Source organism: Squalius cephalus, assembly GCF_949319135.1.
Source record: "Squalius cephalus genome assembly, chromosome: 12".
Classification (NCBI taxonomy): Eukaryota; Metazoa; Chordata; class Actinopteri; order Cypriniformes; family Leuciscidae; genus Squalius; species Squalius cephalus.
In genome coordinates this window covers 13,051,330-13,123,418 of record NC_137133.1, presented here as the reverse complement: position 1 = coordinate 13,123,418, position 72,089 = coordinate 13,051,330, and the positions used below count along the sequence as shown (strand labels likewise).

General features: G+C 36.9%; 4 protein-coding genes and 1 long non-coding RNA gene across 5 annotated transcripts in view; 2 read left to right on the top strand and 3 right to left on the bottom strand.

The window, feature by feature from the left end:
• b4galt6 (UDP-Gal:betaGlcNAc beta 1,4- galactosyltransferase, polypeptide 6) overlaps positions 1–3,589 on the top strand; it is a 20,393-nt gene extending 16,804 nt beyond the window's left edge. The window contains exon 9 of the mRNA XM_079888282.1: positions 2,905–3,589. Within this exon, the coding sequence (XP_079744408.1) occupies positions 2,905–3,052 (148 nt within the window). The 3' untranslated portion in view covers positions 3,053–3,589. The remainder of the gene's footprint in view (positions 1–2,904) is intronic.
• A 5,765-nt stretch (positions 3,590–9,354) lies between these two features.
• On the bottom strand, positions 9,355–13,836 carry ttr (transthyretin (prealbumin, amyloidosis type I)). The gene is made up of 5 exons (XM_079889101.1): positions 13,753–13,836; positions 12,332–12,491; positions 11,042–11,181; positions 10,330–10,465; positions 9,355–9,840 (listed from the first exon to the last, which is right to left on the bottom strand). The coding sequence occupies exons 2-5, from the start codon at positions 12,395–12,397 to the stop codon at positions 9,733–9,735; spliced, it is 450 nt and encodes a 149-aa protein (XP_079745227.1). The 5' UTR covers positions 12,398–12,491; positions 13,753–13,836; the 3' UTR covers positions 9,355–9,732.
• Positions 13,837–15,350: 1,514 nt separating this feature from the next.
• On the bottom strand, positions 15,351–30,282 carry LOC307168818 (desmoglein-2.1; the record flags this gene model as incomplete). The annotated part of the gene is made up of 14 exons (XM_079889078.1): positions 15,351–16,273; positions 17,235–17,546; positions 17,647–17,765; positions 17,859–18,098; positions 18,202–18,423; positions 18,692–18,834; positions 19,115–19,770; positions 20,352–20,537; positions 20,648–20,782; positions 20,868–21,037; positions 23,213–23,351; positions 23,462–23,620; positions 29,099–29,206; positions 30,226–30,282. 14 exons carry the CDS (start codon positions 30,280–30,282, stop codon positions 15,395–15,397), a joined length of 3,525 nt encoding a protein of 1,174 aa, XP_079745204.1. The 3' UTR covers positions 15,351–15,394.
• Positions 30,283–31,513: 1,231 nt separating this feature from the next.
• Positions 31,514–65,393, bottom strand: LOC307168619 (uncharacterized protein). The gene is made up of 31 exons (XM_079888747.1): positions 65,154–65,393; positions 62,983–63,111; positions 61,804–61,965; positions 61,548–61,689; positions 60,246–60,409; positions 59,865–59,996; positions 59,589–59,774; positions 57,186–57,607; positions 56,946–57,088; positions 56,170–56,391; positions 55,675–55,914; positions 55,464–55,591; positions 55,078–55,350; positions 53,853–54,902; positions 47,867–48,148; positions 47,442–47,719; positions 47,048–47,367; positions 45,903–45,967; positions 44,803–44,925; positions 43,415–43,570; positions 42,930–43,071; positions 42,576–42,745; positions 42,342–42,476; positions 41,500–41,685; positions 40,607–41,121; positions 36,015–36,157; positions 35,535–35,756; positions 35,103–35,342; positions 34,840–34,958; positions 34,427–34,723; positions 31,514–34,070 (listed from the first exon to the last, which is right to left on the bottom strand). Exons 1-31 carry the CDS (start codon positions 65,205–65,207, stop codon positions 32,538–32,540), a joined length of 8,373 nt encoding a protein of 2,790 aa, XP_079744873.1. The 5' UTR covers positions 65,208–65,393; the 3' UTR covers positions 31,514–32,537.
• On the top strand, positions 51,730–53,524 carry LOC307168836. The gene is made up of 2 exons (XR_013822996.1): positions 51,730–51,943; positions 52,257–53,524. It is a non-coding gene; the product is annotated as an uncharacterized lncRNA (long non-coding RNA).
• Positions 65,394–72,089: the final 6,696 nt, after the last annotated feature.

The window sequence follows — 72,089 nt, the reverse complement described above, 5'->3', positions numbered from 1 at the left end:
TGTAAACTGGATCTACACAAAATAATAGCTTTTTACTTTTATCTGGGCTTTCATCAAAAGGAAATTCTACAGGTCTACCAACATGGCATTAGGCTATAGGACGTTATCAAATATACTGCGCCGGAATAGACTTTAGCCTACAAGCGAAAACACTTTTCAGACTGGATCAAGATATCTAGCTTAATGAATGAATGAATGAATGAATGAGGCATTTATATAGCACTTATATGTTTACTGGAGGCCTACACTTAAAAGCACTTTACAATCATTTCCGGGAATCTCTCCTCAACCACCACCAGTGGTTATTATATTTGAGGAAATCACGGGATCCGGCCAAATGATTGGATACAGAATGATGCACTTAAAATGTATCCAGAACGTATTTACGGTGAAGAGGGAGACAGTGCGGTTACTGCTAAGTGTTCTCGACCCAGATAGTGTTGCCTATTATAGACGAGTACGAAAACGCGTCAAAAACACTGCCACATAAAGTTTCGACCAGATTGTGAACCTACTCCGGCGGAGTGGCAACGCCATGGTAATGCATGTTGGTAGATTGGCACCTGTCGAATTTTCTTTTTGTTGAAAGCCCAGATAAAAGTAAAAAGCTATTATTTTGTGTAGATCCATGTCCGAGGCAGTTCGACTTCACAAGCGCATTTCTTTACACAGACACACACACACACACACACACACACACACACACACACACACACACAAACAAAATTCAGAATTGGAAACGCCCTCTGCGCCAGTGGATGCGCGTCGTTATGAATGCACACACACGCAGCTTCTACGGAAGACTGTATTTTCGTAATGTTTTGACTTTATTCTCGAAATGTTTCGACTTTATTCTCGAAATGTTTCGACTTTATTCTCGAAATGTTTCGACTTTATTCTCGAAATGTTTCGACTTTAATCTCGAAATGTTACGACTTTATTCTCGAAATGTTTCGACTTTATTCTCGAAATGTTTCGACTTTATTCTCGAAATGTTTCGACTTTATTCTCAATGTTTCGACTTTATTCTCGAAATACTAGATTTTTTTTTTTTATTACAGAATTTTTTTTTTTTTTCAGGGCTTCTGTAGAATTGATAAGAGGAATCGAAATTTTTATTTTATATCCAGTATCCGATTCCTGACCTTAAGTATTCAATTCCAAAATATGTCAATCCCCCCCTATGTCAAGTTGTGCCCATACTTAAAGGGTTAGTTCACCCAAAAATGAAAATTCTGTCAGTAATTACTCACCCTCATGTTGTTCCAACCCCGTAAAACTTTCGTTCATCTTCGTGAACACAAATTAAGATATTTTTGATGAAATCTGAGAGCTGTCTGACTCCTTCATAGGCTTCTAGGCAATTTCATTCTGCCCATCCAGAAAAGTTAGAAAAAACATTGTTAAAATAGTCCAAGTGACTACAGTGGCTCAACCTTAAGTTTATCAAGCGACGAGAATACTTTTTGTGCATGAACTCACATCAGAGGCCCACACAGAAGAAAATGAATAGTTGAATAAAGTCGTTATTGTTGTTTGTTTTTTGCGCACAAAAAGTATTCTCGTCGCTTGATAAACTTGAGGTTGAGCCACTGTAGTCACTTGGACTATTTAACGATGTTTTTACTAACTTTTCTGGACCAGCAGAATGAAATTGCCTAAAGCCTATGAAGGAGTCAGACAGCTCTCAGATTTCTTCAAAAGTATCTTAATTTGTGTTCTGAAGATGAACAAAAGTTTTACGAGGTTGGAACAACATGAGGGTGAGTAATTACTGACATAATTTTTATTTTGGGTGAACTAACCCTTTAATGGCCGACAATTCCAACGCGTGTGCTAAGTTTGAAGAGTTTGAGCATGTTAAGTCCCCCAAAATCCCCCAAAAGGTTGAAAGAAAAATAATAATAATGAGAATCCTTAGAAAACAATAACCCCACGTCCCCTGGGCTTGGGCCCTAAAAACAGGAACTGCATGCTTAGCAGAGGGGTCAACACTGAGGAAGCATCTTTTTTTGTTCTAACAAGCACTTTGTGAAGGACAATAGGGGTTATGCGGAACGCCCAACGTTCGAACCGGAAAACAGGTATAAGCATTTCTGGTTTGCACTTCCGTACGCATCTGCAGCGGTAGGTGATCTCTGAGGTAACTTATTTTTCGCTTTTTTAGAATACAATTCTTTTTTCTGTTTTAATTAAAATGGCACAAATGCTTAAGTATCAGAAAAAAAAATTATATAAAAAAAATAAAATGCAGTCTTCATTTGATTGTTTTAATCGTCTGCAAGCAAATATAAAAGGTTAAACTACTGATAGCTAACTTGCATACCTATACTAACTTGCATACCTTCATAATCATGAATAAATGAGGAGGCGTAAAACTTAAATCCTTTATCTAACGGAGTACTCGGGGCTCTGGAAGTCCGTTTGGCAATACGATGTACATCTGAAATGGATAGAATGGGTACCTCCTCTAAACACCGGCTATAAAAGGTCGCCATTCCTACGCTGTGTTTACCTCAGTAGCTGATGACCGGAAGTAGTTATATCCATTTTGTAGAACCCGGAAGTATGTTGCGCATAACCCCTATTGTCATTGCTCCACCTTCATCCTCAATCTCCTTTCTGTTTATCCCCAATTTTGGAGGCTAGGACTTCAAGAACTAAGATTTTGAGGGTGGAAAACAGCTGTCTTTTCACTGCACTGTTTGATCTTTACCTCTGACCTGCTTACACGTCACCTGACCTTAAACAAAAGTTGCATTCATCTGTTGCTGTGTAGCATAGAGTGGATTGACCTATGTGTGACAAAAACATATTTGCAGTCATACGTATATAGATCTCTGCAAGTTGTAGCAGATTATCTCAAGGACACACTAACCCACGTTCATCTCGCCCTCCCCTCAGGTACAAGTTGCTGAGGTACTCTAAAGAGCGACAGCATCTGGACGGCTTAAACAATCTGCAGTACTCTCCGGAGATCTCTCTGAGCAGCCTGTATAAGAACATCACGGTCAATCTGAATCCCGAGCTCGCCCCCATAGCAGAGTACTGACAGGCTTCGCCCCCTCTGCGTGACCCCGAGTCAGAAAATGTGATGTATCGATGCCAAATGCCCTTAAAAACAGGAGTGAGGAGGGCAAAGGCCTGTCTAATGCACAGTTAGTTGTGTGACGTGAGTGTGTGTGCGTATGTACTGGATCATATCTGTGAAAGTGTATTAGCGTGACTGCGTGCGTTTAATTGCATGTTCCTATGTCCATGCTGGCTTTAGTGAATCAGATCACAACACATTTTAAAAAAAGGTGGGGAGTGCCAGCGTCAACAAATCAGATGTTTACTGCGAAGCCTTAATTGAATTTTATAGGCTATCAATCTCTAGATCTAGTCATCTGTGCTTACATTGTAGAAAGCTTGGTTTTACATTACAACAGCACTCTTGACGCCAATAGACATTTTGTCATGTTCTGTTAGTATAATTTTTTATACATATCGTTTTTTAAGAGACAAATTGTTTAGAAGACGTCAATGCAGTTTAAATGGATGTATTTTAAATCTGTCCTTCACTTCAACTTTTTTTCTTGTATTACGATATACATTTCACCTTGGTGGTGTGTTAAGTTTATTTTCCCCCCAATTCCATGGCTAAACAGAAGGCTGTGATGACTTGCGTGCATGACCCTGACTCCCCTGTAAATAACTGGCCTTTTAAACAATGCTTTAGCTTTGTCCCCCAAAAGACGCCTGTGATTCCAGTGGAAACACTCTTCTTTTTGGCAGCTAATTGTTGTTTTTGACTTCTGTTAATTATTTTTTTATTCTTCAATGGTGTGGGACAGGACTGACAGTCAAAAAAAATATCAGCAATGACTGCAGAATGCAAAAAAAGAATACTGATATCATTACCTGCTGCATGCCTTAATTTATTTTTTGTTAAATGATTATTTTGTCTTAAAGAGTACTGACTGGTACTTTTTTTCTTGTCTTTCCTTTTGTTAATAGCATAATCATTCTCATGTCTCACTTTTGAAGTGCACTCCAATGTAGTAAAAGATATGACTGAAATGACAGCAAGGTGTTTAGGAGACAGGTCGTTCGCAGGATGACCTGTAGGTCAGTCAGGTTCGCAGCTGCTAAAGCCAAAACGCCCTTCGCAGGGTTTGGCGTGTGTCTCAACCTGTGTGTTTTTGTCTGTTTGTGTGTGTAGCTCTCAGTGTGAAGTACTGGGTGATGTTGCACTCCGGTAGGGCCAAGATGAGAGAGCGACTTCGCCGTTGCTCTTGAATGGCATTCGGAGTACCCTTGGGCCATGACGACTTTATGCTGTTAAAGTTTTGAGCATTACAAGCTGTTGATACATGTTTGCCTTTTGTATATAATTTTTTTTTTTTTTTGGAGTTGTCAATGTACCATACATTGCTTTAGTTTTTTGTGTATATTTTAAGTTATATAAATGTCCTAAAATTGCTATTTCATATCTTCTCATGCTATCTGTGTGCGTGTGTATATGTATCCACTCAGAATTACACATTGAAGCTGAGATTTTGTCAGCAGCATGGTTTGCGACATCAACTGGACTTAATGACACTTGAAGTTGAGACACTCACAGCTCACAAAAACGCTTTATTGCACCTGCTTTCAAGGCTTTTTGTAGGTTCTTTCCATCTGCATGTCTCTGAAGTGTAGTTGAGCCATGGCATCTCTGAGGTCCTCAGCTTGCTTTGTCTTTTTCTCAGTGGATGATTTCCTGAAACCCTAGTATGGTCTCTTCCCATTGATGGTGTTCCCGACGTGATCTCCAGTGCCCAGTCTGTTGTTTACAGTCTCTTCTTAAACCATCAGACTAGCAGTTGGGTCTAATCAGACCCGTTTACTGTGGTTACAGGTTAAAAAAAACAACAACATTTGACCAACTCCGATGAGGAATTAAAAAATTCTGTCATTTTAGAAATGAACTGAATATAATATACTTATATGGAGGTTACTGGTGCCAAAGTCTGCTTTTCCTCATTAAACACACCCTTTTTACTCTCTTCCTTTTTCAGCATTGTGTGGTAAAATGTAACTCTAGGACTTAATCTCAATCTAAACATTTCGAGCCAGTCGCTTTGAAGGTCTGCCAGTGTTTTTTGGCAAGCATGAAGCGAGTTTGTATATGAGTATGTGTCATATGCAGTCTAGTGTAAGAGGATTGCTGTAGGCTAGAGAATGAAGTGGAACACGGCTGAAAAAACCCTCGCCTCGCTTTTCCACCGCACAGGGCCAACAAATTTACATAAGTAAAGTTTAGGCAAAGTTGGCGTCAAATATGGAATGCCAAGCTATTGTTTTACGCCCTGTGTTTGTGTTGAGGCAGCTGATGAGATTAATAGGTGTTGTTTAATGTAGAAATAGAGGTATTTTAGACCAGTTATAGGCTTTCGAAGAGGGGAAGTGTGGCTAACAAGTACTAGTTTCCAGAATGCTGAAATAAAGAAGTATCATTCCATCTTGACAGTGCACTGTTTTCTTGTTTTGCAGACAGTTGGCCACACTTTAGTGTGCTAACAGAGTGAAAAAGTGGTCTTATGCTGCAATACGGAGTCGGGTAGGCCTGTTACGGATTGTGTTAATCATTAGCTTTTGTGCCACTGCAAAATGCTTTTATTTGGTTACACAGATTGGTACTGACATTTACACAGCATTCTTAAAGTGAGGTGGGTAATGTTAAGTTGATTTGAATTTTTTTATTTTTTATTTAACTTTTTGGTGGTGGTGGTGTCATGCCCCATTCCCCTGATATAAAGTGTTTTTGTTTTTTTTTTGTTTTTTTTTTATGGGAAACTGACTGCCCTGGTGTGTTTGGATCTGGTGGTAAATCAGTTGTAGCTTTTAAGGAAGATTTGTTCAGTGCAGTCATTGGTCTGCTAATTTAGATTCATCTCATCTCATTTTCCACCCCAAACCGACCCCTCTCATTGCTACCCCATCCTGTTCAGCTGTCTTTCGAAAATATCCAGAAGAAACAATAGATAATTTTAAAAGATAATTTATTCACCATTACAGATCTGTAATGTGTAGAGTGTTACATTTTTGCAGTATTCATATTTGTGCCTTGATTATTTTTTTATTTTTTTTTCAATTTCGCATTGTTTGTTGGGATGTGCAGTGGGTTGCGTGTGGATGGTGTTTAAAATTAGAATTGGGAGTACATTTACATTTTTCTTTAACTAAATTTTTTATTTCAATCTGGAGCTTTGTCTATAAATCTAAAATGTCTGCTGGTCATTCAGTGGGAACTGAAAACATGTACATTTGTATCTCCAATGTTGAGGGTCCACTTTAACTGTAACACCAGTATGAGAAGCAGAATGTCTTGAGATGCCAGCTGCTTCGACTGACATGTACAATCTTGGTTCCAGACTTCTGTTTTGTTTTGTTTTGTTTTTGTTGTACCGGTCTGTTCACTGCGTTTCACTCTGTAATGATCATTAAAAGACTTTATAGTTGAAAACTTATTCTGAGTCTGATCTCTTCAATTGGTCTAAGGGTGAGCGGGTGTAATCAGGGTCCAAAATAACTCTTGCCAAGCACCAAATGCAAGTGAATTTGTTTTGTTTTGTTTAAGAAATAAAGTTACCCTATTACAGGCAAGCCACAAAGACACTTGTTAATGTTTAAGTTGACATTGTTTAAAGGTTCCCATACACAAAAGAAATATATTTGAAATATATTTTCAGAATATATTTTGGAATATATGTAAATATTTGAAATTGGCCCAATAAATATATTTTAGTTAAATATATGTAAATATATTTTTTATTTTTTTGAAAATATATTTTAGTTAAATATGTGAATATATTTGTCTATGTTCATATATGTTTTAACTTTTGCAAATTGTTTCATTTGAAATATATTTAGAAATTTAAAAAGTTAACATTTTCACAAACAAACAATACATTTTCAATTTATTTTTTAGATAGACCACTTGTGGATGTGGGCATGGGAAAGAAGTCCTCTACCACTTCCCCCGGCCACATTTTTCCTACCGGTCGGGGTTTGAACCGGCAACCCTTCGGTTACAAGCCTGAAGCCCGAAGCCCTAACCAGTAGGCCACAGCTGCCCCTTTACTAACTTTATTGGCCTAAAATGACAATTTTATGTAGGAAATAACCTATTAAATAACCTATATTTCCCCCTATTTTTACAGAATTGAATAGTTATTTAATAGTGTGTGTATGCAGTGTTAGACACTGAGTTCTATCTATTGTTTAAGTGTACTTCACTGTTGGAGTGTCACTGTTATACTTGCATCATAAATATTGTGCATATTTTCAATAGGCTATTTAAATGACTTCAGGAAAGATGTCAATAAAACAACAATAAATCTAATAATTGCACTTAGTGTTAGGTACGTGCCACCTAATATGGCCTAATAGTCCTAGGAAAGCAACTATCTGTCATTTTACATTGTAGTCATTTAAATGTAAGTACAGTATTTATTATAGCTGTGTGTCATAATACAGTAGTGAAATATGGTAGCCTACTGTTGTGTATAGGGGAAAAGGTAGAGGAATTACTATGATCAAAATACATTTTCGACCCTTCTTTAGCAAGCTAAACATTTTATGACCATATATTTTGTCATATATTTTACATAACATGTTATAGGCTACATGTAAATATATTTCACACTTAACATCATATATTTTTGTTATATTTCAGAATATATTTCAAAATGATAAATATAAGTGAACAACAATGCAAATATATTTCAATGTATTTGGAATATATGCCAAATATATTTTTGACACTTTAAAATATATTTCAATATATATATATTTTTCTGTATGGGTTGTGACGCACCAAGCCGATGTCAAAGAACTTCCTCAAACGTCTGGGTTAAGAACCTGTGCTTGAAACACACCGCAAAGACTACAGCTGACTGCCAACTAGCATGTGCGTTCTGCATTTGCGTGCAAGGAAATAACTGTAGGCTATATAGACTGGTATCAATAATCTATATTGAGCAGTTCCTCATTATCATTTAAAGAGACATGCCCCGAAATCGAAGCTTACCATTTTGAATATCAATCATGTTGATCACTCCCTCCATTCCATGGGGCTCATGTGATGAAAATAAATAGTTTAGCCTGTTACCACCAAAGTGGAGTTTTTCGTTCTTCATTCCTTGTCGCCTCTGGCTTGCTCACTGAGAGATTAAAACACTGTTGATTTTCTAATCTTGAAGCTTCCTGTTTAATTTTTGACCAAAATCTTTACAATGATTTAAGTAATTTTCTTCCACTGTAAGGAACGTCATCAAGTTATAGTAATATTTATGCCTGAAATCAGAGATGTTAATTAAAACTTTCCCTGCATTTTTCAACACTGACACTTAAATGACTTCTAATTAAATTTGTAAAATGTTAAACTCATAGACTCTGATAACTGGCTAGTTTTTACTTAAGACACCTGATCATATCTTCATTTATGCGTTCTGAGAATTGTTTACCATTCTAAATGACAAACCAACCTTATTCTAAATCCCTTACATTCTCCCAAGCATCTTTTCAACTGCAACATCCAATCTTATTTAAATTAATATATATTTTTAAATCACTTACTCTTGCTTTGAGCAAAACCAATATTTAAATATCTTAAAGGGATAGTTCACAGTATCGTGTTTTTGTTAATCTTGATTTCTCATAACGTGCTTTTTCTGGTCAAGACAGAGTGGACTGCGGCGTTAGAGTCTCATGAACTCGCACGTCGTGCAGCCTTGCGCAAAAAACCTACGGCCAAGGTTGAGAATTTTGTTTAAAAAAAAAATACATAAAAAACAGTTTGTTTTTCACACTGTGTAGCACTATATGGCACGTGTCGCATGAGATCATTCTGTGATACTTTCGCATCACTTTTAAAAAGCTTGATCCTGGTTGCTATTCACTGCCATTATATGGTCAAGCGCGAGTGGGACTTTTTTCTTTTTCTTTTGTGGTCCATAAAAGAATAAGGGCTTATGGCAGTTGAAGAACACCAGGGTGAGTACATTTTGACTTAATTTTCATTTTAGGGTGAACTATCCCTTTAATTGCCTTTGAACGCTCAGACATGTGCCACATGAGTCAATGTGGCACTGATATATGTGCTATAACATACAGTATATACAATATGACTAGATCTTAAATACAGAGGATCCGTTGTGTGATCGTTTTATATAATAATTTCGCCTGCCCTAAAATTTGCTCTATGGTATACAATACCAAGGCATTATTGACACAACAGTACGACTTTCTGCAAAACCACGTTGAACTGATGTGTATTGTGAAAAGTGCTATACAAATAAACTTGACTAAAGAGACTGAAACATAATGCATGTTTAAATTGAATTGAATAATTGCCAGACTCTAGATGATGCAATTGGTGTGCGTGATATATATACAGAAAACAATCTGTAACTCATGCTAATGAATTTTACTATAAAATGTTTATCTAGGATGCATAAGCATTTTTGGACTTTTAAGTGTGTGGAATATTCCTTGCATTATATTCACAAATATGCAAGCTAAGACGTCAGGAATCGAAATGATGATCCAACTGTTACAGGGACAAAAATAAAGTAATTTTAAAAAATGTAGTTTAATCGCTTGTAATATTTCTCAACCTGGCATTACAAAAGGTGTTAATCTTGGACCCTGGATGTAAAGTAATTTCTCTGTTTAAGTTGATGTGGACCAACTTTCTGTGTGATGTCACTCATGTGCTTTGACGACCACAGCTGTTGTGGTGTACGAGAAGGGGCTCAGAAGAAGAGCCAGAGTGTAATGCCGATGCCCCTCCGCATGAGCCTCAAACACCACCTGCAAAAACACACAAGAGCCACTGAGAAACACCTTCCAACATGAACACACCTGAAAGACAAAAGGGTCTTTACACGTGCGTATATCTGTCACTTCACTGACTCTTTATGTCAGTGTCTGTGTGCTCTGCATGTCTGTGCATGCATGCATGTGTTGTCCTTGAATGCTCTGTCCTCTTATCTAAAACTGGTCCATTTACTGTGTCTATAGAAAACAAGATATAGGTTCTTAAATATTTACCTCCCCACAGTTAATATAGCTCTTGGTTCACATCCAAGACAATCATTCAGGGTATTCATTTTAACACATTTGCTGCAAGAGTGTATGCAAATCTAGTAGGTAGCTCTTAAAAAGGATAATTAAAAAAAATGATAGAGTAATCCCAAGTCGTCCTAATGTTGTATCCTAATACTTGATACAACAATAACCTATCACTTAGCAACCAATAAACACTCATGAATGTAGAAGTGTCATCACAGCCCTACTTACATCAGCCATCTGGTGGAATGGTGTGCGACCTTCTTCCTTCCAGTAGGCTTTAGTGTCAAACTCCACCCGATACACACCAGGAGTGAACTCCTGCTCAGTGATCAAGTTGTGCACCTCACCAGTCATATCCACTTTCCTGTGTAAGAGGAAGAGCTTATTAACGATAATGACAGCAACAGGCAAGAGGAACCATGCAGATGTGACTAAAAGAGTGAATAGAGCAGGCAAAACTTTCCTACAAAGACAAAATGCACTAACTTTGCCAACACTGGAACAAATTTTTTTTTTTTTTTTTTGAATTGTCATTTGAATTAAAAAATGGTTCAAAATGTATACATTTTCACACTCTTTTCTTTACACATGTTTGAAATGTTGTATTGCTAGCACTTCTTGAGTTATAATGTCAAGGACTTGAATTCCTCATTTGTAAGTTGCCTTGCATAAAAGCGCCTTGCTAAATGTATAAATGTAAAATGTGAATGTCAAAAAGGACATGAAACTGAGCTCAAATAGAAGCAACATTCCTATTAAAAAATGACTATGAATAGCAATCACATTTGTGAAAAGTTTCAGTCATCTGTCCGCCGGGTTCTAACTAGGTCAGATGAAATATTTAAAATGATTGATTAAATTATATTATATATAGTAGAAAAATTATTATTATGTACTAGAATTAGTATAATATAGAGCATGATGGTTAGTGTGATCTTACCCACTGGCAATCTTTTCCCATGTCCCCATTTGATCTTGACGATACACACCCAGAGCTATATTTCCAGCGGGAATCCCCTTCACGGCATCCAGGATCTTTACCGTCAGGGGGCAGTGAGCATCTGAACCACCATGAAAACCCTGGAACACATTCAAAGCGGCTCACAATCAATATGCATTCAAATGCTCCTTAGTTTTTCTGTCTAAGCATGGTGCCTAGTCTTTTTTGTTCTGGTTTTAGGCCTGAAAACAGATTTTAGTGCTTCAGTTGATCGTTACTTTAATGATCTTGTCTTAAGATGAACCACTTGTTGTATTCATTTGTAAGTTGCTTTGGATAAAAGCGTCTGCTAAATGAATACATGTAAAATGTAATGGAAGTCGATGTATCAGCTCCGAGCTGTTTGTTGGGTCAGTGACCACCTGGACGTACAATCGTGTATATGTGTGTTTTCCAGGTATAGATTGTACTGCAGCACTATGGCAGTGCAGATAACCTTGTGATCTTTATGTTAGCCTGTCCAACAACAGAAAGTACCTTGTCTCACCCAGAAGGGGCCAACTTAGGAGACATTTTATCTTTCATGTACATTTCATAGATTTTGATGCAATGCCAAGTTAAATATAACTTAAAGGTGCTGTAAAATTCAGTCATTTCACTTCACAGCCTCTTTCCAAAATTACGCCCTCCAAAGACGTCAGCAGACCCGCCTGTTTTTGATTGGCTTGTCTTTCTTAATTTCAAGAGCTTATGCCAGCACATTTAGCTGAAACAGAGCCTATGGCTGGCACAGACACTTGTGACCTCTCATGTAGCAACTGTCAGATACTATGAGACATTTTACTAATAAATAAATAAATACCATTTATGTAGACGCTTAAAATTAAGAGTTCCAAAAGGGGGGGGGGGGGGGGGGGGGGGGGTTAACAGCGATACCATAGAAGAACAATTTTTTGGTTCCCCCCAAAAAATCTTTCAGTTTTTAAAAGTACAATTTCTCTCCTCATATGAAGAACATCTTAATAATCTAAAGAATGTTGTTTTTTTTTTGTTTTTTTCGACTTAAAGAAACATTGGTAAATCGGAAAGATCCTTTATTTTTAAGTGTTAGGGTTAGAACTCCATATAAGATATGATACGTGACATACAACATATGTAAGACTGCATACAATTTCTCTCTCTCTTAGCACTGAACTGGTCACTTTAATGATACTAAAATCTTATTTGAGTGCTAATTAAAAAAAAAAAAAAAAATGTGGACATTCTATAGACACAAGCAATTGAACTTACCACTGGAGCACATCTACAGAAGGCAAACAGAGATGGGAGAAGCACACAAATCACTGCTTTAGCCATGTTAGAGCACAACTGTGGGAGATAGCACCCAAAATGCCCTTTATACAGTTGCCGACCCTGTCATCAGGTGACCCGAGGGGGTGTCTGAGGCGCCCTGTTGACACAGTAAATAAACAGGGGAATGAGTAACTCCATACAATTTGGTTAATCCAGTGGAAACAATCAAGGGCATCAGCCCATATCTATTAAACAGCACCACTGTCCTTGGAATTTGTGCATTTCATGAATGCTAATTCCCAAAGTTCCTCCATTCTGTATGAGATCTGATTCATTGTCTGTTTACTTTCTAAGGACCTTAGTTCAGGCTCACTGGTGAAATATTTCTGGGCAGCACAAATTTGAGGGTCTGAGCTATTATTGACAGTTCAAAGAAAAGTGTACAGCTACCCCTTGAGAGGCGAGTGCACACTTGTTTTTCACATATTTTCATGAGTAGCTGTATTGCTCAAGGCATTGAATCTATCAGTGGAGAACAGCAGAATTCCTTTGCTTGTGAGCAGATTCATAACAAATTCATAACTGGCCCGTGGTTGGGTCACACAGAAGTCAATCGCATTGTTCTTTAAAACAAATTTAGGCACAGCAAGGAAAAGGAAAAAAACATGGGGAAGGAAACAGGTAAAAAAAACAAATCTAATTGGTGCCTTTGTATCTGCGAAATGCTGGCTTGTTGGTCTCATGCACAGAAAGTGCAACTTGATTGCACTGATGAAATCTAGATATGGTAATAGATTATTTTTGTCAGTGAGTTAGGGAGCTGCTTTGAAACTGTATAGTCTGCCAAACAAGCTAATGATGTGTAGTACAATTTGCAAGTTTTGAATTCACTCAATTAGTATGACAGTACCAAACCTCAACATGTAAATTCATACTAAACACCACAAAAACATTGACATTTCGACAAGTTGATAGTATGTGCAGAGGGTTCAAGGTGAATAATTATTTTGAACCTGTTAATTTACATGAACTATCCGAAGAGGTTCTCTAAATCGAACCTTCCAGTGCTACATAATGGATCATATTTTCCAATGCTACACATGAGACAGACCACGGTTTAAAATGAATCGATTCACCAGAATGAAGTGAACTTTCCAACGCAACATGAGAGAGAGGAACATTATTTAATCAGTTCACTAAGATGAATAAGACTTTCCACCATGACATATGAGGACCTATAGGGCTATGTAATTTACTTTCCAGCGTTATTTTTTTATTTTTTTTTATTACTATAGCGCTTTATACAATACAGATTGTTTCAAAGCAGAAAAAAGATACACATTTTTTTTTTTCAATATATTTTTTGGAAGTCATTTAAGTTAAAAAAGTGTTTGTGTCAGGAATAAGTGCCAACTTACTTTGAAAGGACAGGATGCTTCTGGACTGGCAAATTTTTTCTCAATTCTTCCTGATACAAAATGAGACCACATGAACATGATAGTTGCAACTGCATGCTCTGATCATTGTGATTCACATGATCCAGTTTGAATTTGGCAAAGCATACTGGATGCTTTGTAGGCCTAGTCTTAAATCATAAGTGACAGTTTAATGTTTGCTGAAAGTTGTCATTCTAATTCTTCAGCTCATACCTTGTGGCATGATGACTCTAGTTACAGGTTTATGACTGTATTTGGAAACTGCTGGTTAGGCAGGTTTCAGCAGATAGCGTGAAAAGAGAAAATTAAATTTGTTTTTGAAAAAGCTCCTCGGGCTGAACGGGAATGCTGTCAAGTTAACAACACATGACTCTCAACGGTAACAATTGAAAAACAAGATGCCACAGAACTGAAGCATTAAAGGATTTTATTAATAGACTATTGTTGGAAATCCCAATAATAAAAGATTTTCATTAATTCATGCAGCAAAAAAATCACCACTGGATAATCACCAGAATCGCTATTATTATTAGTATGAAATTAAACGAGAAAACAGTCACTGTGTACAAACATACATTTTGGAAGTTGATAAAAAAGAGAAAGTTTATTATTTTTCCGGCGTTATTTACCCTCCACCCCTTAATTTTACAAAGTTGTTGGACCCTTGCTATTTTATTGATGGTAAAAAAAAAAAAAAATTAAAAAAATAGAGCATTACTGAGAACATTCAAAAGTTACGTTCACATAATGTTTGAAGAATAATCAAATCGAACATTTCCTTAATGTTTGCAAAACCAAGAATATATATATATATTTTAAACATTCAGAGTACATTCAAAAATAACATTTTCATAACCGAATGAAAAATGTTAGCAAAACATTCTTAGAACATATTTTTGTTATCTGGAAAAGTCGACTTTCAAAACCTCACATCTTTAGTGAGCATATGTTAAAATTTTGTTGAGGATTTCTTACTTTTCCTGTATGCTTTAGTTTCTTCCCACAGGCCTTCTCCATCTGTAACACTTAGCTCTCACACATGTTCTTTACTGTTCACTGTCCCTCAAATGATTCCTCCATCAGCTGTCAGAACATCTGGCCACATGCACATCTGTTAATGTGAATGCCGATGAACCTCAGGGCCAAATGTCCAGATGGTCTCTGCATAGACACACCCTTCTCTCTGACGGACTGAACAGTGCAAGAAATGATCTTTCAGTGAGGAATTTATTTATTTATTTTTTATAAAAAATAATATAATTATATATATGAATGTCTTCAGCTGAAGACAAAGCGGCTGAATTTTCAAGTTGTGCTTGTAAAGCTTGTTCTCATTTTACATGCATGACTATCAATTTTCTCTGAGGGAGAAGCAGCATTTTGCTTCAGGGTTAAATGTCACTTGATCTAAGTGATCTAATCTATCTATCTATCTATCTATCTATCTATCTATCTATCTATCTATCTATCTATCTATCTATCTATCTATCTATCTATCTATCTATCTTTGTGAAATCTGGCAAAATATTTATAGCCACAGCACTATACTCCAACTTGACCAATTTTTCTCGAATGGGGCTTAATTTTGGACTCTGTCATAGATGCTTGTCTTATTGGATGTCCCTTATATCTGTTTAGATGACGCAGTATCTTTTAGTTTGGCCTCCACTACTTTAGTACCTAGCGGCTCAGATGGTGTTTTCTTTTTATGTTTTTTGGCCAGTGCTGGAACATCAGCAAGCAACAATGGTGGTCTTCTGGTTTCCCTTTGCACTGCTTTCTCGTGAAAATGGGTCTCCATCAGCAGTACACCTCCAGGCGCTCCGATGGGAGATGAGACGGGGCTAAATCCCAGCACTGCCTCATGTTCCTGTACTTCCGTTTGCAACTGAATCGGCTGATGAGCAGCTACAGGGGCTTCATTTATCACATACATTGCCTGTTGTCCTTGGCTCAGAGTCGCCTGTGAAACGTTTCTGCCTTGGAGTATCAAACCTTCCGTCCCATGGTTGCCATCTATTACATACAAACCCTGAGTGGGACTCTCAACAAAAACTGTGTTTGGCATTTGCTGCTCCACCAGGTAGAATACAGGCTGCTGTTGCACGAATAGTGTCTGGCTTGCTTTGGCACTTGGAAGCATGGCTGATTTATTAACCGTCTCAACTCTGGTAACAGAGCTTTGTTGTACCTGTTGTGGAGGTTGAGTCTTTTTGGTAACCTGGATGGTGCTAGTGCTGACAGTGCTCTCGCTTTTGTAGCTGGTTTCATCCGATTTGACTACTTGCTCAGTTTTGGGAGGGGGTAGGCAAGGCTTTGGAGGATGGCATATATCCGCTAATGTAAGGAACTTTGACCCCAGATTGTTAAGGAACTCCAGGTCATCGTCAGACTCAAGGAGGCTGCAACATCCAACAGAGCCAGCAGGGGTGCCTTGACCCTCGTACTTGTAATCCAGAAGACCGTCTATTGGGGCAGGTTTCGCTGCAGCACAGCTTGCTTTCTGCAATAAAGAAAAGAAAATTCTGGCATCATTTATTTACCCATATGTCATTCCAAACACAAAAAGTGAATGTTTTAAGAATATCTTGGCCACTCTTTTCAATATAATATAAGTAAATGAGGCTGGGGTTGTCAAACTGCAAAAAGATTGCAAAAGCGCTATCAAATTGTTGCAAAAATGGTTAAAATAACTTATATTCCAAGTTTTTCAAAGTCACACGACAGATTTGTGTGATGAATGTAGATAACCTTCCGAGCCAAATGCTGCCATGAAATCACTGATTCAGTGAGTTGACTTAAAACCAACTAAGAATGAATCATTCCGACTTGCTTGGTCAATTGGGTCAACTGATTAATTGAAAAGGTTTAACTCAAAAGTATGCTTCGGTCATGAATCGGACTGTGGCAAGCAGGACTGTAAGAACGGGGTGAGGTCGGTGGAGCGATTGATAATCCGCACCGTTTTTGAGTTTCTCATGGAGGAGCTTCGGAAGCATAAAAGGAGGAGCGACCAGAGAGGACCAGACCTGGACTATTGCTTTACTTTCGTTTTGTGTTTGTTTATTTTGTGATGAAAGTTGTGTGTTTGATCGTTCGCCGGTTCCTGCCTCCTTCTTCCCTTATCAACAAACTCTGTTACACGGACATTGCTACTTCATTCATAAACATGCCAAGAAGAGCTAGGACGGATGTCAAGATGCTAAGTAAATAATAATGCATGGAATATAGTCATATGGACCCTTTTTATGATACGTTTATGGTGTATGATTTGCCATTTTGAAGCTTGACAGCCCTAGTCCTCATTCACTTTCATTATGTTAAAAAAATTTGCCAAGGTATTCTTTAAAAACATTCACTTATTTTCCACAGAATAGTCATACAAACGCTATGCAGCGAAATCATGATCACAATTGTTATTACATTAATTTAAATTTGAATAATAAGATGCTACATCCTCATACCTGAGAGAAGTATTCATTCAGGAATTCATCTCCCACTGCCATATCTGCATAAATGTCCTGTTTTTCATGTACGAATGATGCAGAATAGAGATCACTGTTGCGCTGGTTGGCCTTTGAAAGGGTGTTTTTCCGGTACCGAAACCTGCTTTCAGTTTCTGTAAGCCCATCGTTTATTTCATGGTTGAACTTTCTGCTGTCATTAGCAACACTAGCTTGAAAGGCCATTGTGGATACAGTGTTGGAAACCTTGACATCCTGGAACAGTTGTTTTTGATCTATTGTAGTAACAGGGCTGCTGAGAAGAGGAACCTCCTATATACAAAATCATGTCCACATGTTGTAAACTGTGTTTTATGATATAAACTCAAGTTCTAATTTTACATTTGCATCTGAGTTAATTGCCTTTTCTTACCTTGTCCTCCCCTATGCCTTCAGTGTGATATGAAATAAGATGTTCTTTAGCGTCAAAGGGCAACTCTGTGAACTTGCTCACAGTCCCACACTGACAGAAGATCAGTAAGAAAGGTACCACTGAAAATGCAAGCAACACAGAGTTTGTATTATAATCTCTATAAGGATGACAAGCTGTACAAATGTGTTGCGCACAGTCCACGGATAACTCACACAGGAGCAAAGCCGCGCCGCTGAGGAAAAAGCCAATGGCTGGTGCTCCTATTTTCAACGGGAAGCCACGTTGTGCGGCTAGCCTCGGCCCACATGAGCCCTTTTTCTCACAGGTGCACACTTCTACCTCAAACTTTTGGCTGTCTGGACAGGACAGACCCTGAGCATCAGTGATCTTCACTGTCAGCTCATAGATGCCTCGCCACAAAGCCTCCTGTGCATGAAAGCTCACAGTTGTTCCTACAAATAAGAGATAATTACACTCAGGTATAACTCGTATAAACTGCATTCGAGTTTGTCTAGTCTAGAGTGTTTTAAGTAACTAAACCTGCTTTGTCTTTACCGTTTATAGGCACCATCTGCCATTTTCCCACACTCTCCTCTTCTATCAGAACAAACTGGTAAGGTGCACCATTTGGATCAGCGTCCTCATCGAAAGCCGTGACATTTATCACTTTATTATTGTCGCAAGTTTGATGATAGGTGCTGGTCAGTGTGGGGCAGTGGTCATTTGAGTCCTCCACCTTTAATGCTATTGTCCCAGTAGCTGTCTTAGATGGCACATCTAAAAATGTTGAAAGAAAAATACCCATTTAACAGCCTTCAGTATTACAAACCCACCCATTCTGGACTTGCAGTCCGAACACTTTCCGACATTCTTTCGAAAGTAGTTTAACAGGTTCTGCTTTTTTGAACATAAATACTTGGCTTTCTGACAAGGTTGGAGGTCAAAATCATTTCAGAATTTTTTTTTCGACCTCAGTAGGCTAACCCTTATCCTAACTCTTTGAAAAAATATCCTATGCAAATAACCTATGAAAAAAGATGCTTGCCTTGAGTCATGCAGATAATCTTTGCAAAGTAGGTTCCATTTACCAAGAACTTTGATTCTCGATCAGGAACCTTCGTCAGTTTAATCTCAGCAGTTTCCTCATCAATGGTTAACCAGTTATCGGGATCATGACCTTTAGCATACCTGGGTATTCAATTAATGATCAAAACAATGACATGAACATAGTGGATCAAATATTATTAGGCCCCCATATAAACAACGATACTGCTTTTGATAATATGCATCAATAATAACAATGATAGAAATCGATAATATATATCATTATTTACAAATCTAATCAATGACTATAATTCAATATTAAAAAGTAATATCAAAGCATTACTATAATTAATATTAATATAACAACTAGCTGTACACTTTATAATACAATTCATTACTTTGTGAACTTGGTATCAAAGCTCACCTCACATTTTCAGCTGGTTCTCCAGTGTCACCATCCAAAGCAGCGAAGGTGCCCAGCACTATTGGGAAATCTTCATTTTCTGGATCTTCTGACACTGGGAAGTCTTTTAAAGAAGGTGAGAAGCTAGGGCCATCAGGTAGGTTGTTTACACTGATCTTAACTGGGTAACCTTTCCCAGCTGGTTTTTTATCAGGCTCAGATCCAGGTTTGCCAGAAGGTTTAGTGCCAGGTTTTGCTCCTGGTTTAGATCCAGGCTTGACACCAGGTGAGGGGCCAGGTTTGGCTCCAGGCTTACCATCAGGTTTAAGTCCAGTATTACCACCTGCATCCACTCCGACGTCCACGCCAGCACCCAGACCCAATCCAGAATCCAGTCCAGCATCTACATCCAATCCAGCACCCAAATCCACTCCTGCATCCAGTCCTGCATCCAGTCCAGCACCTACTCCCACATCTAACCCTACTCCTAACCCCACTCCCAATCCTGTTCCCATCCCGGCCCCTGCACCTGCTCCTGCTCCCATTCCCGCTCCAGGTCCTACTCCATCCCTGTCCAGATTAACGTCCAGCTCTAAAGCACTTCCGTTTATAAAAGGAGCAACATTTGATATAACCAAGCTGAGGTCCAATTCTTTGATCTTTTCAAAATCAACAGGCTTCAGATGTAGACATGGACAAGAAAAAAGGATATAAATATGATATGTCTCAACGCTGATGACATACAAGAAAAATAACAATCTTTTTAAAATCTAGTTTAAAATGTATGTGCCAAGTTCTTAAAAAACTTGAAAATGGTTTTGAAAAACAAATTTGAAGAAAAGGTTCAATTTAATGACTCTGAAAATTACGTGGTATAACCATCAAGAAAATGTAATAACATATTTTCCTTAGATATGTGATGGTAACTTTTTTAAGATATATATATATAGATATAGATAAAGATATAGATATAGATATAGATATATAGATTTTTCTTTATTATGATATCAGGACAGTTGTTCCACCCTGACACGTTTTAACTTCATAATAAAATCATAATAATACCATAATAATAATAATAATGAAATAATTAAAAACATTATTAGAAGAGGTGTATTGAACTAATGTATGAATTGCATTTGTAATGTATTTTTCAATGAATTAAGAGCTAGCACAAAACAAAACAAACGAGTGTCAAGTCATTGACCCCTCAACAAATCATATAGCCTAATATGAAAAGTAAAGAAAAATCATTTACCTTGACAAGTTTTAGAATTCCCTCATTCGTTTTAGGGTCTGTTTCAATAGTGAAGAGATCGTCTTCATTTCCTTTATGAATATCAAACACTGCCAGCCAGTTATCAGTGAATTCCAGATCTTTGTCCAGGGCTTTAATTCTCATGACAACCACATCAGTCAGACCTTCATCAACACTGCCTGAATACTAACAGAGGAAAGACACTGACTGATACTATAGCACAAAAAAACAAAAAAAACATTTATGTGCCATTCTGGCTTTCACAGCTTGCAGGCAAGGTTATTTTAAGATCTTACATGTTCTTTCTCAAGAGTGGGAACATTGTCGTTTATGTCCAAAATATGAATTTGCACAGTGCCTGTTCCTGTGTTGCCAGATGGAGCTCCATTCATATCAACTCCCTGAACTATTAAAGTATATGTGTTGTGTCTCTGTAAAAGAGAATTGGCCAAAAACCTCAATTTAAATGATCATGCAGTTTCAATGTTATGCAGTGCCAGTTTTCATATCAGTTACCTCTCGATCCAGGGTTTTCTCCTTCACATAGACTTTCCCGGTTGCTTTATCAATGGAGAACATATATTTGGATTCCGCTGGTGTTTGATTTATTATACTGTATGCTATCTTGGAATTGATAGTGCCTGGCTCGTCCGCATCAGTAGCTGTTATCTGCATGACAGGTGTTCCTGTAGTTTTATAAGATCGTTGACAAAAAAAGTGTCATTTATGTTGACAAAAAAAGTGTCATTTATGTTAAGTATTTAGGGGAGTGTATGATAATGTTAAAACTAGGGCTGGGTATTGACACAAATTTCACAATTCGATTCAATTTCGATTCACAAGCTTGCAATTCGATTCGATTACGATTCGATTCGATTCAATATCGATTATTTTGGATATCAGGTACAATACATTGCAAATTTTCTCAAGGAAAACAAATCTCTTAACTATTATTGTAACTGGGAGTCAGTTGTAGCCTATAGGCTTCATTAGCCAACTATAATATTGAAGGTAAAAATTTATTGTATACAAACACTTAAAAATACACTTTTATTTATTTTTATAATAATAAAGTTATATGAAATTATATAAAAATTTAAATGGTGGCTGTCATAAAAAACTTTCCAGATTTATTCAAACATGCATTAAATATTGAAGAACATTAAACATTATAATGAATGTAATATGGTGCATATATTTAACAAAATGCTCCTCTCTAGAGTAAATTTTTCTAGCTGACTAACGAGTTTATGGTCACTGGATGGATATATGGTTTTTCTGAGGTAAATGTGACGTTACATGACATTGTTTACTAACGTCTTTCCACGGTTGAAACAGTGATTGAGCGATTCCATGTGACATGATACGGACTTCGATAAGTTGTACTCTTATCTTTTAACACACTTTCAGATGCTCATTCATGTTTATTTCGCGCTGTAACTGGTATTATTAAAGGGATACTCCACTTTTTTCGGAAATATACTCATTTTACAACTCCCCCAGAGTTAAACAGTTGAGTTTTACCGTTTTAGAATCCATTCAGCCGAACTCCGGTTCTGACGGTACCACTTTTAGCATAGCTTAGCATAGTTCATTGATTCTGATGAGTCCAATAGCATTTCTTTCAAAATGACCAAAGAGTTTCAATATTTTTCCTATTTAAAACTTGACTCCTCTGTAGTTAAACCGTGTACTAAGATCGACGGAAAATGAAAAGTTGCGATTTTCTAAGCCTATATGGCTAGGAACTACTCTCATTCCGGCGTAATAATCAAGGAACTTTGCTGCCGTACCATGGGTGCAGCAGGCGTAATGATATGACGCAGCGCCTGAAAATAGTTCTAATAGGTTAGACAAACTTAGTCCCGGTCACGTTGGAAGAAGTTACCGAGCTGGGGACTATTTTCAGGCGCTGCGTCATATCATTACGCCTGCTGCACCCATGGTACGGCAGCAAAGTTCCTTGATTATTACGCCGGAATGAGAGTAGTTCCTAGCCATATAGGCTTAGAAAATCGCAACTTTTCATTTTCCGTCGATCTTAGTACACGGTTTAACTACAGAGGAGTCAAGTTTTAAATAGGAAAAATATTGAAACTCTTTGGTCATTTTGAAAGAAATGCTATTGGACTCATCAGAATCAATGAACTATGCTAAGCTATGCTAAAAGTGGTACCGTCAGAACCGGAGTTTGGCTGAATGGATTCTAAAACGGTAAAACTCAACTGTTTAACTCTGGGGGAGTTGTAAAATGAGTATATTTCCGAAAAAAGTGGAGTATCCCTTTAAGGCGGAAGAGAAGATCACGTGCGCTCCGCGCTGCTTCTCTTGAGCTGAGCTGCGCCAGAGCAATCTCACGCCACAGCGCCAAAACGGTAATTATGTTTTTGAATTTCGTAAGAAAATGGACGTAATGTGAAATCTGAGACTTTGTTTCATATCAATAATAACAAAGCACAAAGATGATTGCGATTTATTAGATTGGATGCCCGCAACAATGTTCCACTCATTAATCAACTGAAAACAGGATGACTAATCGATTCTTGGGATTTAAGAATCGATATCGTTTCGTAAAAATGAGAATCGATTAAAATCGAGAAATCGATATTTTTTTGCCCAGCCCTAGTTAAAACACAATGAGACTCGCTTAAAAAAAGTTATTATTGAAGCAGTAACCTATAAACATCATCAAAACGTGTGCTATTTTAGGCTAACCTATGTATCAAATATTATGTTTTTAATTTATAACCTTTTAGCCTGTAGAACAGAGAAAGCTGTGTGTAGTTAAGAAAGTTGGAAAACTGCTACAGTTGATTAGGAAAAAAGTAAGAATGATGTGGTAAGAAATTAACACAACCCACCAATCTTGCTGCTTTCCTTCACAGATCCCCTTTGTAATTTGAATATGGGTGTGTTATCATTCTTATCCTCAACTTTAATCTTCAGCTCAATGTTTTCTTCAGCTATTGATCCGTTACGAAATCTTGCTATGCCAGTCAGCTATATAAGAGAAATAAAAAGAAAATATGTTTTTTAAGGACTCATATTGCAGTCATTATGTCAATCATCATTCATCATCATGAATTACCCAAACCTGGGGCACAACTCACATTGTATAAGGATGTTTTCTCTCTGTCCAGCAGACCGGTGACCCTAACAAAGCCATTCTCAGGATTGATTACAAACAAATTATATGGTGGCTTGTCAGCACCATGACCTGTTAGTCCATATTCCACCATCTGCCAGTTAATATCTTTATCAGACCGGATCTAAAAAAAAGAAAAAGATCAAGATCGTGAATACTGAGTATTAAAATGTGTGACTGTAAAAATGGTCACATTAGCAAAAATCAAAATTTTATTTATTAAAAACCAATATTGCTGTATTTATTAAAAAATATTTATTTTTGCACATCTTTTTAAAAAAAGTATTATTCATGTGTCCTCATAACCTTTAATCAAAATAACTTCCCCTCCCTCTTGCAGCGTCATCTCTTCTCTGATGATGTGTTTAATGGCGCGAGGGAAGGACAACCTGAAACTAGTGGTGCGTTTAACTCCAATTTTTAGCCCTATTCGGATGGAACTAGTTTAACGTGGAGTGGTGGGGTAAAGTAATTATTTCCAGAGCTTCTCAGTGATTTTAGTCCCGTCCGAATGTGCCATCTCAGTAGGCCTAATCATTACGGACAATGTCAGTATAAAATTACACCGACTTTTACCTTCTGTAAAAAGGTCCGGAAAAATGGCCTCATGTAATACTAATCCCATGCGAATAGACCCGCTGTATGTCAATATTCCATCATTTCCTGTTTAAAAGTTTTTCTTTTTTCTAGTATGGAGGCGCTTGAAAAAGCATTCAGTTAGACGCTGGGACAAATCTGTGGCAAAACTGTGTTTTGCACATGCCATTCAGATCAAAGAGAAGGTCGAAAGCACGTATAGGCTATTAGAGGCAAGAAACTTCTTTTTGCGTTAAGTGCCTATTACCAACATAATCCAATCTGAATTTTATTAAAACATTGTTCGACCGCACCTAACTGTTTTATAAATATAGGTTATTTGTGTTTACGCACAGGATGTAAGCACGTAATATGCACATGAAGACAGGGTGATGCCGGTGCATAAATCGAGTTACCCCTCCCACTTCTGCTAGTTTTACTGAGATATCTTAATTGTCCCGTGCCAATTGGCCATTAATATTACATACATCCTGTGGTAAAATTATATTACTCCATCTACCCTTGTTAAACTAATGCCGTCCGAATCGGGCTTATGCACTCAAACTTCCATGCCACCGTGCCGACCACCATTTTGGAGTGCGTTTAACTTCGTCAAGTGGATGAATGAAGTAGACCCTCATTTTGATCGAGGGAGCAAGTCTACTGAATATGTACAGTTCAGGCAGATCTGACCGTAATGCAACATGATTGTGACATCACAGCGGATCACGCTTTATTTACCGCATTTTATTAGTAGCCTTAAGCTGACTGTTTTGTACACAGTAATAGTTTATTGTATTGTTATCATTTTCGTTAGTAGATTTTTAATATTTTATATTTGATATAAATATATACATATTTAATAGGCTATTGTTTATATAAAAACAGCACAAGCATACATGCAGGCCTATGCATAAAACAAAAAAACAACACTATAAAACAATACAGCTTCATATCAGATTCCAATTGATCAGGGCAAGTGTTCCATTTAAACACTGTAAGGATTAAGTCAAGTCAAGTCATCTTCATTTATATAGCGCTTTTAACAATGTAGGTTGTTTCAAAGCAGCTTTACAGAGATAAACGTATAATTTAAGGTAATAGAGATTGTTTTGGCTTTATAGTGGTTCTTTAATGAAGTTATTTTCCAGCTAAAGTTAGTTTTGATTGACTCGCTTCCGTCGCAACGATTTGTTATTAAATTAGGGGCCGCTAAGATGACACCGTTCTCTCTACACAGACTTTAAAGGGGACATATCATGCTAAATGCACTTTTTTAGCCCTTAAATGCATTTTGTTGTATATTTGGAGTGTTTAGAAGTACAGAAAAGATGAAATTATTCTCTTCAGGTGCTTCGTTGATATCTTTATATTCTGTTTTGGTCATATTTTTCAACCTGTTCCGATTTTTCTGTTATCTATGACGTTTTGTGATCTATCACGTCACAGTATTTGCAGCGGAACTGCCAAATAAGGACATTGACTTCCGGCCCAACACTTCGAGCGATCCGCCATTATTATTTCTCGCTGCAATTTTGTAGTCCAAGCTAAAGGATGCAGAAGTTACGAGAGGGTAAGTTAAAATGATCGGTTGTTGGATGTAGTAACCCACACGCTTCATTACACCGTCTAATGTAGATGAACTGCCGCGCTTGTGGCGCATGTTTAACTGAAAGAACGAGCAGAGAGAGAGAGAGACCCGGTCTCGCGCGCGCTCGCACTCTCTCTCGGAGCCCGGCGAAAGTGTAAACAAGACATCACCGTCTCCAAACTAGACGCTGTCTTGCTCTCTCTCCCTCGCACATATTAATCAAAATAAATCGACACGGTGGTAAAAGGTCGGAAGACCAAAGTTTCATGTGTAAATACAGTAACACACCATTGCGATACATCCATATGAAGACGTTGTTCTGCAGGTTCGTCGTCTTCATTTTCATTTCGCTCCGGCTCCGACTCTGGCTCGAACATCTAAGGCTGGCTGGACAAGTCTTCCGTTGTTGACATTTTGTTAATAACGTGTGAATAAAAAGTTTCTGTGCCGCTAGATAATCCTATCTCTGCTATCAGACTACAAAAATGGCCGAACGGGGTGGAGTTGAACCTCTGCAACCTGGAGAGGGGGCGGGGTATGAAGTGTCTCAATTGTATTTAAAGAGACCGCACCAAAACGAGTTGCTCTCAGAAGCACCTTAGAAAAGGGGTAAAAAAGGGGCCCGTGGAGCTATAATAATGAGGAATTCAGACCCAAGCATTGCAGTTCCGCTTTATATAGACCACAAATGTATGATTTATATGTAAAAAGGAACAATTTAAAAGCATGATATGTCTCCTTTAAACGCGAACCTGTTACACCAGTAGTGGGCACTCGTGAAATGACATACATCCGTGTGAATGAGACGGAGGGAAGTTAGCGAAGGAAGGGCATAAAAAATTGAACTCAAACGCAGCCCCATTATGTTCCACTTGAAGTGGCGCTGCGCAGACCGATCAATGTATGACATCAAAGTACCGTCTGAGATGGTCTTATTATTGGAAGATGAGGGTCCTTGGCTCGATCTGGTCGGATCTGGGCCGACAATATGTTGCTGTCTGGGTTGATAACCAATCACATTACAGCCTTGACTTCGAATTTTGTAGGCTACATAGTTGTTTGACAGTCAATCACTGTTTGCAGATAGCATAGAAATGAAAGAGAAGTCCCCTATAGTACTGAATCATGTCGTGCAATTGTCCGTGACTTATCTTATATATATTAAAAAATGTCCCTGTGCAAACTCTAAAAACAGATAAATCCAAAAGTAATGTTTAATGGGCTGAAGCCTCTCCTCTATTGAAATCCATTAAAAAACTGGCTCTTGTCTTCTTCCCTGTGTACCTCGGCGTTAGCTAGCATTGCGCTTTTCGAACACATCTACTCACTGGAGATCACAGCAATAGCAAACCACAATCAATTCCCGATTGACAAAATCAAGTCCCGCACAACATTTCTTCTTGTTTTGAGAAGTTTCACTCAGAAGACAGGGAGGAAAAGACTGCAATACCATTTCATGCTCTGCAGATATATGTATACATGCAGGTCCATTGATAAAGAAAGGACATTTGGTTTGCAATATCATGCAACAAATTTTCCTAATGAGAACAAAGTATCTTAAATGCATTGATCTGGCCATCAAGCTTTAAAGCTACACTGTGTGATGTTTACCCCCATCTAGCAGTGAAATTGTATATGACTACCCAGTGAAAATTAGTTTCTGTTCCTCTCAATTCCGAGAGCGTTTTAACTCCTACGGTGGCCGTATTATTCCAAGATTAACATGGCTTCCAGTTATCACTTCGTCCATGACAATAATAAACAATATGTCTAAAATGAATAAAACTACAGGACAGATGTCAGGAGGTAAACGTCACCCTTGGAATCGGCTATCCCAGCATAATCAGATTAGGCTAATGTTACAATGTGTACAAAGTAAAAGCAATTAAAAATAACTAAAATTTACAGTGTCCTTTTTTTATATAGCTTAAAAAATTGCACCTTTAAAACTATTCATTACCTGTGATCTGTCGCAGCACAGATTTATGTTACAAGGTAAACAATACTTTTTCCCCATTGACGCGAGGATGAAGTTATACTAGAGGTCGTTCCGTTATGCACAACCATGCTATGGTTAGACAAGCAACTATAAAACTTCGAATTTACACAAATGAATTACAACAGGCTGAATTACCTGTCGAGAAGAAAGCAGGCAACCTCGGCGTCCGTTTTAAAATCTTTTCTCCTCATGAGCTCTTTCCATCTGGGAAGAGTTACTCCAATATTGACTATGGTCTTGCTGATTTGTCTGTCGCGTTGACGTTTTAATTCTCTCTTTCAAATGTGAGTACGCACGCACGCACGCACGCACACACACACACACACACACACCACACTATCTTTCAAATCTGCCGGCACTCGCGAGCTCGCGGGTAATCTCCCCCTCGCATTCGTCACGGTGTCACTGAGTGAAAAACGCAAAAGGCGAAGCTTGAATTTACAGGCATGTCCCTCTTTGGCTAATGTAGTTTCAAGATGGAGGGGCAACATGGCGACCGGCATACGAACCCCTCACCCGTATGTACTTTCAATGGCAGATTATAAACTTAAGAGAATACTTTATTACTTGAAAGAAGTAAATATACATTAATGAGCACATATATTTTTGAAAGAACTAAGTGTTTTTTGCTAAGAATCAACTAAGAAAGTTACACAGTGTAGCTTTAAGCAATGATAGGCTACTGTAACAATTCAGTAGCAAAGCTCACACACACAATTATCTCTACAATGGTTATTTTTAAATTATTATCTTTTAACAGAACATTTATATTTAATGCACTAATTACCAACAACAGAACTTAATTATATTTATAACTATTAAAAACGTTTAGTGCCTAAACCTTACATAGGTACCTCAATAATTATTACTAATAAATAAATAGTTGTTTATTAAAATTACAAAATGAAATTTGTTTGTAGCGTAATGTATAGATATAAATAATAAGCTACAAGTCATAGAGTAAACAGTACCGTAGGTTTGTGTCATATGTGATTCCTTTGTAGAGCCGCACATTGCATAATGCATACAATCTCAAAATCTAATTTTGTTGGTGACATGCAACAGTTTTTATCAAGCAAAACGCCTTACGCAGCTTCGACCAACAACATCAACAAGAATGGAGTTCTGTGAAACCGGGGGTTTATGTTCTGGCGACGGCCCTGTATGAATGCACTTTTAATTCAAGTGTATGCAAATATAAAAAAATATAACTAAAATATATATATTTTTTTAAATGCTTTCAGCTTTTGTTTTACTGGGACTCTACTGAGTGGTATGTAGGGCAGCTTGAAACAGCTTGAAAGCTTTAAGAACCAGTAGAACCAGATCTCAAACACCACCCAATGCAAGCAAAATATGACTTTGGGTTGTGTACAGAAAAAAAAAAGAAGAATAAAATAATGTATAATAATGAAAAAATAATGTCAAATACTTACTTTTGCCACATACTCCTCTTTTGTGTAGTCAACATTCTCATACAGTCTTGTTGGTGGAAGAATCCACTCTCGTTTCCTTCGATTAGATCTGCTGTTGGCTCTTGATGCCTAAAAAATTTGATATTTTTTTCAGAGTGTATGACATTAAGTACATATCCAATGCACTGACATTACTTTGTTTACCATACATTCAGTATTATTTATTTTTTACATAAATGAAAAATGTATTATTTATCTGCACTAGACTAAAACTGTCTGGTCATTAAGTATAAAGAATAACTACCTCTAATCCCACTATTCAAGTGAAGATCTTTGGGAAATTTTCTTTATACATTTTAGTGACTTTCATCACAAATCATGTCAATTTGATCTATTTCAAATGTGTATGGTTGGCAACTAATGTTAATAAAAATAGATCCAAATGCTATTTTCAAGTGTGTGAATACTAACAACAATGTATTATGGACTATTGGAGCACTAGTGTGCATTCTGTGAAAGCATTGATCTTTCTCTCCAGGTTTGTAAATGCTTTTTGTGAATTATTTATTACTGGCCAGCATGGCAATATATATATAAACACACACATACACATATGTACTGTAAATCTGTCCTCTTTACAGTAAACTGAACTAGTACACATACTTGCTGAGGTGACAGCAATGCCTCTCACTTTTTGTCTATCGTAAGAATCTGCTGCTGTAGCAAAGAGTGCAAGTTTAAACTTGAGACTATGCTCCCCACAGGCATTTTTTTATATTAACCGTGATAAGTGGTAGTTACCTCTCGCTGCCAGTGGATAAGATGACATTGGAATATATTAATATCAAGGAATATATTAATATATGACTTGTCTTTTAAGAACTGATCAGACAAAATCTATCCATTTAACAAGGTATAATCTCATACAAAAGCTTTGAAAAAAAAAAATATATTATATTTTTTTTTTTTGTGGAAACAGTTTCATGTTTCATGCTAAGATAATGCACATTTAAAACCAAAGAACATTATCTGCAAAAATTACATTTGTTTAAATGAGTAAAAAAAAAAAAAAAAGCGTATTCAATGCATTTTTTGAGCATATTCAATGTATTTGATGCCAAAACACCTGTTGGTTCAGTGTCACTCACCACAATCCTGCATAGCAGCAGGACCAAACATATTCGTCCAAGCCAAATGGGAGACATGACAGCCGTAGATCAGATGTAAGTGGACTGTCCTTGTTTCTTGTATCTTCTCCAGTCCTTCTTCTCTTTCAGACCTGAGCTGTTGATCAGTTATGCTTGTGTAGATGATTTGGGGAGGGGGGAGGGGGAGGGGGGAGGGGGGAGGGGGGGGGGGCATGGGGGGTTGGGCAGGTTACTGATCACTTTTTGGGTGGGGCATCTGAAACAGAACTTTCTCTTGTACACACCCAAGCGTGAGAGTTTTCTGATGTGGAGGAGCCCCCTACAACCTCTCTCTCTCATCCACTCTTCACGTTTATTCACATTGTGTATGAAAGAAGATAATTCAATGTAAAAAGATACAGTGACTATGAGATACAGTGCTGAATGTGAGGTTGTGCATTGACAGCAAGATATCAAACCAAATGTTTCTAAGTTTTTCTGAGTAATTTTTACTATGACTTTTAAGCAAGGTGATTTTTTTGTGGCTGGATGAAGTTCTCCTCAAGTTTACATAGCAGAGTAAAAGTGTAGTTCTTCACATTAACTACAAACATTTACAAATGTAAAAAAAAAAAAAAAAATCACAAAGTGTTACAATACTTTAGTGTTGAGCATTGTTTTATCATTTGAAATCTGACAAACCACTTTTTGTGAAATGTTTTGCTTGAAAATGGCTTGCGCTCTATTTCTTTTATATAAGTAAAGTTAACAACGTAATTTCGGGAGGAGTGAACCCACCTAATCTTTCAAATAACTGCCGGAGCATATAAGCAGCCGTTCACCTTGCTCTGGCATCAGCTGTTTTGGCATCCCTCCACCTCCCCAACTCCACCAACATAATTTAGACATCTTGCTACCATACTCATCATCCAAGCATTAGTAGTCCAACTGGGGGGTATATCTAAGCTAGAGTTGAAGCTGCTTCCTCGAGCCCCTCCACTGCGGACAACAAGCCAAATACGCTTAACCTTATAAGCTTAAAGATTATATGGGCAAAGGAACTCGTGAATGTAGCTTAAGAGTGTAAATAGGTTTTGGTTCCACTAAACAGACTGGCAATACTTCAAAGAACTTTGATAATTCACCTGCACTACAAGTTCATGTGCTACACCTTTCACCAAAATGCAGTCTGCCCCAGGGAAAGTATAAACCAAGAGGAAACACCCGACCAGTGTGGTAAAAACATCAATACAGTTTCATGCCTCTAGATGGTGTGAATCACAAAATATAACTCTAGCCATATATGTATATATATATTTATTCATTGCTTTTATATTGGTGCAGTAGTAACAATAGAGGTAACAGGTTCCAAATGCATATCCAATGCAAAACACACATAATAGGAAACAATATGCATTGTGAAAAGTGCTATACCAATAAACCTGAATAGTTATAATGTACATTAAATATTCAGTAATGATTAGAATTCATGGTTAAGGGCAGTTTTTTCAAGCTACTGAAAAATAACATACATTATTAACATGCTCAAGACAACATTGTGTTTAAAAACAATGAATGGCCATCTTGCAAACAACTTAACTTAACTGTTTATTATCGCAATCTATTAAACCACAGTCGTAGTTTCACCAACAAAAATCCCAAGAGAAACAATTATTTAAAAATACAATAGTATCTGTGGTATGATTTCCATAGGACATAACTCTGACTCCTCCCCTCTGTTTAATGCAATTAGGCTATGAAATCATGGAATCATGTCACTGTCTGAACTGACTGACTAATAATAATCAACAATTTTACATCAATCAACATAAATATTCATATTACAGTGATTCAAATGATTTGATTATTCAGTTTATGAAAATAAAACATTTACACTACATTTAAATGCTACATAATCAGACATAAGAAATTGCTACGTAATAAATTATTGAATTATTTATTGTTAATCAAGTTATTAATTGCTTTATAAAATGTCTAAAGTGCTAACCTGTCCTTTAAAATCTACTCTGTAAAATACCTTATCCCTTTGTAAAACATTATTTATTAACATTATTGGCCTTTAAACATGTTCAAAACACACTGCAAAAATGTTGAATTCTCAAAAATGCTTATGACCACGTGTTGTCATTTTAATATTGAGTACTTCTAATTCATCTGATGCCTAAAATAGTTTCTCTGTTTCTCTGTGAGCAATTCCACCGTGAGAATGATGGTATTTAAAGGTATTCAAATTGGGATTTGATCACTCCTAAACATGCAGGTGTCCATTTTGTTACATGTGCTTTGGATCTTGTGGATCGTGTCATAACCAATTAAGTCAGAACTCTGGACACTGTAGAGCGGAATAACTGTCTGTTTGCTACCTGAGGCAATCCTACAGGACTAAGTGCTTCTGGACTCCTGGCAAGTGGACGCTGAATGGGACTATCTAGATTAGAGAGACCATTAACCAATGGTCTACTCTGTCCACTTTCCCCTGATACAATGTTCTGAACATTTGAGAAGGGACCACTTACTAATAGCTGACTGTTATTTACCTGTCCAGTAGAAACGTGAGGCAAGCTCACTAGGCTTGTAGTACCTGCACTCATAGACACAGGATACTGGTCTGGTCCTGTAACCAATAAGTTACCTCCATTGACATGACCCTCTGCAATGGGAGGACCACTAACCAATAGTCTGCTCGCTACACCTTCTCCTGATACAATGTTCGGAGCACTTGAGAAAGGAGCACTTGATAATAGCTGGCTGTTTACTTGGCCATTTGCAATTTGAGGCATGCTCACTAGAGTTCCAGAGCCTCCTACTAAAACATTACCTCCATTGACATGACTCTCTAGAACTGTTACTGTCCCTTGTCCATCATTCTGTGCACTGGAAATGGAGCCATCAATTACTCTTTGGTTCATATGTATATGTCCACTGGAAACGGAGCCATCAATTACTCTTTGGTTCATATGTATTGGTCCACTCAACTCCTGAGAACTCACTTGGTAAATTGGTTGAGGGCTCATGGGATGATTTGGACCAAGACCACTGACTAATACCATACTTCCATTGACTGAACCATCCATAAGAGTTACTCTACCCTGCCCGCTCTCTCCTGATACAACCGATCCCACAGGTACTTTAACCATCTGCAGCGAACCAGTTCCATCTAGTTGTTGCTGTGGCATCATTACAAAGTTTGAAGTTGATGAAAGGTTCTGGATTATCATAGGATTAACTTCACCTAAACATTCATTAATCATGACTGGATTTTGAGGTCCAATTTGAGAGTACAAGAAAGAATCACCAATGATGCCTTGCTGTCCACTACCTAAATGTGCAAGTGCATGGCCATTACCTTGAGTCAGAAATATGTCAGCTTCTGGTGTGCCATTATTTATGTAAAAACCTTGCCCAACACCATCCTCAGACAAGAAAACATTGCTTTGCATTGGCTGGTCGAATACGTAGTACATAGGCTCCTGTACGACCATCTCATGACTAGGTGCGGTTTGGACAAGTGGTGACTTGACAGTTATCTCCACAGGACTGGGTTGGACAGTGTTGGTCATGTGATTGGAAGATACTCCAGTAAATGCAGTTGTGGTTGGTGTTGGCTCTACAGTATTTACAATAACATTTGAGTCAGCCTGAGACATAGATTGAGTCTGTCCAAATCCACAAACCTCAGCCAAGGTGTTGAACTTTAAACCCAGGTTGTTTAAGAACTCCAGGTCATCACTGGACTCGTTGTAGCTGCAGCTGTCAACAGAACCGGCAACAGATCCTTCACCCTCATAAACATACTTCTTCAATCCTTCCTCTGGAAAATCACTCTTTTCCATATACGTAGATTTCTGCAAAAGAATAAAAGAAAATATCATTTTAAATGTAATCGAATGAGGTGTTCATAAAATATCTTCATGTTGTTCCAAATCTTTTTCTTCTGTGGAATGAAAGTCAGTGGGATCCAGTGTTTTTTGGACTCCATTTACTTCCATTAGACGGAAACAGTTTAAACAATCTTAAACATACCTTCTTTTGTGTTCCACAGAAAAAAGAAAGTCATACACATTTTGGAGCAACATGAGAGTGAAAAAATGAAACATTTTTAGGTAAACTATCCCTTTATGTATTAAAAAATGCCTCCATACAACACATAATAATAATAATAATAATAATAATAATAATAATAATAATAATAATAACATACTTGCGTGAAGTATTCTTTTAGAAATGCATCCACCTTATGCTCTTCTTGACATCTGGAAGAGTTTTCCGTATATGCTCCGTCAGTATCACAGTAAAAGCCTCCAAATGCACTCTCCTGCATCATTCCTGCCATTTTAGAACCCTTATAGACTAGTTGGTTTGATTTCTGTACATGAATGTCATCCATTGGGGTTTTATAGTTTACAGCTTCTACCATTCCTGAAGGTTTTTTGGATATTGTTATTTTATCACCCCATCCATTGTTGAGGTTTGGCGGGGTGCTCATCAGAAGAACATCCTGGAAGAGAAACAGAAGAAATTATCACATAATACAAAAGTGTTTTACACTGTCACTTGTTCCCTGAGAATATAATTATGAGCTGTGTGACATCATGAAGGGATTTTTTTTTTTACCTTGTCTTCTCCTTTTCCCTCTGTGCTATAGGAGATAAGGTGTTGCTTGGTTTCAAATGGCATGTCAATAAAACCTCCAAAACTCCCACATTCACATTTTATTACGACCATGAGCAACACTAAAAATACAGAGACAGAAACACAAACACTATTTTACAATGTTACCACAAAAAATTTGATCTAGACGATTAGCCTGTCAACTTTATAGTTAACTAAACTTTATATTTACAGTAGTAGACCATAACAAAGTAAACCATGCTCACAGATTAGACAGAGGAATCCTAGAATCAGGAAACTAATTCCTGGCGCTCCAAGAGTGGCTGATGCAGTGCTTAGTGCTGCCATTTTTGCACCACAAACCATGCCTTCAGAGCAGGTACAAACTTCTAAATGGAGGACTTGCTCATCGGGGCAGGCCAGTCCTTGCATGTCACTGATCACCATGGTGACTTCGTAAAAGCCAGGCCATAATTCACCTTTAGAGAGCAGTGAAGCACTTACATCTGAAGAGGTGAGAAACAGTTAGAGACCTGACTATGAGGTTACTTTCAACTCAAAAGTGAACAAGAAAAATCATTATCTACTTTATATGTTGCTATAAATTACATTAGACATTTACATGAATATCTGAATATGTTTCATAAGATATTATTATCGAAAAACAGAGATTAATTGGTAGTTCTGTTTGGTATTACCATTTATTCTCTGCAAGTTCCATTTGCCCCTTGTCTTCTCTTGTATCAAATTGAACTTCAGTGGAGCTCCGTTGGGATATGAATCAGTATCTTCTGCTGTGACATTCACTACTCTAGTATCACTGCAGACAGTCTGCACATTATCAAGGAGTTTGGGGCAGTTATCATTCAGGTCCTCCACCTGCAAGGCTATAGTCCCTGTAGACGTCTGAGGTTGCAGCTCTAAAATGTATAACAAACACAAAACATGTTGCAATTAACCTTCTTAAATCTTCTTTTAATATATACTAGTGTTTAAAAATCCCCCAGGACACACTTCATGAAGTTGGTTGAGAGAAATTAAACAGAGTGTAAAGTGTGACGACTGTGCTCTAAATTGTCGATAACAATAAAAAAAAAAAAAAAGTAGGTGTGTCCAAATATTTGACTGCTAATGTAAAGGTTCCCAACATAATGTACTGACTCTTTGTTCCTACTAACCATTTGTAATGCAGAGGATCTTGGCATAGTAGGTCCCATTTACCACATATGGAGACTCACGATCTGGTAACTTGTTGAGTTTGATCTCAGCAGTGTCCACGTCAATAGAAATCCAGTTGTCAGGGTCATATGCCTTTGCATATCTATAAACAAACATGGAACATTACCTGATTGCTACATTTGGGGTTTATTACAGGAATAGTTTATCACATTTTGTAAAACCAAGGTGTAATAATGCTTCTTAACAAAACTGATTGAGTGTAATCAGTGCCAGTCCTCCCTATTCGCAAACTACGCTTAGGGCCCCCAAACCATCAGGGGGCCCCCTTTCTCTCGAAGATTATTTAAGTAGCATATCACTATATAATGTAAACATATTTTTATAACAAACACAAATGTGGATTCAACTTTAGCGGAGTCATGTAGAAATGTATCATTTATATTTATTTAATAACTGTTTTGGACATCATGCAGTGTGGCAGATAATGACATATGCTTCTTGACATATGGCTATGGCTTCCAAACAAAGCTATCTGTCCGGAGCAGAAAAAAAGAGAATGCGCCAAGAATGAAGTGGGTATGTATTTTTGTAACATTTTAAATTCTTATTTAGTCTTGACAAACCAATAAATTTGTAAAAAAAAAAAAACTCCAGTCCAGATCTCCGGCCCCTGGTTCCATATTAGTCAACTCAGGGATGGGCAGTATTTATGATACATGTATTTCAAACATATTTCAAATATAAAATAGTATTTTGTAATTTGTATTTGATGGTATTGATGAAAATGGCTTCATATTTTGTATCAAAATACTTGAGTGATTTGTATTTTTGTAGTTTTAAAATACTGTAAAATACTTTGTAAGAAAAAGTCTACATGATGACATCATAAAAATGCGGCCTCTGATTGGTGCCTACTCAGTAGTTTTCTCAGACCTTTTGCGATCAGAACAGAAAATGTATCCATATGGAAGAAGGTGGTCAAGATAAGAAACGTGTTGGCTGCCAGCTTCCCATACATTTTTTGCATAAATTGCTATTATTTTTAAGTTTTGGTGTTCGTTTTAGTAGCCTAAGCTAAATAGTTTACCAATTTACATAATGTTCTTGAAAACTATTATGCCGAGCAGCAGCCTCACAGTTAACGTTAGCTTGCTACTTTCAGCTTATGTTAAGTTCGTCGGTTGTGCACGAACAGTAATAAGAATAAAGTATGAATGACTGGTCTTCTTATGAATGACTTGTTTGTCATTGAGTCAGTGTTGCTGATGCAAAGTAGGCCCTTCGTTACCAAACACCAATTAACTATATTAGGATACAATTATGTGTCATTTGCAAACTGTTAAACATTAAATAGTTGCTTACTTTAAAACTAACCTTTACGATCACAGGGATATGTGAATATTTGATCTGTTAACTGGTTGCACATTTCAGATTTATTACATGACTCGGGCAGAGAAAAGCTGTTGCTATCAAACATTGCTTACTTAATCAACTGAGTCTAATGGTGAAGGGATAAAATAGGCCAATTAATGGAAGGTATGCAAAGAAATTTCATGCTCCCCTGTAAAAGTATTTTTTAGTATTTTTAAAATACAAAAATACAGTAGTTTATTTTGATACATGGTGTGGCTGCTATATTTTGCAGTTTATTTTGACACACTTAAAATTAAGGTATTTGGTATTTATGCCAGTATAAATTAATAATCAAAATGTTTTTGTGCGTGGTTTAACGTATAAGAAATAAACACATTCCTGTTCAGTAATGCAAGCTGTCTTGTGAGTCCTGTCAAGTGTTTTAAAACCAATTCCCATTATTCTAAAATTAGATAATTATCAGTGTATTTTTGTCTGTTTACTGTAGCTTTTGTAAGCTATAATTATCATGTTTTAGTTTCATTAGTAAATCAAGCATTTGGAAAATCATTTCAGCTGTATGTATTTCCCTTTCAAATGGGAACTCGCACTGCATCCTAAGACACTATGGGGAACACCTCCTGTGTGAACGGTGTCTGAAGCATGTGTCTAAACGCGACAATGTCATTGGTTGGCAACAGCCCGACACATCACTACCGGTGTCTTCAGGGTAGAGTGTAGCTAGGCCTCCTCTCATTCTAGAGAGTGGTCACGCTGAAGCCTTCGCTCCCCAGAGCTTCGGCTTAGATAGCGACATCAAGTTGTATGGCTCTTTGTTAGCCTCCTTGGTAAGGCTCATTTTAGAGAGTCGTCCTGCTGAGGCCTCCACTCCCCATGGCCTTGCCTGGATAATGTCTAGAATTGTATGGCTCTCTCTGAGCCTCCTAGAGAGATCTGTCATAGCATAGAGTGTATTTGGGCCTTTTCTTGTTTCTAGAGTCATTATGCCTCTGCTCGTTAGAGCTCTGTATATACAGGCGATTCCAGTGTGTATGGCTCTCTGTGAGCCTCCTTGGTGAACTGTTTGTGGACAGTGTAGTTAGGCCTCCCCTCATTCCAGAGAGACTTCATGCTAAGGCATCTGCTCACCAGCAGTTAGAGGTTGAGCTAGAGTTCTCCCCTTCGCTCAGAGGGTTTTTATGCAGAGTATCTACTCCCGGTCCCCGTCTATAGAATCTGGTGTGAAAGGTTATTGCCTGCTAGAAATTCCTTCTCATTGGAGGCCTCCTTATGGGTTAGGTGATGTGTGCAAACGGGTTGTAGGCCTTCACTGCTGAGTTAGCAAAGCTAGCCTCCCTGGTGGTGTTTTAGAGGTAGATTGGATACTTTACATCCCCCAGAAGTGACAAGCCAGAATTGATATTCTATTAATCATTGGACATATTCCCTTTAGGTATTCATGATATGTAATACCAAGTCCTTGAGCTGCTTGTGGGCCGAGACTTTCTACTCAGCTCTCCAAGGAAGACAGGAAGGATGTAAGCCGGGACTTCCCTTGTCATTGTGCGTGCAGCTTGGGCTATGGGTGTATGGAATAATGTAACCTACAGCCTTTGGTGCATTCCTATAGATTGGGAATAGTGACTCCGGCAGATAGTTCTACGGAGTCTTAGCTGTTAGAGCACGCATTCCCTGTGTGGGTATTTGTTCCAGATAGCGTCCTAGGGCGCAGTGCCGAGTTCCCATTCGAAACGGGAATGTCTCAGGTTACAAATGTTACCATGGTGTCTCGTTGCCATGCCTGTGTAACAGACGTAGGCCAGTGAGAGCTGTGTGTGTAATCCTCACGCCCCTAATCTCAAGAGGCGCTTTAGCGACTGACGCTAGAGACTGCGGTCTTTAGCCTCCGTGTTACAACCCCCACCTCTGATGTGGACGGGTCCGGGTTCGAGTTCAGACAAACGTTGTTAATGACATATATTACAGGCACTAGGGGTGCTCAGCATAGCCATCTGTATCTGTAACAATCTCATAATTACTCGTATCTGTATCTGTCTACTGATAAAACCGGAAGAAGGCGGGGCATTACCCGGAAGTTCATACAATTACTTGAGAAGACCCTTATGTCTGTGGTTTTACAACCTATCTGTTTTCTTCGTAGTACTGAACAAATTTGCTTTGTATAACTGATTAAATAATATTTTTATTATGATTATAACATTTATTTAAATATCTTCTAACTGTTTGAGCCAATAGCCTCATATAGGCAATGCTTTGAAGTGTAATGCGATTGTGCTTCGGGTGACTTGAGTTCGAGTCCCAACTCAGGAGCCTGTCGTGATTAAAAAAGTTCTAATTAAAACAGTAATAATACATAATAATAATAATAATAATAATAATAATTTGTTACATTTATATAGCGCTTTTCTGGGTACTCAAATCACTTTACATAGAAGGGGGGAATCTCCTCAACCACCACCAATGTTAAATAAGCATGTTAAATGCATTAAACAATACAGTTCCAGAGGAACTCTGAGTAATGTTAGGACAATCACAACCCCAAATAAGAGGAGCCTGACTCTATAAAAAGCTTATAAATGCAAATCTGAACAAACTATAAAGAATACACCTGCATAAATGCCTTCTCAGAGAGAGAGTGAGACAGGGAACTGTAGCCTATCATATCATACGAAGTTTAAAACATTTAAATAGACATATCAAGTAGTAGAAAATGTACAGGCTATGTATCTTAGCTGATTATTAGGCTACTCTTGTTTGGTTTCTGAGAAACACGTAAAGACGGGACGGTGATTTTGGAGGTTAATGTATAATATCGTGCTTTCCCCTGACTTACCGTTTATCCAGCAAACACGAGGATTGACTGTTTCAACCTCAGCCGAATATTATTAGGCAGAATTATTTCTTATTCATTTTGAAGCTATTATCCATGCCTTTCCGAATAAGGTATTTGGCTTTGGGCACACCCCTAACAGGCACCCTCTTATACCCACAGTCGCACTAGCAGTGACGTGACTGACGTCTCGGGCTGTCGCCAGCCAATGACATTGTCGCGTTTCAATGGGGGCCCCTTCACAAAGTTGTGCTTAGGGCCCCTAGAAGTTAGTGTAGGACAGGCACTGTACTGCATATTTAACCAGATAATTTTGTTGAAAAATTTTACCAATCTTGATTACAGATTTGTTGTTGTTTTACCAATAAATCCTTGAAGAACACTCACTTGACTTTTTCTGCTGTTTTCCCTGTGTCTTCTTCTACAGCAGTGTAGGTGTCAATTACTTTTGGATAAGAACTTTTGGTGTTTTCAGATACAGATATAGGCTTGACCTTTGGATGGAACTTTGGGGGTTCTGGTTTGTTTTTCACACTGATCTTCACTAAGTATGGCTTTTGGTTGGACACGCTAAAGACCGGTTTACCAGTTCCTCCAAAAAACAAAGAATGACCGCTGATTCCAGAAGCTCCAGATTGACCACTGGCTCCAGAAGCCCCAGATTGACCACTGGCTCCAGAAGCCCCAGATTGACCACTAGCTCCAGAAGCCCCAGATTGACCACTGGCTCCAGAAGCCCCAGATTGACCACTGGCTCCAGAGGCCCCAGATTGTCCACTGGCTCCAGAAGCCCCAGCTGCACCTGCTGCTCCTGCTCCACTCCCTAGAGGTGCTCCTGGATGAGCTTTGTTTGAAACAACTAGGTTCAGGTTCATAGCAGATGCTGACTCGAAGTCAACAGGCTAAAGGAGAGAAAAAAGGGGTTGCACTTTATTTTACAGTACGTGCACTTACGTGTACTTACCTAAGAAAGTACTGGCTAATATAAGGTAAGTACATGGGTTAAGGTTAAGTTTAGGGGTAGGTTCAGGGTTAGTACCTAGTTATTGTAATTACTATAATAAGTACATTGTATGTACATGGGGAACAGGACTGTAAAATGAAGTGCTACCGAAAGAAATGCATTTGGTTACTCAATACGAACCATGTAATAAATATATGTAAATAACATGTGATGTGTACATCACACTAAAACAGCACACCCTTACTACATTTTAGCCTTAATCTCATTGGTTCCGTCACATGAACTTCTTAGAACTGTGTACAAAATAAGCACTGACCTTGTTCAGGTACAAAACACCCATATTTGTCCTCGGATCAGTTTCAATAGTGAAACGTCCATCCTCGTTTCCAGAGACTATTTCAAAAACGGCCAACCAATTATCTGTCCTATCTTCATCCATATCCAGTGCCTGGATCCTTAAAACCTCAATGGGTGCCACATTCTCATCAATACTTGCTGAAAACTATAAAACCAGAAAAAACAGTTCACACTCTTTCCCATTACCATCTATTATTAAACATTTTCTTATACTAAAGTTAATAATGAAAAGTCTAAGAGGAATACCTTTGAGAAAAAAGGAGTACATTTTAGAATATGAATGCAATGCGCTAGATGGTTAAGCATTAAAAAAAAAAAAAAAAACTTAACGAGAAACTGCGCATCGTGTTTTATATTCTGGGTTTCATCTGCTTGCCTGTACATAGTATGCATCATCGATAAGGTGTATGCTGAATTTGGTCTTTTAATATCACTGTCTTACAACATTTTAGTGCTTAGTACAAACCTGAAAAAAATAAAATAAATCCTGGCAGGCAATGGAGGAAACCCTGGTTTTGCCCTCCAGGTGCATGTACATAAGGGTGTCACATGAGAACTATGAATTGTCTTTGAAATATAGTTAGTGCCGAATGTGATACGCTTAAGTGGCATTTTATTGTATTAATATTATATCTCCAAGTACAGTTTGTTTTAAATATACTATAAAGGTTTGAAGTACACTACAAGTGTACATTCATTGCATTTAAGTACTTTTTTCACAAGGGTATGAAGAAAACAACACTATTTAATGTCAGAATTGTGACCTCCTGACTATTTATATTAGCCAATGCATATAGTCACCTCATCCTTCTCCAAAGTAGGAATATTGTCATTAACATCCAGGATGTCTATAATTACAGAAGCTGTAGCAGAATTTCCTTGAGGACCTCCATACATGTCAGCAGCTTGCACCGTAAGAACATAAGAGCTGTGTTCCTGTTTAACAGAATAGGAAATTAATCCATCTTGACTCTTTGGCAAAAGAAAATGACACATAATCACGCATATAAATACCAGTATAACTGAAGCAAATACCTCTCTGTCAAGTTTTGGGTTGCTCACATAGATTGTTCCATTGTCTTTATTCACAGCAAAGAAAAGCTGGCCATTATTTGGCTCTTGTTTGATTAAGGTGTATGCTATTTTACTGTTAAGAGTGTTTTCCTTATCTGCATCTTTGGCCACAACTTGTGTTACAAATGTTCCTGGAAAAAACACAAGAATGAAAAAAATATATAAAAAAAAAAAATATATATATATATATATATATATATATATATATATATATATATATATATATATATATATATTTAAGGTGAAGGATTGATCATCCCTAATTGCAGAAAATCAGACAGTGGTTGACAATGTCAATGCAGATGGCAGGCTCACCAACTGGACACCCCTCATAAACGCTGCTTCGTTCTGGCTTGTTGAAAACTGGTGAGTTATCATTCTGGTCCACCACGGCGAAGTTTACTTTAATATTATCTTCAGCTATGGTGTTGTTAAAGAACCATGCAGTGCCAATAAGCTACAAGATAAAAATAAAACAAGGCTTCTATGACGATATGACTTTGTTTATGAAAAAAAAAAAACTTTCTTGAAAAGGCTGTCTGGAATTTGTCAGAAACCAAGAGCAACTTTTTTAACAACTATAGCAAAAATCTGATGATATTGTTATTTTACCATTTAGTTTTCCAAAAAATTTTTGAGCTCGATATCTGAAACCAACAGTACAAATCCAGTTTTTAACCTTGAAAGTTACTGAGATATAGATAGCCCTTGTGACAATATAGTCTCGGTCTAAAGCATAATACATGATTGTGTACTATATATGCTTTGTATCTTAAATATTGTGTGTTCATTATCCTCACGGTGTAGAATTCTCTCTCCTCACGATCCAGAGGCCGTAAGAGGCGAACCAACCCTTTGCGGTCGTCTACCATGAAATGACCAACAGGAGGCTGGTCAGCTCCTGGACCCTTTAGAGTGTAGCGCAGCTGCATTTCCTCATCCATGTCTGATCGCATCTGAGAAAGATCATATTGCAATAATGCAGGTTAGAATACTGTTACTAAAGATGAGTGTAAATGGTCCTAAAATTGTTTAATTGTTATTGAAGTTTAAAATCACAATTCAATTACAATTAAAATCATTCATGATTTAAGATTCCTAAAAATTGTAACACCCAAAACATATCATCAGTTTGGCATTTTCACCCAAAAAGTTCAATTTTCACAAACTGTAGTGCACAAACTTTATAAACAAACTTGACTGCATTCACCAAACTTCAACACTGTTACTGTAAGAAAAAATTATAAAACAAGAATTTCTTTCATTTCTTTTTAATATCTTTAACCCCTTGTTTTCATAATTTATTAAATACATTTTTGAACTATGAACTGTAATATGTCAAAAACATCATACAGCTCAGATAGTCATATGTCATATGAGTTATAGTTAGTACAATGTCTAAAGTGGACTATCAAAATAAAGTGTAACCAAATAGGTTTTAAAGTAAATTCAAACCAACATTAGTTGGCTAATCCCTCCTGAGTGATAACTTAATCTACACTACATTTTCAAAACTGTAACCCTGTTTTTTATTGTTAGATATATTTTTATGTAATATGTACATCAAATATGTAATATTGTATGAAATTTATTTAATGCGTATTGCTTGAAAATACACTGTAAAAAGTTATTGTTGGTTTAACGTAAAAAAGTAAGTTACCTGGTTGCCTTAAAATTTTGAGTTAGCTGAAATTAAAAATTTGAGTTAATACAATGAAGGAGATTGTTTTAATTAACATACACTCAAAATATTATGTTATCTGAACCACATTAATTATCTAAGTTGATTTGACAAAAGATAAAAAAAATGTGATAACAAAATAATCATGAAAATAATCTTTTACAGTGTAAGCAAAAATTAAAAATAATTGGACATGTCCCAAATTTTGGTAACAAGCCTAATTTAAAATGATTGGAAAATAAAACAGGTCATATAATTTAGTTTGTATAGTTTTATTTTCCACTAAAAAATAAAGGTATTGTATTAAAGGTATACCCGTTTCGTGGAAAGTGCTGACAACTGGCTGTATGAGTTTTATCTTTTAATAAAGAAATTTATTTACTGAGTAAGAATACTGAATAACTTGATTATAACTTGAATAACTGAATATTATTATCGAAGCCGGCATTGTAATATGCAGTACATGCAACGAGTGGAGAGATTTGCTGTATTGTAAGGTGTTTCTACCCGGCTGATATAGGGCTCATTGCTGTAGTCCACATTTTCTGTTAGCTTTTTAACAGGTACAACCCATTCCCTTTTATGACGCTGCTTCTGTGGAACTTTCCAACAGTCTCCAGTGCTCAGGATCTGTAAAAAAAAACAAAAACAAAAAACCTTAACACATAACAACAACTATAATATTTGCTCCATAACACTTTTTAATTATTATTATTATTATTATTATTATTATTATTATTATTATTATTATTATTTTATGATGGCCTGGTTTTTAGGTTTAATTGTTATGTTCTTAAACGGTTATGCAGGTTTTTTTTAGCATTGCAACTTTGTGTATGCAAGAAGTAAAATGTGAGATGGTTCACCTCTTCTTTATGTTAACAACACAGTTACAAGTGAACATCCGATGCTATATTAATATTTTGTAAAAAAAAAAAAAAGAGCATGACTTTCTTAATCAGCAGTTTTGTCTTGTTTACAGTAAAAATATCTTAACATCCTTCAAACAACATATATTTTCTATTATTATTCTATTATATCTATTATTATAACATATTTTCTATTAAGATATTGTGACTTGCAGCTGTGCTTGAATTTTTTTTCTTACCTCATTGGCATATGGTTTAAACATAAAAATCATAATCATAAAAAACAGTGATGTTACAGTCATTAAGGAATAGCAATTTGGTATCAGTATAAGCACTGTAAATATATATATATATATATATATATATATATATATATATATATATATATTTTTTTTTTTTTTTTTTTTTTTTTTTTTTAAGTTGTAAATAAAACAAAAATAACCGGAGTATGTTTTATATGTAGACAATTTAAGTTCTTGAAAATTTCATGTTTAATTCAATATGTTACTAGCTGATACTATAGCGATTTCAGAGTGAACATTTTTCTATACCAATTCTTATATTATGTTAATATACCAACCTTTTTGAGGTTCAGTTTGTTACTGAATAAAGGCCACAAAATCACTAAATGTAATTCAATTAAAAGCAAATAGGGCTGCGTTTGCGCGCTACGAAGACTCTTAAGGTGTAACTTAACTAAAAGTATACCATTTCTAGGCGTGTTCCCCAAACCTTTACCTTAGGAAGCTGCTTATCAATTATCTCGTGCAGGGGCTGTTTCACTGCATTATGAAAGCGGTGTTCTTTATAAAAGAAGCACTTCAGAAATAGTTGAAATTGCATTTGACTCATGGGATATTATAAAAAATAATCCAAACTATAATAGCCTATAGGTAATAGCCTAGCCTACACATTTTTAAATTGTATCATATATTGCTGCCATAATAACCATTTCAAATGTTTACGTGCTTACTTCTCTTTCCCGTTTTTGTACACTGAGGTGGAGCTGCGATGAAATATTGTTCTTGTAAATACGTTCCAGCAATTCAGTAATGATTTTTGTATTACAAGATAAAATTTCTTTTTTCGGCAAATTGTAACAAATGTGTTATGCAATAAAAATAATAATAAAAAAAATAGATGAATATCAATAAATAAATAAATAAATAAATAAAAATAATAATAATCTTACGTACGGTGCTCGGCAGTGATCAAAAAGAATTTAAACTGTGGATTTTGAATCTCTTCTTGTAAACTCAGAGATGTGGATTCAGACGGCAATTAAATGACCACACGACCTGTTTGTCAAAAAACAGTTGGTACTAATTTGGCCAGGGATTTTTTCACGGGTTGGGTGAGAAAAAACACTGATATTGTCATGATTCTCGTAGAAGCAGAGACGTAGTCGGATCTAAATGCAGCAGTAGACTTTAATTGACTCAGAACAGGATAAACTCAGAACAGGATCAACTCAGAACGGGAAACAGGTACATGCACACGAAACCTACATACAATAACTGACCAGGAACAAGAGAGCACACAGGGTTTAAATACACAGAGGGGATCAGGGAACGAGACACAGCAGGGGCAAATGAGAACAACGAGAGGGACCATACAAACTAACAAGACAACACACCTGAAACAAGGGAACTAATGGTTAAGCAAGCTAGGGATAATTTAACACAATAAGCACCGGCAGAATCAAGGAGACTGAATGAAATAAAACAAAGTCCAAACACAAACAAAAACATGACAAAACAGAACCTGGTTGTCACATAATTCCCCCCTTCCAGAAGGCGTGACCTCACGCCGTTCAAGACCAAGACGACAACCTGGGAGGGGGGGGCGGGCGTCCTGAAGTCCCAGACAGAGTAGCTAGAGACCATGGATTCCAGGACGACATCGGAGCAGGTGGCCACAGCGGGGCAGGTCGTGCGAGTGGCCACGGCGGGGCAGGTCGTGCGGGTGGCCACGGCGGGACACCCTTGGACGGGGACCAGAGCGAAGCAGACTCAAACGGAAGCCCTGTCGGCGCAAACTCAGACGGGAACCAGAGTGAAGCAGACTCAGACGGGGACCAGGGTGAAGCAGACTCAGAAGGGGGCCAAGGCGTATGAAGCACAGAACTGGACGGAACCAGCAGCATAGAAAGTTCAGGCGACACAGGAAATTTAGGCGACACAGGAAGCTCAGACGTGTAAAGCTGTGCAAGGGTCCATGTAGGCACCGACTCCATGGCCCTCTCAGGGTGCCTACTGCCCCCCCCCAAAAAAATACTTGGGGAAATCCACGGAAGAAACCTCCGGGCTGTAAGCGGGCTCAAGAGAAGCCTCCCGGAGCTTAAGAGGCAGGGCGAGGCGCAGAGGCGGGGCCGGCAGGCTGAGGCGCAGAGGCGGGGCCGGCAGGGCGAGGCGCAGAGGCGGGACCTCCGGAGCCAATCGAGCCGAGCGAGTCCTCCTCTTCTTCCTCCTACGTCGGCGAAGGCGCGCCACCGGTGACTCAGACAACTGGGCAGGGCTGGACTCAGACAACTGGGCAGGGCTGGACTCAGACAACTGGGCAGAATCAGCGGGACCCTCTTAAAGCGTTGGCTCAACGAGACTCATTTGTAGCGCTAGTTCGGCGGGATCTTCTCGCAGCGTTGGTTCAGCGAACCTCTCATGAAGCTGAATCAATGGTAAAGCTGAATCAATGGGACTCACGTGAAGCGCTGACTTGGTGGAGTACGTGAGAAGCACTGGTTCAATGAAGCCCACGTGAAGCACTTGTACCTCCTCCGCTAAGCCCACTGAAAACGACGAACCGCTCATGGAAAGAGCCCACTCGATATACTGAATCAGAGTCCCGTTAGGCTCAGGCATCGACGAGTAGAGGGGCTCGGACAGTCCTCCACGGAAAAACAGCATCAAACAGACCTCATCCAGAGGAGTCTGATAAGCCAGTTCCAGAAAGTCTGTCACGTAGTCCTCGATGAGTCGATTCCCCTGACGGAGACACATGATCTCTGCTACAGGATGCATAATGGGGTCCTGGGAACTACCTGCTAGATCCTTTGTAGTGGTCAGTTATTCTGTCATGATTCTCGTAGAAGCAGAGACGTAGTCGGATCTAAATGCAGCAGTAGACTTTAATTGACTCAGAACAGGATCCACTCAGAACAGGATCCACTCAGAACAGGATCAACTCAGAACAGGATCAACTCAGAACAGGATCAACTCAGAACAGGATCAACTCAGAACGGGAAACAGGTACATGCACACGAAACCTACATACAATAACTGACCAGGAACAAGAGAGCACACAGGTTTTAAATACACAGAGGGGATCAGGGAACGAGACACAGCAGGGGCAAATGAGAACAACGAGAGGGACCATACAAACTAACAAGACAACACACCTGAAACAAGGGAACTAATGATTAAGCAAGCTAGGGATAATTGAACACAATAAGCACCGGCAGAATCAAGGAGACTGAATGAAATAAAACAAAGTCCAAACACAAACAAAAACATGACAGAATAGAACCTGGTTGTCACAGATATTATGGATTCGGATGGCACTAAAATCACCGACTTACTGTACCCCTTTAAATGTTTAAAATACCGTACGAGCCCATGAGAAACAATTAGTGTCCGAATAGGACTACTTAACTGACAGTAGCCTATGCTTTCACTGCCCTTTAAAAGCGCTCTTTAATTATATATATATATATATATATATATATATATATATATATATATATATATATAATTAAAAACTAACAACAATCAGTGTAGGCTAATGACAATTTTATTCTTTGAATGAAAACACTTGAAATAGCCTAATTGAACACTGTCTGGGTGTATTAAAACTTCAGAATTATATGCGTATAGACCTGCAACAGTGATAAGGTAAAGCTAAGAGTGGTCCAGACCAACCTTCCGAACGTATGACTTACAGAAGGTATACTTAACTAAGAACGTTTCGGGAAACACGTATTATCGATAAGGTACAGCTTAAGGTGTAACTTAAGAACGACGTAGCGTTAAGAAGGTTTCGGGAAACGCAGCCCAGAATAGTGCTTCTTTCCCTTATAAATATAGAGTATACTAAAGTATACATGGATTCATACCTTTTACTTACAATTTCTTTGTTAAATATAATACACATTTTCAGTATTACGTACTTTTCTACTTAAACTAAAAAGCATATTTGACAATAAATTTAGGCCTACATGTATTGTTTGTCTTTTAAAACATATTGGTAACATTTTACAAAAAAATGGTCCCATTAGTTTAGGTTAGTTAATGCATTAATTAACAATGCTCAATACATTTGTTACAGTAGTTATTATCCTTTGTTAATGTTAGTTAACTGTTCGTTGTTAGTTCATGTTAGCGCACGGTTCATGTTAGTTCATGTTGGCACAATATTTAGGTTTTAACAGCAGCATTTATGCCTTTTCTGTTAAACATTAACAGTGCAGTTTTTCTTCTCAGGTAAATTGATCTGGTTTTGGTACTATTTAGATATTTTTATTGGAAAACAAGACTTTATTTGCACTTTATTTTAAGGTGTTAATTATATATTAGTTACAATGTAATTACTGTATACATTTAAGTACTGAATAATATAAATTAACAACATGCACTTACTATAGGGTCAGGGTTAAGGTTTGGTTTAGGGTTAGTTGTATGCAATTATGCATAATTTATTGTTATTACAATAGTTAGTACATGTAACATGTAACAAATAAAGTGTTACCAAAAATACTGATTAAGACAATGCTTTTCACTGCAGCATATTCACACACAGCGCATTTGACAACCTTTCACAACATACTCAATTGGTCCATTTTTTTCAAATAAATAAATAAATAAATAAGAAAGAAAAAAACAGTGTTTAATGGTTGCATCCATCTCTTTTTACATACCTGCGCTGTGAGAAGCAGCAGCAATGTCTGAGCCAACAAAGAGTGAGGGAGCATCTTCTAGGAGAACTGAAAGAAATCTGTCAATGTCAAGAGTGTCGTCAATGGCTTTTCAAACTGTATGCGCAATGTTCTTTTGCAATATATAAGGCTCAAACCATATTTTGGCACGCCCCAAAATGAAAGCCTCATCACGTGTCTCTTTCACCCTGGTTGAGGAATGATATGGTAATTATGATAGAGGGAAACTCTGTTCCTGCCTAAAGAGAAAGAAAGAACACCAAAAAGCCCTTTAAATGATTTTTTTTTCTATTTTTACTAAGTTACATCACAAGAAATGTGTGGAATTGTTCTTTAAAAGTTTGGTTGTTTTGAAAGTTTGCATTAAATAATGAATGAAATAAATTCAACTGAAAGTAAAACGTTTGTTGTTACATGGCATCAGTCCAGTTCTAAGGAATTAGCAGGAGGGGTTAAAATGGAACCACGTAACATGTTTTTTTAGTCAGAATAGCTCCAGGTGTTTCTGACCTAACGTGAGTAATGTCAGTTCACATAAAGAACATTGAACCATATTTGGCATTGACTTCTGAAGAAACACACCTTAGATAATTATTTTTTACCAAGGAAAAAGCCATTAAAAATGTCATCAGTCTTTGATTTGGTTCGCATAAATTAGCCTACTCACATCAGTTGAAACCTGTTTGCTTTAAGTAGCAGTTCCTTATGAAGTTACCAGCCACTGACAATTTATTGAATTTTTATTTAAACATTTATTTACTCGTCAAAGTCAGTTGTTTTTCAACCACTTGCTAAAATCATGAAGGCCACCCCTAGCTAAAAATCGTAGCTTCATCGGAATGGTACGTGTCATGATCTCGGTGCTGTGTCTTTTGTTTTGAATGGACTTTTATGTTGAAGTGTATTCTCTGTTCTCATTGTTTCAGTGTTCTCTTCCTGTTTGCTTTATATCTCTTCTTGTTGTCCTATTAGTTGTTATAGTTACCATCATTAGTTGGCAAAAATTCAACCACAATGCAGTAAAAGAGTGGACAGCAAGGAAGGGGTTACATTCTAAAACATCAAGAGTGCAAAACAGACACACCCACCAACACACACGCGCACACACACACACACACACACACACACACACAAGAACTGGTTGGGCTATTACCATACAGCAAAAATGAGTCAGAAGACTAAAATGAGAGGTTCCGATTAGATCAGATCCAGATGGATTAAGCTGTTATAAAGCATTCATTTTTGTTACATGTTTATTGAATTTTAATGTTACGTGTAACAAAATGCTTTCTCTGTATTCAGGTTTGACTGTAGTAATAATGCAAAAACTTGTGCACTTCAAATCAAAATGTCAAAAAATATATGTAAACCTTGACAAAAAGTAGTATTTGAGAATTTCTAAAATATACATTCAAATCCACAACTTAAAAGTAAGTAATTTTGTCTTAAAACTACTAGGGAATTCACTAGGGAAAAGCCAGGTCGAAGTGACTCCCAAATGAGGACCACTAGAGTGACCTATTAAAATGTCCACTGTCCATTACAACAGTAATACAAGTGTGCCTATAGTTGTGTTGACCATAAATGTTCTGTTGAAAATGTAACTGTCATGTTGATAGATATTTCAAAGGGCTTTCTGTCATTTAAAAAAATATTTGGCTATGACAAAAGTTACGTTAAAATTACGTTAAAGTGCCTGTGTAAAAAAACGAATCCAGATTTGGTTCATTAACCCTCTGAAGAAGTTTTGACATGCCCTGACATTTGTGCTTTTTTCAGTTGCTTAAAAACATATTAATGGTATAAGAAAGTCTTCCAATGGCTTGGAAAAGATAACCACAAGAGAGTAGTAGCCTAACGCTATCGACCAATTCGTACGAATTCGTACGAGTGATCAAAAAGTGGCTAATTCGTACGAATTCGTACGACCTCACTCGTACGAATTTGTACGATTTGTCTAAACCCACGTGATGGGTAGGTTTAGGGGCGGGGTCAGGGCAGGGGTAGGTCATTCGTATGAATTCATACGAATTGGGCAATTCGTAAAATATGTACGATTTAGCAAAAATCGTACGAATTCGTACGAATTAGCCACCTCGTAGAATTCGTACGAATTGCCGTGAGATCAGGCTGGTAGTATCTGTTATGTTATCTGAACAGAGCGCAGTGGACTTGCCTCAGATATTCTTTGATATCAACGTCACATTAAAATACCATGTGATTTATTACTTTTCTGATGGATAACTTTTTTTTTTATTATTCGCTCATTCAGTCAAACTGACAGATAAGGAATATTTGTAGCACAGCCTTATTATTTGATATGATTTGTTTCAGTTCTTTTGAGTGGCAGTTCCCAAAACCAGCACCCATATTTTAAAACAATTGTTCGGAAAAATGTGGATATTTCAAGTTGTCTCTGTGTCCATATGTTGTTCTCGCCAATTGAAACAAAACTGGCCAACTGAATTCTCTGAGACCAAACTTGTACAGTTCAGTTTTGCTACAGGAATGTTTTGGTTGACATTTTCCCACGGACAGATACAACATTACACTGGATGACATCAAAATGACAGTTTATTGTATTTTGATAGTCTTTTACAGTCAAACATATCAAACATTTATAAAAATGACCATTTAAAAAAAAAGTTCTAAACAGCCTTATGCTGCTTTACAATATATTTTATTGACCCCTGAAAAATGTTTCACTGTCGAAACCACTTCCATATTTTCCCATTACTATGTAGCTATGAGTCCATTTCTGGGAAAGTTGTAACCCACTGCCCATTTTTGGGTACCAAACCAGAGCTGTCAATAGAAAAAGCCCAGCACCGCAACTGTAGTATATATATATATATATATATATATATATATATATATATATATATATATATATATATATATATATATCTTTTTTAGCATTTAATTCCTACTATTGCTCAAAGGAAATGTGCTTCAGTTATTGTATAGCTAAATACAAATGTTTTGAAATATTTTTTTTTTTTTTTTTTACAAATATATGACTCTTTTACATAACATTCATTTCATACACATATGCATTATTGCTTGGAATGTGTGTTTGGTCTTTGTATTTAAATGCACTGCAAATGAAAACCACAAGCTTCTAAACTAGCTTCTTTTTGTTTACAAGTGACTAAAAGAGGAATGAACAATATTGTAAAAATGCAAACATACTCTGATCTATTCTATAAACACCTTCCCAAAACATACAATGTAGTTCACCTGATGCCAAAAGTGATTTATTAATTGTCTTTTCCAGCTCTGTACATTTCAGGATACTAAAAAAGCCCTGCCCTTCTGGCTTGGCTGATCTCTGCATTTAATAGGTGTTTCCTGTACATCTGCTCATTACTAGAATAGCTTTGAGCTGATTTGAATAAACTGCACTGGAATGGCCTCAGGGCAACCAGAACTGCATAGTATTGGCAAATAATAGTCTTTACAGAACACACACACTGAACGCAAACATGCAGTAACATGTCACAAATATGAAACAAAAGAAGGGAGGGAAAATTCATGTATAATGCACAACAAATACAAAGAAGTAACCTCAAGGGCATTAAAACCAGTTTTTCAAGCATTAATTTGCATATTCTCCATGACCTAACATGTTGACAACATGATACTCTAATGATTTGCATGCATGAGCTAAAAAATTGCTTTTCAAGACTTTTTACGGCTTTCTAAACCCTCTAACACTTTCACAACTGTACACATACTGTATGAGTGTTGCATTGTTACTTGATACTTTGTGTTGTCATAACCTTTCTCTCCTGGACAACAACTTTATGCGACGATGGATTTTGGTTAATCTGGACAGATGACCCACCGATTCCAGCGTTACCAATAATGGACTGTGTGGTGGACACCATGCCCCTTTGAAGACTCCCCTGGAGCGTACCTGATCCCCCTGTATTCTCCATATAATAGACATTTTGAGATCCACCATGAGTGGAAACACCTTTTTTGAGGGACCCCTGAATCACCTGGCCCCCTTGTCCTTCCACGACCATCAGGCCCTGAGATCCAGCAAGTGTCCCCTGAAGGACTTGACCGCTTGAGGCTCCCCCATCCACCAAAAACAGTTGTGATCCAGACATATTACTTGTGTGCAGCATTCCGGTGTTGAGAGCCTGAGCAGAACCACCCCTGTCCAAAAGCACCATTCTCTCACCACGATTCAGGGTATTCGCCGCTATATTGGTGCCCTGGACTACAACCCCCTCGGCTACTGGGCCACTGTTCAGCACGTACATGTTCTGTCCGACTCCCATGGTGGGCCTTTCAGTGAGCAGTACAGTGCTGGGCTGTGGCTCGACCATGTAGTACATTTGCTGCGGTTGCACCACGTAGGTTGGAGCTGGCTGGACACTCGTAATCACTGTGGGCCGGTTGTCTGTGACAAGCACGTTCTCCACAAGACAAGATGATGTCGCAGCCATGTTGGAAGTTATATTCATTGAATTTGTAGATAGATCTCTGTTAGTGGCTATATTCCCTGTATTTATAACATTGGTTGTTGTAGATGCCACCTCGGCACGGTCCACGACGGGTTTAGGAGCGGGAGGAAGAGGAGCGGGAGGAAGAGGAGCGGGGACCTCAGTCTTTCTACCTCCGCATATTTCAGCGAGTGTGGTGAACTTTGGCCCCAGGTCATTCAGAAACTCTAGGTCATTGTTATCTTCGAGTATGCTGCAGCATCCGACAGAGCCAACAGGGGAGCCCTTCCCCTCATAACCATACACCACGGGTTCATTCTTAGCAAATCCATCCTCCACACCTCGGCTTTTCTGTAACACACATAGAGCAATACATATATGTGATCCACATAGATAGATTAGACAGACAGACAGACGGATAGATGGATAGATAGATAGATAGATATATAGATAGATAGATAGATAGATAGATAGATAGAAAAACAGGTAGATTGATTGTTTACATTATCCAGTAGGTATATATTACCTGTGAATAGTATTCATCCAGGAACGTTTCTGACACGGCCATATCGTCAAAATCTCCAGCCACTTCTCTACTCATAAGGGTCTCATTTCTCCTAATCGAGTCCATGTAGCCCATACCCATTTCATTGTAGCCACGACCACCAGATATAGAATTGGAATCCATGTAGCCTACTGCTGTTCCACCTGAACGACCACCTGAAAACTGCATACCACCCACACCTTTGGGTTTAAAACCAATCATCGGACCATCAGTATTGTCAAGTACCGGAACATCCTGTCAGAGACAAAATGGTTTGATTTATTTAGCTTTGTGACAAAAATAACATCTCAATCCTGATAACATATCACACCTGTTATGTAATTCAATAAGATGTTCAAATTTCTTACCCTGTCCTCTCCCTGGCCCTCAGTATGGTAAGAGATGAGATGCTCTTTAGTGTCATAGGGCATGTCTGTAAAAGCTCCTGCCATCCCAGCAGCTCCACACTTACAGAGCAGCAACAGGAGTGGGATGACTGTAACAGAGGAGAAATACAGCATTTATTTCAGCCCCATAATAACTATAAATCATAATCTCTCTGTGAACTTGGTTACTTACGCAATAATGAAAGCAAACCAAGGAAGAGCAGGCCAATTCCAGCAGCTCCAAACGTTGACCCCTTCTTAAGCATTCCTGTTCCAGTTCGGTCACAACCCCCCTGGGCTGCACAGGTACACACTTCCACCACTATTTTCTGGGGTTCTGGACATCCCAACCCCTGCTGGTCCTTAACATCCACCGTCAGCTCATGTTCTCCCGGCCACAGCTTTTCATGGGTCCTGAAGATGGAAGTGGTATCTGATGAGGAGAAGAACAGCAGATCTCAAACACAGAGTCAGTAATAACATCCCGATTAATAGACCTCTGACAAGTACTTAATATGTTTGACTTCTTACAACACAAAATACCTAAAACAGTTTAGACTATTTGTTAGAAATAGTTAAATACCTAAAAACATTTAGACAAAGACCCCACAGTGACACTAGATAGATAGATAGATAGATAGATAGATAGATAGATAGATAGATAGATAGATAGATAGATGCTGTGTACCATTTAAATGCTCAATTGTCCATTTCCCCTTAGTTCCTTCTGGGACAATATTGAAGGTGAATGGAGCTCCATTGGGTGGTGCATCCTCATCCACTGCAGTGACTAAGACCGCGTCCTTATCAGTACAAAGTGTCTGGACTTTGCTTGTCAAAGTGGGGCAGTGGTCATTAAAATCCTCTACCTGGATGGCAATGGTACCCGTTGCCGTCTTAGAAGGCAAGTCTAGAAGAGACAAAAAAACAACAAAAAAACATATTTTTAAAAACAATTATATATTTATATAGACATTATAAAAATAAGATAAATAATAATAAATATAAATAACTGTTGTCGAGAAAGAACAACTGTTTAAAAAAATGACAAAACATTTAAAAAGAAAGAAAAATATAGCAAAAAAAATAGAGAATATAAATTGCTATATTAAATGAAATATAAAGTAATGTTAATTGGTATTTTACAATATAACTTGCAGATGGTTACAGTACTTCCAAACATCACTGACTCAGTAACTATTGCTGATAAATGTGAAGATGCTGCCATCTTCAGGACATGTTATGTATCTGCAATATCATGTGGTCATTATATTAAACAATATGCCACACTGGAAGTGTGATTTGTCAATAAGTTATTGAAGTATACTATCATATATTTTTGCAACAGTTCAAAAATACTTTTTATTTAATAGGCTAAATACTAAAACATTAGAACAGCTGGCAAATCCACATCCTTATAAAACAACAAAGATTAAAAAGTTGTCTCTTTTCTCTGGAACTTGCCTTGAGTTACGCAGTAAATGGTGCCGTAGTAGGTGCCGTTAACTAGATACTTGGACTCGCGGTCAGGAGCCTTGTTCATTCGAATGGCCCCTGTAGTCTCATCGATGCTCAGCCAGTTATCTGGGTCAGATGCTTTAATATACCTATAGGAAAAAAGAAACATAGTTCAGGCTCATTTATCATTGATTTAAATGCTGATTTCTCTTCATTTTTGATAAAACTGTTTTGGTGTAAACGTACTTTACGTTGGTAGCTTCCTTTCCTGTGTCTGTATCAATAGCCGGGTACCTTGCGATTATCTCTTTGCTGTTAAAAGTCTTGCCTTCTGAGATGGGGATGGCTTTTGTTCGGGGCGAAAACTTGGGTCCTTCCGGCTGGTTTTTCACATTTATCTTCACGTTGTGGACGTTACCGCCTGATGATGACCATGAACTGCTACCTCCACTTCCACTGCCACCGCCACCACCTCCACCAGAACTACTACCTCCTCCTCCTCCTCCTCCTCCTCCTCCTCCTCCTCCTCCTCCATCTGCACCTGCACCACTGCCCCCAAAGTTGACAGTCATTCCTTCTTCTGTTCCAGCCACAGAGGGGTGGAACGGAGCTTTGTTGACTACACCGATGCCAAGGTTCAGGTCTTTGACATCCTCATAATCAACAGCCTGCAGGGAAAATGGACATAAAATTCTTTCTTTAGGCAAAGGGCTGAGAGTATAATCTGCTTTAGAACTTGTCAATGCTAGCGTGTACGAGTTAGCATGCAATAATGCTAGCTTGCTAGCATGAAAGGGGCTATATGTAGTTTTCAGCGGCCTCTAGCGGTGATGTTTCAGATTGCAACCAATACGTTTACAAAGCGAGTGTGCGCGTGCTCGAACTCATGAGCGAGCACTCTGGGTACCGGCCAGACTGAGACGCAACACACCGGAGAAAGCATCACACAACATGCTGGAAACTCAGGTAAACTCTCACTGCAACGTTACAATAATAGGCTACTTTTATCAGCTGAACTTTGAACTAATGCTCCATGCTCGTACCATGATAACGTTACATTGACTGCATTTAGCCTATGTAATGTGGTGTTACATAGGTAAATTTACGGTAAGATAACGAAAACGGTTAGTGAACTACACTGAACAATTTCAGTACAACAGTAAGACCGTAGTAAGTAACATTACTGTACTGAATGTGCCTGGAATTGTGTAGTATAAACAATATAATAGTAGTGGGATGACAAACGTTAGACAGGCCTGACGAGCTTCAGCAGATAAAACTTTTTTTCGTTTTTTATCATTATGTGGAGTTTGTGTTGGAGTCTGTGTTGTGCTAGGAGCAGGTCGTTTCTTAGTGTTAGCAGACTCCATGTCATAAGTTGCAGTGTCGTCGCTGTTGAGTGCAAAGTCAGTACACGAGGCGAGAGGCTCGGGAGCGCGCATGCAGGTCTCAGTCGCGTCACTGGATTTCGCGGTAAATCCGACCCAGAGCCTTCACATAGAAATAGGAATACTTGCTTTCGGAAGTAATAGCAAAACCCGCCAAGTGGATCATTTTAATGTGAGATTACAACCCCTTCACACACAGGCAATAAAAAAAAGGATTCATTTTAGTAGAAAAACTACACATAGCCCCTTTAAGTGCTAAATAACTAGCAATGTTAAAAGTACCAGTACTTTTAAAGTAAGTTGATACTAAAAAAAGGTAACAATACTAGTCTTTCTTCTGTATTGATAATACCAATTACTGACTCAATGTCTGACTATTTTAGAATCTTTTGCAAAATGTTCATCTTTGCAATGTATTAATGTAAACAGTAGATTGTGTTTCATGTGAATGGTTATAGAATCCTTTTTGGAAAAAAAAAACACTACTATTCAAAAGTCTGGCAAGGATGCAAGGATGCATAACTGATCAAAGGTAACAATTGTAAATGTTACAAAATATGAATATTTTAAATAAATGCTGCTCTTTTGAACTTCCTTTCATTAAATAATCCTGAAAAAAAAAAAAAAAAAAAAAAAAAACGATTTCCACAAAAATATTAATCAGCACAACTGTTTCTAATAATAAGAAAGTTTCTTGAGCAGTAAATCAGCATATTAGGATGATTTCTGAAGAGCCATGTGGTACTGAAGAATGGAGTAACAATGCTGAAAATGCAGCTTTGCATCACAGGAATAAATTACATTGCAAAACAATTATTTTAAATTGTAATAATATTTCACAATATTACAATTGTACTTTTAAAAGCAGCCCTGATGAGACTTCAAAAAACATTAAAAAAGTAGTGTATGTCAAAATTTTGCAGTGTAAATGCAGCCTGATGTCTATTATGTCAATACTATTAATTAAACAACAATAGTGAAATGAAATAGAGCAACTGGCCTTACTTTATTTTTTACTGTTTACTTGAATAATGACTTAAAATAGTTACTTTTTTACTTAATTGAAAAATGCCTGAAAGTTACAAATTGCTGTTTCAATTTAGATATATTCAATTTGTGAATAGCAAATGAGTTTTTCATATGGTATTGAAATTGGCATTGAGAATTTGACCAACATTACTATGAATACTGACATACATTTTGGTATAATGACCTAAAAGAAAAAGGAACAAAAAAAACAGAACAAAGAAACATTGCACACCTTGTCAAGCATCAGGATTGCCTCATTGGTCTTTGGGTCCATTTGAATGCTGAAGTATCCAGCCTCATTGCCTGATGCAATATAGCACTCGGACGCCCAGTTGTCTGTGTTCTCGAGATCCAGGTCACTTGCTTTGAATCTCATCACCTCCACGTTCTCTGTATTTTCCTCGATACTGCCCTCAAACTATGTAGAGTGAAAAAAACTTAAGTTGCAAGCACTACAACAACATATTAAAACCTTGTGGATGTTAAGAACGTGTAGATATTTTCTTACTGGGCCTTCCAATATAGGCAAATTGTCATTGACATCATTGATCTTGACGGTGACTGTCCCTGTGGCGGCATTGCCGCCTGCGCCACCATTCAGATCAGATGCTCTGACAAGCAGGACATACTGATCAACAGTCTGAAGAGAGGAATAATTTACAATACTGATCAACAAAACCAGTCATATGGTGTCTTTGTTCCTGCATTCATCATTTAAAAATGAAAACAATAACAGGCCACCTGGGGTGGAACATTTGGGACTGACACAAAGAAGCTCATAACTGCTGTCAATGAAGAAGTGCCAGTGCAAACACATGGAGTCTGTGTGTTACATCATGTGACATGTTGGATATCATACACATTTGATACAGTGATCGTCACCGCTCACCTCTCTATCCAGGTTAGCATTGTTAACACGGATTGTCCCGTCATCGTCAGCTCTGAACATTATCTCCCCACCTGGTTGCTGCTCAACAATTTCATACTTGATTTGAGAGTTTAGGTTTCCTGGCTCATCAGCATCAGAGCAATCGATCTTCATCACTGCTGTACCTGTGTCCAAGAGAAATAAAAAGGAACTATCTTTTAGTTTAAAGCATGTGGCAAGTTCTTAGAAATGTGCTCTTTGTATTCATTTTGGTTTCATTTTTTTTATTACTGTTTTAATACTGTATAAACATCATGTAGTCAAAATATCAAGTACAAAAATAACTAAATATATTTTAAAAAGGGAAATATAGAATATAAAAGTTTTTGAAAAAAAAAAAATCTTGAAAAAAATGATATAACTATATAGTTGAACAAATATCTTAAAATATTATTTCATAAATATCATTACTTCTTTGGGGTGTTGCACCACATGACATTTTACAACCTGAACACACCTTATATTAACAAGCAGTGAAGCCTTTTTGTTTTTCTATGGACTTACATGAATTACAATAAATAAACGAAAAATTGCATTTCAAATTAATAGAGTTATTGACCCCCTTGCAGAGTTTGATAATTATCATAATCAGTGTTTGAAATTAATTCAGAACTTCTATTAGTCAAAACAAAATGATCAGAGATAAACCAGATTATCAATGTCACAGCTTAGATTTAAATATACCCTATTTATTATTAAATCTGAGTCTGAATCATTGTATTGCTTTCAGCTTTATGACAGTCAATCGCTGTTCGCGGATATCATTCAAATAAAAAAATAGAAATAAAGACAGAACTCTCTGTGACTTGCCTTGAGTTTACCTGCATGTAGCTATAAAGACGCTAGGGTGCTATTTGCCCAAAAGTCTTGAACATGCGGCAATAATGAGAACGGGTTAGAAAAAGTGCCCTCTTGATCGTCTCCTAGGGCTCCAGTGGTCAAACCAGATGGGAAACACCGTGCCATGGACATGCATATGGCCAAAGAAAACAATGTGTTCAACTTTTAAAGATGTGTTTAATCTTTACACGTTGTTTTGCTCATTTTTGAGGATCCTTAGAGGAGAAGGGCTCGGATAGCGATGCCATGCAACGTGATAGAACATCATTTATTAACCACAACCCATCCAATTGGCTAGTGTGTTGATATGTATTACCCACCACGGTGGATTTTAATTTCAGACCCTGATCATAATCACTGTTATGTTTATTGTATAAATAAAGTCACATTTCTTTTCAGCTGGAACAACTGCAGGCCACTTACCTACTGCACTGAGTTCGTCTACAGCCCCTGAATCCATCCGATGAAAAACAGGGGGATTATCATTCTGATCCTTCACTTTTATTCGTAGTCCAATGTCATTCTCTGCAATTTCGCCATTTGTGAATCTAGCAATGCCTCTAAGCTATGGAGGTGAAGACATGCATTTCAAGATCACTAACTCTTATCAATAAGAATAAGTATTAAAGCCAACTTTATCATCATCAATCACCATTGTCATCATGGTCATGTCACTTACATTGTATAGTGCAATGGACTCTCTGTCAAGGATTCCCGTTATTGTTACATATCCTGTTACAGGATTCACCACAAATAAATTGTACGGAGGCTCGTCTGCACCGACGCCCCTCAGTTCGTACTTCAAATTTTTCATTTGGACGTCTTCCTTGTCTGAGCGAATCTAGATAAATTAGAAATGTATCTTTTAAAACACATTGAAATGAAGCATTGCAAATATCAAATGCCTAAGATATTGTTGCAATGCATATCACACATGTGATGTGGTGACTTTATTGTCGTAATCTTGGCTTTATTTCTCACATAATAGTCATTTCTTATATTTGTGATGTAATTTATTATCATTTGGACATTACATCTCACAAATAATGATACTGCAGACATCCATTTTATTAGCTGCTAAAATTGTAATTATCTGTGTAATTTGTATACATAACATGAATTTGAATTGCAAATAGATGAGATAAGAAAATATCTTATTTTTCACTTTTCAATTCTTGGTGAAAAAGCTGGTGCCTTGTGATTTATTTCTTGGTGATACTCTACAATGAGATCCCATTAGTTGTAAATGCATTAACTAACAATGAGCAAAACATGTGACGTTAGTAAAAAATAAAAATAAAATAAAAAATGCAATTGTTCATTGTTAGTTAGCTCAGGTACATTAAACAATACAATAAGGTTCCATTAGTTAATGCATTTACAAACATTAAATTACAATGAGCTTTCATTTGTTACAGTTTTTATTCATATTTGTTAACGTTAGTTCACAAAAATACAACGTTCATGCTTGCTCAGGGCCACTAAATAATATTAACAGAACTTTAGAATTTCATAATGTATTAGTAAATGTTGAAATAAACATTAACTAAGATTCATAAATGCTTTAGAAATAGTTTTCATTGTCATGTTAACTAATTAATTAACTAATGTTAACAAATGAAACCTTATTGTGAAGTGTTACCAATAGTACAAACAGGCACAGTTTTTGATTAAATAATGTTTTAGTAATTGCTGATATTAACATTAACTAAGATTAATAAATTCTTTAGAAGTATTTTTAATTGTTAGCACATAATGTTAACAAATGGAACATTATTGTAAAGTGTCTTTGCTTGTACGTTGATTATACAGTAATGTTTATGCAAGCATATATGACAGCAGACAAAGGCTCACTCACTTTTGCAATGAATTCTCTCTTGGTGTAATCAATATTCTCTTCTAGGATTTGGGGAGGGACGATCCATTCTCTCTTCTGCCTGTGGAGGGCTCCAGAGTGTTGGAATCTGGCTTCAGCCTCAAACACATACTGCGAGCAAACAGAAATGCACAATAACTATTTGTGAAAACTTCTGCCAACTTTTTCAGTTTTTTTTTTTTCACACACAACTGGAAAGGAGACAGGGAGTTGTTTTTTTTATATTTGTTACCCTTCCTGGTAAGAACGATCTCATTCAAAGGATTTGCAAATGATTAATTACAAATGAGTCGTTATAAATGAACGAAACTGTTGTTGCAACTTGCATGCATTCATAGTTTGACACTAGGTCATTCTGTCTGTATAGGGGAAAACTTAACCACAATATAATTAATATGAAATTCATATGAAATGGTTTGGCAGTAATATAAACCTCAAAAGATTTGCAACTGCAGAAAAAGCATTGCACAGAAGTCATTACTTCAACCCACCTCAGTAGACTTCTAATTAAGAAAGATAAGATGAAGAAAAACTTGGCAAAAGCAAAATGCATTCCATTTAATTCAAGATCACCTTAATCAGACCACACACAACTAAGATAAAGCATGTGCACACACATTTTAATTAATATTTTGATATAATGCACTTATTGTGTACATACATGTTTTTAGATTGTATTTGTATTGTGAGACCAAATACAAATATTAGGCTATTGTGACCAAAATCCCACAATCCTATCCCTATTACTCTCACAAATATAAGATTGTAATGTCTTACTAAGGGTTTTTTCTTTCATTTCACTGTGCATTTCTGCATTGTACTGTACAAAGATTCAATAGTTACTACTACAAGTGTTCCCTGCTACAAGTGTTTATTGTGATACGTGGAGACACCACATTTTGTGTAATAATGATATAAGGATTAGGCTAAGTTGTTAAACATAGAGCCAAGGCATTCATAATCATATGAATGAGTAGAACCTTTACAACATAAATTCAAGGTGCAAAACACTACAATTAACAGTATGCTTTTGAGTTTTTGTGATTTTAACCCAAGAGAGAGATGTTTTACACCACTTTAGAAGCACTTTCTCTCTTACACAATTGATAAAAGCTGTAAAATATTCCTTGACTGAGATCAAGTGTGACACATTCTAGATAAAATATTATTTTTTTAGAATGCACTCATTTAGTCATCATTTTACTCAACTGTTGTTCAGTGAAATGAACTCATATTCATAAGAATTTCGGTAAATCTTATTGAGAAATTACAAAACATTAAGGTGCCAGAGGGAGGGAATTTTAACACTCCTGAAATTGAAAGTAAATATACATGATATTCCTTGCAGATCCAGTTTGACTGTAGTCTGTCTGTCTCTTTTCAGCCTGTTCTGAAATTCCCTTTACAAAAATACACAATGGTAAATAGTGGAGGTTTCCGTCATTTAAGTTTCCGTCAAAACACTACAGTTGCCATTATGGTGACTATTGTAAAACCATAATAAGTAGCCTAAGTTGGGGATCTCCACAACAATGTAGAAAAATCTAAATCTCTCTTATTTTATTACAAATGTAGGCTATTTACTGATTGACACTTACGATGGTGCCTAATGTCATATAGGCCTATAACAAAAAATTCCAGACGCTAAATAAACTTACGTTTATTAATAATAATAATATAATAAAGTTTAATTTAATAAACTTAAATTGTTGCCTTAGTTAGTAAAATCAAAGGCTAAAATCAAAGTTCACTTTATTTTATTGACTGCGTTGAATAATACCACTTATAATTGAAACTAGTTGTTATGATAACATTTAACGTTAGTTGCCATGGTACATTTCTGTAAAGGGGTGGACAATTGAGTCGATTCCCCTCCGGCATTTTAAGAGTTAAAAGAGAGACACGAGCTCAGTAAGTGACTTTTTCACATTACCTTTATGTGGTTGCTTTACATATCGAAGGTATACTATAAACAAACAGGCTACCAAACAAATAGCCTAAACAAAACCAGTTTCAGTTGTATGAGAGACGCACAGTCTACGATTGTTGCGGTTTACAAAACGACACTTTCCAAATGGAGAAAGAATAAAGTTGAGTAGCCTCTGTTAACGTGCTTATCTGTTGACAGATATTTAAAAACACGACAAACTTACCGATAATCCGAAACAAAAGAGGAAAGCGACAGCAGGCGATATACGCCGGGCCATGGCAGGAGGAACACACGGTATTTCCTGATCACCTGAGATCCACTGCTGTCAGCTAATGCTTATGGGAAAGTTTTAATATCCCGCTGAGGCAGATGTGCGGGACGATGCTGTTTGATGAACGAGAATGCGAATGAGGTCGATCCGAAGCGCTTTACATAAAATCCTTATTCAAACTTTCTCCCACACCCTTACCTTGCGGGTTAAAAGGAGGACCTAACGTCACAAAGATGGGTGTGTTTGTGTGTGTGAACATGAGAGAGAGAGAGAGAGAGAGAGAGAGAGAGAGAGAGAGATGGGTGGGAATATATAATTTTCACAATTATTTTACATTGATCATAAAGGGTGGCATGGGTGTAGTATTTTAGTGAAGTATTAAAACATATATCCACAAGACCCATCCTTAACTCTTCATGCAGTGTCCTAACATCACATGAATTAACCATGGTTTTATTATAGTAAATGTGTAGTAACTATTGTTTTTGGCAGATTGATTACGATTTGAATAAACACAGTTTTACTACAAACATGGTTAAATTATGATCTGTGTAGCAAAACCATGGTTAATTTCAAACAAAATAAATGAATAAAATAAAATAAATAATCAGACAAAGAATGTCTTCAATTAAATAGCTATATGAATTGTGAATCTTGAGCTAAATTAATGCATTTAAACATGTTGGAACTTGGAATAATAGCTATAGGCCTTTAAAAAGTAGCCTAGGTTGACAGTGTTCATGATGAAAAGTGAATCCAATGGTTATTTCTATACATTTTTAGAATTTTTTTTTTTTTCCAGTTAGTTTTCAGTAATTAGTTGTTTACTGAATCATGGTAAAAGTCAGGGTTGACTATGTCACGTAACTACTGACAAACATAAACAAACAAAATATAAAATAAAGTAATAAAATAGCAAAATAGTAGAAATGTACTTGTTTTGAGGAGTTCATAGAAATATGTATTTATTTATTTAATTTATGTACAGATTAATAATAGTTTATATTGTTAATATGTATATATATATATATATATATACATATTAACAATGTAAAAAAAGTTGCTGCCTTAAATTTTCAAGTACAATCAACTTGGATTTTTAAATCATTTCAACTTAAATTACACTAAACTGACTTAAAATAAGCTTAATCTTGTATAACTTATGAAAATTGCTCAACTTATTTTGATAATTTAAAGCAAAGTAAAAACATATGTGCTAATATGCCTTTATAAATACACATCATATTAAAGTTGCGGCGCATACATGTTCATGACGCAAAAGGCATGCTTTTGCAAATGACCCATGCTCATTAACAGCAATTTTAAATATCATGTTGTACTATCTCACGTGGATGTTTTGACATCAGCAGTTTTATGCTGTTTAATTGAAATAATACATCTTAAAATAATTCTGAGATCACTCATTTTTAAATCACAAATAACCGATCATTTCGCATAAGGATGAGGTTCTTATGAAAAGCCAGGAATTAACTTCATTAAAGATCAGAAGCTGTATTCTTTGAGCTGTTCTTCATTAGTAATCACACCTGAACTCACACCTTAGCATGTGCTTATTAAAAGTTGGTCATAAATGTCTGAACCGAAACGTGTCTGAGGGTTTGCCCTTCTAACTAAACAGCAAATCCTTTTCTATTGAATTACATGGAATTGTACAACGAATTATTCCCGAAAAATAGTTTGATCATGTTTTATTTGGCATGTGAACTTAATTGGTTGTTAAAGCTAATGCACTTCAGTGGAAAAGAGAGGGTTTTTTTGGAAATGGTGAAGTTATGGCATGCCTGCTTGCTTTAAGGAGGTGTAGATTGAGAAAAGAAAGAAGTGATTGGGCGAGACCACTTTAGCTGTTTATTCTTTCTTTCTGCCAATCTGTCTCTCACTTACTCACTCCTAGTAACTGTTCGCTTTGCTGACTTTGTCTCAATTCGAAAAATACAATGAAACAAATTTCAAATCATCATGTCATGAAGTGTAAAATTTAGAATTCAGTATGTTTCTAGAGATGTTAAAAGGGCCTTGGGGTCTCACAGAGAGGGATATATGAAGGTTAAGGATTTCCAAGGGTGGTTACAGGGGCCCTGCAGAGAGGGTCTGAATAGCAAGTCTTTGCCATTTGCACACATTTAGAGAATATCCTGAATGTGACTTCCATTCAGATGAAGCCTGCGCTGTCTGAGCCGTCATAAATCTGCTTTACAAAGACACTCAAAGAGAGAGAAGGAAAGAAAAAGAGTCAAACACTTTAGATATCAGAAATTAACGTTAATTGGAAAAATAGAAATAGTAGCTCCACCAACTTTGTGAACATTTACATTGATCTATGGGTTAGCTTATGTAGCAAAATAATTATCAGCCAAATAATAAAAACAAAAAAAGAATATTAATGTTTTCCAGTAAAAGAAATAATAAAAAAATCCTTAAAACAAGACATTTACTTGAGAAGAAAGCGAGAATATATCCAGAATTATTTATTATTTTCACACTGCCCTTGTTTTAAGCTCAAATCTAACATAATTTACCTGAAGTTTAAACTTAAAACAGCACTTTGCCACTGTGGTAATAGAGAATTCAAGATACATTCTCAGGAAGTAGTCTTTTGTTTCTTACTTGTCTAATGTTGTTCTTGGATGGAGAATGTAAAAAACACAGAGTACAGAAAACCAGTCCTGCAGGAAACTCCCTTGAGTTTGGATGATAAACAGTAACAGGTCTGTATCTGTCGACAGTTGCATGCACACGCTTGTCGCCTGTGCACAATGATTGTATGACTCATGGTGAAATCAGTGAGAGCCATTAGGAGTGCCAGGCTGGCTTATACAGGGTGTGTTTGAGGGAAGGTGTGTGATCGCTCAGGAGACAACGCCCTAGTTTTCAGCACTCCAACCGTCTAACCGATGCACTCATACTCTTCATATGTGCAGTGCTGAGATGTTATTTTAATTTGCGGTTGTGGAGGAACATATTTCACACCCCACATATGGATGTGGCCTAAATATGGTCCCAGCACTAGAAAAGGATTTGGTGTAGTCCAGGATAGGGATCTGGTTAAAATTAGAGTTCATGTTAAGATTATGGTTAAGTGTGATACTAAGGTAAGGAAAAGCTTAGGGGTGTGTGAACAGTGAGACCAGGTATTACGCATATACATTTGTAAGGGTTAGGTTAGGTTAAGGGGTGGGTTTCAAGTTCCCAAAATCTCTACAGTCTAATTATTCATAGAAGAGGGTGAAGCATTAACTATTTTAGTCTTTCTTCTTCAACATGAGGTTTGTTAGTTTTGGTAGGTCAGCTTAATTTGTTGCAAGACAGTTTAATTTTGTTTAATGTAACTGTTAGAACAGCGATGACTTCCACAGGGTCGTGCAAAACTCAGAATTGAAGAATTAGATCCATTTTCATTTACACTGCAAAAAAAAAAAAAAAAAAAAAAGAAGAAGATATGATCAATAAGCTGACAACTTATGTTTTTAAATTGCTTTAACTCTTAAAAAAAGTTACTTTTTTTAGACTTAAGTAAACTCAAAATTTCAACTTAAGTTATACAAGATTCAACAATTTTTTTAAGTCAGTTTAATGTAATTTAAGTTTAAATGACTTAAACATCCAAGTTGAATGTACTTAAAAATGTAAATGATTTTGAACCATTTGGAATTTGAAGATTTGAAATTAGAATTTGAATGGGAGAGGAATTTATTGAATTGTAATTCAAAGAAATTCAACACAGGCGACCACTGTGGTAAATGAAGTGTTCTGGACCACAAACGTAATTTTCTTAAAAATAATTCAATTGTTTTAAACATTTTGAAAAGTTGCTTTTCAATGATAAAAATAACAGCTATTTATTTAGTTCATTTTAATTTGTATGATTTTGAATGAAAATGTACAATAATAATAATAATAATAATAATAATAATAAAAGTAAGCATGAAGTTACGAAAATTTACAACTGAGATTTGAAATTCAAATGATTCAAATGCCTTCATCCATCCCTAAATTTGAGTTGCATTCTGAAATAAAACTTTCTTTCTTCTTTTTTTTTTACATTTTTATTATTTATTTATTTTTTACCTCAAATTCAATTCAAATTAAGGAAATTTAAATGGCTTTTTCAATTTACTGTACAATCCTGTTCCACACATAGATTAGTGCCACCTGTTGGTGCTAATAAACACTCATATTCAATGCACAACAAATCCAATAAAGATCATGTTCTTTCTTGGTAATTATTATTATTTTTAATGTATTTATATATTTATATAATTATATATTTGTATCTGTCCAATTTTAAATAGATACTCTATACGGCCTCTTTATCAAAGATTTGCATGTAAAGTTGTGGACTTGTTTTTTGTGCAAGATTTTTATTAACTTTTGTTTTACTGCGTAACGGTGTTGTGACTTAAAAACAGAAAAAATAATATTAAAATACATTAAAAGTTTATCAATTAAGGGAGCCCCTGATATCTCCATGCAGGCTGTGAAAGTTTGTCTGGGTGTTTATGTATGATCATTTGGCCTTTGACACACCCTTGCATTTCTCGTACATTCCTACGACTCTTTTTTTCCCCTTCTCTCTTTTCAACACATCATTACTTTCTCTCTCTTTGTCTCGCTCTGTCACGTCCGCTCCCAATTGTTCTCATGGTTAGTCTCATAACAGCATTCTGTTAATTCATATTTCCAAAAGTTTAGAACGTCACAGTTCCCAGTCTCCCACAATCCCCATTTCCCTTTCTCTTCCTCCCTCTTTCCTCTCTTGTATGAGTGCACTCTTTTCTTTTATCTTCTTTTTCTTTGTGTCGCTTTAAGAGCACTGTCAAAAGAAAACAGCTCCATGGCAACGGCTGGGACTGAAACCTGAGCTCAGTGATAAGGCCAGAGAGGTGGTAGGCGTGTCTAGTCTCAAATAAACAACCGTTTCCTAGCACTCAGCCATGCGTAGTCAGAGATTTAGCCAGACCTTGCTATTTCTGTTCAGGAAAGACTATAACCAGTAAATCTTTATTTATTTATTTTATGCTCTTTCAGAGCATGGTTTCTGTTCTGTTCATATTAGCACACTGCTTTATTTTATTTTTTATTTTACTTATTTATTTGAACTATTCTGTGCTTGCACATTATAAATGGTTTAACATCACTTTATATGTATTTTTATGTACAATTCATGGTTTTTAGAAGAAAGAAATTATGAATAACCATTTAATTTACATTTTAAATAATACTCAACATTTATTGTAAAAATATGAGCCAACTTATAATTAGATTATACATTTAAAAGGATAGTTCACCCAAAAACGAAAATTATCCCATGATTTACTCACCCTCAAGTCATCCTAGGTGTAAATTACATCCTTCTTTCAGACGAATACAATCGGAATTTTATTAAAAAATGTCTTGGCTCTTCCAAGCTTTGAATGGCCATTTCTGTTTTGAAGTCCATCAAAGTGAATCCATCCATGATTAAAGTGCTCCACGTGTCTCCGGGGGTTAATAAAGGCCTTCTGAAGTGAAGCGATGCATTAGTGTAAGAAAAATATCCATATTTAAAACTTAATCGACTAAAATAACTAGCTTCCGGCAGACGGCCGTACGCATCGATTAACGGTGAAAGAGTGACACTTGACCTTGATGCACAACGTAATGACGAACGTGGAAGTGCAGAGGACAGAGCAAAACAAAACACCAGTCACGAATTTTAAAGAGAAATGTCAGAGGACCATTTGAACCGCGAGAGGCGTTAAAGCTTACGCTACTCCTACATCCTACGTCATACATCGTCAAGTGTTACTCTTTTGGCGTAAGTCGACTTGCGTAGGGCGTCTGCCGGAAGCTAGTTATTTTAATCGATAAAGTTTTAAAATATGGATATTTTTCTTACACGAACGCATCGCTTCACTTCAGAAGGCCTTTATTAACCCCCCAGAGCTGTGTGGAGCACTTTTATCATGGATGGATTCACTTTGATGGACTTCAATAAATATATAGCTGATCACTGCCATTGTAAAGTTTGGAAGAGCCAGGACATTTTTTAATATAACTCCGATTGTATTCGTCTAAAAGAAGAATGCCATATACAGCTAGGATGGGATGACTTGAGGTTGAGTAAATCATAAGCTAAATTTCATTTTTGGGAGAACATTGCCAAAAATCCTGACTATATATACATATATACCATATATATATATAGTATATATATGTGTGTGTGTGTGTGTGTGTGTGTGTGTGTGTGTGTGTGTGTGTGTGTGTGTGTGTGTGACTTTGTTTTTGTCTGTTACTGTTTTTCTCGGTAACCTATTGTGAAGATTACATCTGTAATATGTTCCATTAACATTGTGTCCTTACCGACACAAACTGTCATTACCGTAGCAATGAAATTATTTATTTGAATTATTAAACATATTTTTGTTTACGACAATTATTTATAATTATTACAATATTTGTCATAAAAAGCAAAATATTTGATCTTTTGCGTGTATGAAAACAATTCAAAATTTTCCATGGCATAAAGAAAATCCCCTAATTTTTTATTGGTTTTTAATATCAGTATTTCGAGAAAAAAAAATGGACACATCTCGAAAGTAACTATGTAAATGTCTTACATTTTTATAGAAATTAAAAAAAAGAAAAGTTTATCAAATTAACGTTATTATAAAGGACATTTTGTAAGAAGAAGAGCTTAAAATCATCTACATTCAATTTTGTGTACATTTTTATATGTACTACAGACTGTGATAGTTAAGAATGGACATTACTTCTGCAGCATTTAATCTTAGTTAATATTTATTTCAACATTTACTAATACATTATTAATCAAAGGTTGTATTTGTTAACATTAGGTAATGCACTGTGAACTAACATGAAGAAACA

Bases quoted from the DNA above. Each gene is read 5' to 3' on its own strand.
- ttr (XM_079889101.1), bottom strand. From the start codon at position 12,397: ATGGCTAAAGCAGTGATTTGTGTGCTTCTCCCATCTCTGTTTGCCTTC. The intron at 11,182-12,331 runs GTAAGTTCAATT...AATGTGTTCCAG, and splicing joins TCTGTAGATGTGCTCCAGTG to GGTTTTCATGGTGGTTCAGA. The intron at 10,466-11,041 runs GTAAGATCACAC...CCTCTTACACAG, and splicing joins TGGGAAAAGATTGCCAGTGG to GAAAGTGGATATGACTGGTG.
- LOC307168619 (XM_079888747.1), bottom strand. From the start codon at position 65,207: ATGGCCCGGCGTATATCGCCTGCTGTCGCTTTCCTCTTTTGTTTCGGA. The intron at 47,720-47,866 runs GTGAGTCCCATT...GATTCTGCCCAG, and splicing joins CCACCAAGTCAGCGCTTCAC to TTGTCTGAGTCCAGCCCTGC. The intron at 35,757-36,014 runs GTTAGTAGGAAC...TATACATTTTAG, and splicing joins GATCCTCTGCATTACAAATG to AGCTGCAACCTCAGACGTCT.